The sequence below is a fragment of the Mustelus asterias genome, chromosome 17 (genome assembly GCF_964213995.1).
Source record: "Mustelus asterias chromosome 17, sMusAst1.hap1.1, whole genome shotgun sequence".
Classification (NCBI taxonomy): Eukaryota; Metazoa; Chordata; class Chondrichthyes; order Carcharhiniformes; family Triakidae; genus Mustelus; species Mustelus asterias.
Window position 1 is genome coordinate 37016250 of NC_135817.1, and position 72089 is coordinate 37088338.

The window sequence follows — 72089 nt, forward strand, 5'->3', positions numbered from 1 at the left end:
CTCACACCCACGGCCTGCTGTGTCTCCAGAATGCCAGCGAGAGTCCCAGCCACGGCCTGCTGTGTCTCCAGAATGCCAGCGAGAGTCCTAGCCATGGCCAGCAGTATCTCCCACATGCCCCCGACACCCATGGCTATTGAACCCTGTGCCTCCTGGATGCCGGAAACACACTCGCCTGTGGCCCGTAGTGTCTCCAGGATGGTCTGGACCCTGTCACCCATGAGGACAGACACCTGAGCCAGACTTTCCACTGCCGTCTCCACCCTTGCAGTGTTGGCCTGGGGCTCATGCTGTGTCGGCATCACCTCCTGCAACAGCACTCTGTTTGACTCCCCTAAACAGTCTTGCAGTGGCAGCATGGTTGCTGACAACCCTTCCACAACTTCCCAAGTTTCCTGATGCATCTCCACCAGCTGTGGGAGGAACAAACCCAGAGGCCTAGCAGCTGGCTCGGGGACAGCTGAATCCTGGCCTCTGATAGACCTCCATGTGTCCGAGCCCTCGGATGTGCCCGCCTCCACCCGATGTGCATCAGTGTCTGTGATGTGTTCACCAGTTCGTGACCCAGAAGCCTTAACACTAAAGGTACCCACTGTGGTGATCTTCTCTGTGTTGGTGGGTTGTGTGGTGCGTGCCAGTGCCACTTTAGTGGTGCAGCCCTCAGAGGATTCCTCAGTGCCTCCGTCCGAGGTGTCATCAAGGGGGTCGTGGGCAGTTTGCTCCAGAGCAGGGGGCGGGGAGGCGGGGGGAGGGAGAGGGAGGCAACACCCTGGGTGGCACGGTAGCACAGTGGTTAGCACTGCTGCTTCACAGCTCCAGAGACCTGGGTTTGATTCCCGGCTTGGGTCACTGTCTGTGTGGAGTTTGCACATTCTCCTCGTGTCTGCGTGGGTTTCCTCCGGGTGCTCCAGTTTCCTCCCACAGTGCAAAGATGTGCGGGTTAGGTTAATTGGACATGCTAAAAAATTGCCCCTTAGTGTCCTGGGATGCCGTAGGTTAGAGGGATTAGTGCGTAAATATGTCGGGATGTGGGGGTAGGGCCTGGGTGGGATTGTGATCGGTGCAGACTCAATGGGCCGAATGGCCTCTTTCTGTACTGTAGCGTTTCTATGATTTCGACCCGAAGGGCTGGGTTCCTCTGGGTCCAGAGCTGCAATAAAGAGCACACATTAGGGGGAGGGAGACAAAATATTCCATGCAGCATCGCACTTACTTAGAGGAGGACCAAGATTGAAGGTCACTAACATGCTGGATGCCGACCTGGTTGTCGGTGACCATTCGGGATGGCCCATCAACCCCTGCCAGCTCCATGGCACGCTCCTCCATGCTGGACAGCTGCCACAGGTCAGGCACACAACCACCAGTCTGTGTCGTTTCTCGTGCATTGTGGATGTTCTTTTCCTGTGGGAACATAAGGTGGATAGCAAGCATCAATATATTGCAGTACATGGTGCGCAATGCATGCCTGTGGATCGGGCGTTGAGCTGACAATTTCAGGGAAAGCGGTCACCACTGAAGGGTACTCGTTGAGGGGTGAGGGGAAGGGGTTTGATTCTGTTCCTGGGGGAAGGGTCACTTGTTGCATGCCTTTCAGGTGTGTAAACAGGATTGGAGATCCGTGCCAAGCATGTGCAGGGTTCCAAGTGGGATGCTCACTCACCCTTGCTGCTCACAGAAGGTTGTACATTTTTTTGCAACACTGCCTGCCAGAGTGCGGTGTCAGGCTCCTGGCATTCACCACCTCTGCCACCTCCTCCCACAATGCCGTGGCAGATGCACCCCTTGGGTGAGGGCCCTGGTGGGGAAGATCCGCTCATGCCTCTCCTCCATGGTATCTAGCAGGTGCTCCTGGTCGGCCTCTGAAAATCTGGGAGCAGGTTTGCGCGCCGACATCTTTGTGGCGTGACTGGCTGTGTGTCCATTCCTGCAGCTAATATACAGCTCTGGCGTATTAGGGGAGTGCAGGTGCAGTGAGTGCGGCCACTCAAGGGCCTGTTGGCAACAAATGCTTGTGAGAGGTTTTGAAGGCTGCTTTCAGTTGAGTGTCATTCATTCCTCAGGGTGCTGATTGGCTGCCATTCAATAGGCTGCTGTGTCCAGGGGGGTGTAATTCTCAGGGCTCCTAATTGATAAGCTGCTGTGTCCAGGGCAGCGGGGTGGGGGAGGAGGGGGGCTGCTGGGGGGAGGGTGCAATACTCAAAGCTCCCAGTCAAGAGAGGGAATGATCACAAACTGGGGTTGTGCATGTCAGCACAACGCTAATTCTCTGCAGGGCAGCAGTGAGGACGGTGGGTTGTGTGGTACGGTATGTTCAAGGGATGGAGGGATTGGGTACCCGCATTATCCGGATCCATGGGGGCATGGGTGAGCGGGCAGCCGTGTCTGTGTCGGGGGGGGGGAGACGAGGGGGGAGCGCCAGCGATGAGGCCAGCGATGTGTTGGAGGGATTATGGGGGCCAGCGATGAGGTTAGCCATGTCTGTGGGGTTGGATGGCAGTGATCTGGAAGCTGGGAGGTCTTTTCCGCGATCTCCCAGCGATGTGCACATGCGCGGGTTCCCGCTCATCCCGCCGATTTCAGGCTCTTTGGCGCAAATAGGCCCCAACCCCCAGGTTTTTAATGATATTCACGACTGGGACCTCTGCAGTGTAAGAAGTTTAACAACACCAGGTTAATGTCCAACAGGTTTATTTGGTAGCAAAAGCCACAGATAGCTTTTGCTACCAAATAAACCTGTTGGACTTTAACCTGGTGTTGTAAACTTCTTACTGTGTTTACCCCAGTCCAACGCCGGCATCTCCACATCATCACCTCTGCAGTGCACAGAGTGCGGAGATTCGGGTGAGAAGTTGAACTGACAAAACAGTCAGGATCTAGAACAGTTTTCAGTGCTTTTGGGAGAATCGCGGCCAAGGTCCGGGGTATTTTAACTAACATGCTTCAGTTTAATCTCACGAGCTAACTCCTTACTCATTAGGGCTGGGAAGTGGACAGGAAACAAAGGGAAACAGTGTGGCTTGGAGACTGATTGCCAACACCAGGTGAGGGATCCTTTTCCTAACCCCGTAAAACACTACCTGTTTGGGTCTCTTCTGATTCCTACTTACTTCCTCACTGTCTTTACCTGGTGTGTAACTGGATGCGAATTACTGCTTGGGCTGTCAAATTAAAATTAGAATTGGTCCTGGTCACATTATCAGAACCCAATATGTAAAGAAGGGCTTTGTCTGTTGTGAGAGGGTGTCCTTTCTGCCTGTTCAGTGGAGCAATTTAAACTGATGAACGGTTATCTCCCAATGGGTTTATACCAGGTAAGTTACATGGTTGCTACGGTCTACCAATCCAATGTGGTTAAAATCACCTCCACTGAGGCATTCCAGAGATGATTATTGAATAGAAAAAATATGCAGGCATACGGCGAAAGAGAAGGGGAATGGCACTCTGTCATTATGCTCGTTTGGAGAGTTGGTGCAGACACAATGGGCCAAATGGCCTCCTTCTATGCAATAACAATTCTGTGATTCTGTGGTTTAATTCTCCTGGATCAGCTCTGATAAATGGGTAGAACTTTGTGGAGGTGATGGGTCTTGGTCACTGGCTAGAGAGCCATGGAGACCCCCATTAACATCTTTTGGCCTGCTGCATCTTGTGCACTCAGGCACCTACCTGGCCAGCATTGGGCCTTCCCCTGGGAACATGTAGACAGGGCAGATGGAAAAGCTAGTAAAACTTGGGAAATGACTGGTACTGATCCAAACTGGTCTTGGATAACTTCGAATAGCCCTCCAGTTCAGACCAGTACCACTCATTCCAAATTTTGCTAGCTGTTCTTTCGGGGTGGGGTGGTGATCCTGCCTTCAGGGAATCATCGGTCAATCAGAGTTCCGTACTCAGCAGCACCAGCAGAGGGGTGGCGAATATTGCCAGTACTACACTGATCTTAGGCCTTGATCAAGGAGGGACCGAGCACAGTTAAGTTTTGGCAGGAATGGGGGCGGGGCGGGGGGGGTCATAGGGTTGGGGTCATTCAGGAGTGGGGGAGAGATTGCAACAGCAAGGGTACGGAATGTCTTTCAGTGGACATTCCCTGTCCTTCCCAAAGCTGGGGGTCCCTACATCATGCACTAAGTGCCTTTGAACAATGAAATCCCCCCTCTTTGGGAGCTCACAAGCAATACACCAGGGTTTGCTTGTCATGGTCTCTGTTTAGCAAACCCCCCAACCCACTATTGGGTTAATGCCAGCAGCAGTGGGATGAGGTCCTTAAGTGAGCATGAATTGCCCATTTAAGAACCTCAATTGGCAGCAGGATAGGATTGCTCTCCATGGGCTTAATCAGAGTGGAGTCAGAAATGTGGTGCAGTCCCTGCCACCATACTCCTGCCTGATTAAATGCCAACCCCTGCCCAACTCGCCACCAACTTGGAATCTAGGGATGGAATTTTCCCACCTGTCACGGGAATCATAGCAGGCGGGACACGAACCATGCAAAGGTCTGTTGACCTCGGACAGGATTTTCTGGCTTTGGGGCGAGTGTGGGACTTAGTTCTTGGGGAGACTGTAGACATTCTCAGGTGTCTGGTTAACGCTTGTTTATTAGTACTACATTTAAACAGGTTACAGAGTAGACATGTTCTTCCAAGGCAAGGTTCCAACTTTTCTCTCAAAGTCAGGAGTACATCATCATCTACATCATACATAAGCATAACCTTTCTGTTAACCCTTTATATGATAGCATTCAGGTTATTTGACTGCTTACATTGGCACAGTCCCTACCATTCCAAAATTCTGATGATTCTGGAACTGATACTGATGCAGATCAACTTTGAAATGGAGTTTCAGCCAACACACTTCCGACCAAAGAAATGGCACAATTTGATGGGTGGCAGAGTGGTTAACCACTGTGGGTTCAAAACTAGCACACACTGATGAGATGAAAATTTATTGGCTATTTTGTGCACCAAAATGGCATACGCGCTGAATGCACTGATTTCTGGTATGGGCCCACTAAACGTCACCTTGACTGAGGCATTTGCACTGCTGTTAGCAGCGTGCACCAGAAGTATTCAGATTCAGTAGATTGCGATGCCAGTCAGCGTTACATGCTGATTTGATGCCAATGCTGCTTTTTCCACATCAACACTCCAGCTAATGCCTTCTTTTAAACCCGCACCATTAAACATGAATTCACAATCACCCCCCCACAAACCCTCGCCACCTGCAGCATTCAGAATAATCATCATTGCAAGTTAGTTGCTGATTCGTCTCTACTTGCTCTGTCTGAGGACGTGAAAGTGCTTGGTGTTTTGAAGAGTGAATTAAAATTGGTGAAGATGACAGGAAGTGGGGGTGGTTCAGATTATCACTGCAAAGGTTCTACAGGCTGCTTGCTCGTAATCATGGGTGCTGTTGTTGCAATCGCCCCGGCTGAGGCATGCGAGGGGGATGGAGCAGAGACAGCAAAAAAGAGATCTAGTGGGAGGAGGGGTGAAAGGGCTCATAGAAGGATGTCTAATCCACCTAGGGTCTTCCGAGAGAATTTCTCTCTTCCTTCCTCTTAAGCCAGGGTCAGTGTGTGCATTGTCTGTGCTTTAGAATCATAGTATCTACGGCATAGAGACAGGCCCTTCAGCCCAAACTGGTCCATGCTGACCAAAAAGCCCATCCAAGCTAACCCCAATTGTCTGCATTTCGCCCATATCCCTCTAAACCTTTCCAAACCATGTATCTGTCCAAATGCCTTTTAAATGTTACGGAGAAATAAACAAAGAAATAGTCACTCACATCTGAACCGAGGACCTTTTGATCTGCAGTCAAATGCTCTACCACTGAGCTTTACCCCCTCACTTGAGAAAGCAGATGTTGATAGAACCTCTTGAAACCAGGCCAGAAACCTCAGGGGAGAGCAGGGATGGTGCCAACAGTGGCAATCGACACAACCATGGCCCAAAATTTCTTTGTGTTGGAATATTTCCTGATTAAAGTAGGTGCTGTATGTAACATTTCTCAGCTTGCTGTCCACTGCTGCTGGTATTGGTTGATTACTATTTCAAAAGAGAGGAGTTAATTTTGTTCTCTCTGAACCAAGAGAATCATGACTTTGCCACAATAGCAGAATTCCCCATGGTGCAGCGTGCCTTTGACAGCCTATACGTAATTTTGTGGTTCATGTCCCTAAGGCATGAAATAGATCATAAACTTTTAAAATTAAACCTTATCTCTTTTACTTATTTAAGAAGTGGACTTTGCTAAACCAAAATATGACTGCTACAGTTTCAATGATTCACAAATTGACTATAAATTGGTTTCTGAAAATTCCAATAGTTACAGGACGGAAGGCCCAACACTGATCCCTGTGAAATCTCACACCTCTCATTGTGAGGACACATTATAACCAATGAAACCAGGGACCAGCAGACAACTTGTCTCCCCAGCCTGGGCCATGACAAAGGGAGAACCATTGGGACATGTTACACCCACAGAGATGCTAAACACCACCATCCATCCCCTAAGGTAAATACGGATTTTGACCAGAGGCACTGAAACTGCTTGTTAGCCTACAACTGACACATGATCATCACTTAGCCAAAGCTTCTGGCCTTTGGAAAGTTTTGATATTACATTTCTAGACTTACAACTCAGTCTGCTGTTTGAACTCTAGCTTGCAAACATCAAAGCAGATCTTCAGGCTGACCACCAGCCTGCATCAAGTCAAAGCCACGTTCCTGCCATTGCCTCCTGAGCAGACCAAACCTCTGTATTCCAACCTCATCGCACTGTATCACCATCAACTTCAAATGAATTCCAAAAAGTCTTGCTTCAGCTCGCTGAACTGTAGCTCCTCTGTGAAGGAACTCTCACTGGATTCTGACTTTCTGGTCACTGGCAATCACATGAACTTCATATATGTGGTGTTTTTTTAAGCTATTCACAGTTGTGAAAACAACTCTTTTCTATCTCCTGTGTGTGTGTGTGTGGATTTGTGACAATTCCCTGGGTTTGAATGTGTAAATTACACTTCCAATTTAACCCTAAAGACAGATTGCTGCAAGTCAGATAAAAAAAATTGCCTCACAAATAAAGGGTTTGGGAAAACATGCCACAGCCTATTTCAAAAATGAATACACCCTTGGTGACGAACAGATGCTGAAAACATAAACGAGTTAAGTCTCGCCTCCCTCACCTGTCTGTAACAAGGCCTCCTACAACCGCAATGGTTACAGTGCTGTCAGTGTGCAAAAGCACTCAGCACATTGTGCTGGTGAATACCCACTGTCTTGGCAGTTCTCATGATCTTTTCATTCTGTGGCAGTCCCCTATTCCACCAGTCTCTAAGCGAGTGGCTAGTGGGAACAGGAATTATCTGCTTTGTACCTGATTTCTAAATTTATTTCTCACTCCAAGCACACGTGGTTAGTGTAAAATGAGCACCATGTTGCCAACAATAGATCATAAAGTGGATTATTGAAGCAATGGTTCCATTGCCTGGTCCTTTCTGGATGAGCTCCCCAATACTTGTGTGTGTTCTAATTTGTGGTGCTGTCCACCACCTGACCATCATAAGGTGATAGTCCTAACGTCACCAAGGATATTGTGATCAGATTAGGAACAGAAAGAAGAGCAAGAGGATGAGCAGGAGGAAGGGAGGACACAACCAGCCAATCCCCTTCCCAGCCAGGCTGTTATCTCATTCAAGTATAGTTTCACTGAAAACTAATATTGTCATCCTAAACGAGGGAATCAGGTTCGTACTCCGTGGAGCCTCTGGCACTCCCTCAATTGAATCTGAATGTGGGCAATTCTAGTAATCTGCCAGAATACAAACTACTTAACTTCAGTGAGACCTTGGAATCTCCTTTGAACACTGGTATCTCCAGCATTGGTGGCAGTGGCCTGAGCCTGCAGAGCACGAAGCTGGACCTGTATGTCCATGTCTGAGATTTCATTCAGCACTGAACACTCAAACAATGGATGGTTTCTTCTTGGGCTGCATCAGAGGCTGAAAGGTTTGCCATCAGAAGCTGCATTGTGGTAGATTCTGCATGTGTTCTCATGAAGCTTACCATCACTTCCATGCTGGACTGGACGAGATTCTAGTTCTGCAAAGAATCCTGTGCCAAGCTGGAACCAGACTCCATTGTGCTCCTTCACAGGGACCACAGGTTTTCTTGCAAGACTGCCAATCTTGCAAGTACACCAATCACTTCTGTATACAAACATATCAACCTTTTTCCCTAAGCTGCCCCATTGATGTTCTCATCTGAGACCCCTGTGGCAGAATTCATGCACAACCTTGCCCTGTGTGGAGAGGGCATCCATGTTATTCTCACCCCCTGACCTGATTTCAGGTCACTTGTGCCTGGTGCTTTGACCTCGCTCAGGTTTACACCATGCCAGCATCTGAATTAGTGGCTGTGAGACCGAGTGATAGTGTTTCTCCTTCATCAGTCTCTTGTTCATGTTCAACTTCACGCTTAGGCACCATTTCTTGATCAAGTGACATTTCCTAGATATCTGAATGGATAAAAGCATATGGGTAGAATTGGATTGAGGGAATGGGGGAAAGTAAAGAGCTGCTTGCTTACAACATTTGCAGCTGGTAAATTAGAAGAGATTTGCAGGATGAAGGGGAAGTAAGATGTCAGAATGTGGATCCCATAGGAATATATCTTTATCTTCTATGGTTTCAAACCTGCTGTTGGCAACAACCTTAACCATGATAATTACCAGCACTGCCTCCTTCACTGGGGTGAGGAGATGTCACGGTGCCTGTCTCTTGTTGGTTAGGTGCTAAGGCCATCGATTATAAGTCACCTTGTCCTGGAAGAGGAAAGGAAGTGTGTCAGTGAATATTGACTATAGGCAATGTGTCTGGCACAGCTGAATAGTTAGTGATGTGTGTAAGTTAAGAGATTTGAATGTGAGGTTTACAGAAATGCTGAGTGGGTGAGGTGAGGTTATTAATTTTATGTAAATGAGTCTTACTTAATAATGACCTTTGGTAGATGAGTGAAGAGGTGGTGGTGAACAGACCAATAGTTCATATGTGTGGATATAGTGTTTGAAGATCCATTCACTGACCTTGGCTACTCATGTGAGGTTGTTGAGCATTCTCAGTGCGACACTCATGCACTCGAAGTTAGATCATTGGCATTGGCCACATCAGCTATTGGCTCCTCTGCCTTTATAATATCTGTCCAGTGGACCTCCTTGACCCTCTGAGGGAAGTGGATTTCTCTGCTTCTTTCCACCTCCTGCACCAAGGCCTCTGCTGGTGCACTAGAGAACCGTGGGGCATACCGTTAGGCCTGTTGTATTATTTTCACATCTCTTCTACTCATAAACTGCACTCTAGCCAGTTCCAGCACCTGCTAGAGTACATCTTGAGAATTACAGTCTGACTTTAGTTGTACAAGCTATCTTTAAGATGTTGTAGCTTCACACAAACTCAAGCCCCCTGGTGAATTGTGCAACCACTCAGCAGTAGACGTGGCATGCCATTAGCATTTAAATTAGCAGGTACTCCAGAAGCTGTGTCCTGTCTTTTTTGCTACTGCCAAGTGAACAAAGAACAGTATAGCACAGGAACAGGCCACCAAGCCTGCGCCGATCACGTTGTCCTATTTAGGCCCACCGCCTGTATCCCTCTATGCCTCGCCTATTCATGTGCCTATCCTGATAAATCTTAAATGTCGCTCACGTATCTGCCTCAACCATCTTGCTTGGAAGTGCATTCCAGACCACCACCACCCTCTGTGCAAAATACTTACCCCGCACATCTCCATTGAACCTTTCCCCCCTTACCTTGAACTTGTGCCCCCTTGTAATTGTCATTTCTGCCCTGGGAAAATGCTTCCAACTGTTCACCCTATCTATGTCTCTCATAATTTTATAAACTTCTATCAGGTCGCCGCTCAGCCTACGTATTTCCAGGGAGAACAATCCCAGTTTATTCAATCTCTCCTCATAACATAATACCCTCCATACCAAGCAACATCCTGGTAAACCTTTTCTGTACTCGCTCCAAAGGCACCCACGTCCTTCTGGGGGTGTGGCGACTAGAATTGGACACAGTATTCCAAATGTGGCCTAACCAACATTTTATATAACTGTAACATAATTTGCCAACTTTTATACTCTATGCCCGATGAAGGCAAGCATGACATATGCTTTCTTCACCACCTTTTCCACCTGTGCTGCCATGTTTAAGGATCTGTGGACCTGTACTCCCAAATCTCTCTGTGTCTATGCTCCTGATGGTTCTGTCATTTATTTTATAGCTTCCACCTGAATTGGATCTACCAAAATGCATCACCTCGCATTTGTGCGAGTCCAAATGTGTGCTGTTAGTTGCATATCACAATCATCCTTGGATTCTTAGATCCCTTTACTGGCCTTATCCAACTTCTGCCTCCCCCCACTACCAGCAACAATCCAGGGAACTTTACACATCATTGTACCATCGAAGAGTGCTTGATAGCGATACTGGGTATCACTGAAATGAAAAATATCCCATTTCCCAACATTAAACACACCAGTCTGATGAGCACTGAAAGCTAAATCATCAAGAAAAAAGACTTTGGCACATGTTGACAACAAAATAACAGAACAAGATGGAGATCAAAGAAAGATTTGCATTTATATAATGCATTATCGTCTCTCAGAAACAAATAAGCATCCCATGCACAAAGAATTACTTTGAAATGCATTGGCAGGAATGTAGACAAATATGGCAGCCATTTTGCTCATTGCATTGTTACCGTCTTAAATTATTGTTGTCTCATTGGAAAATAATCTGGGTGTAGGAGTGTAGAATCTTCCCTATTGTGTATGATATATCCAAGGATTTGCGATTGGCTGGCATTGAGTCATTTCAAAGGAGGAGTAAAGAAAATACTCTTGTTCATTGTTATCTTTCTTTTGTTTGAACTTCCTTGCTGCTTTCTTCAGTTAAGGAACTAAACGTAATCCCGGGAACAATGCGTTATTTAAAACAGCTGGAGTAGAATTACCTCACTCCTCAGAACACAAGTTTCTTAGAAGAAAAGTGCGCCAAGTGATTTTATTCTCCGCTGGGTTTTTGGTAATTCTCATTTTTGCGTGGACATTAAACTTCACTGAAGGAAAGACTGCCGTTCTCACCAGGGCATAGGCAAGATAGTGAACAAGCTGCTGTCTTTTTAAAACTGCAGCACCCTTCCACCAACCAGATTATTTGATTATCACACATGTATCTATATGCAAAAGCCTTAGGATTTCTGCTTACATCACTCCACAAGGATCTTAAGCTGATTTAAAGACTAGAATTAAAAAGTGAAACTACAATGAAATCTGGTGTAAATCACACCTACATACTAGTTTTGTGTCATTTAAATATAGGGCAGCAATTTATGCAATGGTGCAACTTATAATCTTTTAATCAAAGTGTCAATCATAAGATAGGCATGCACTTCTTACACAGGTACAACGTATAATCAGGATTTCACAATTTTCAAAGGTTAATGTGTTTATATTATACAAAAAATAGAGAACAGAGAAGGAGGTGAAAGCTGCACCATCTTACCAGGATTTTTGACACCATCTTGATTAGTTTACTGCACTGTAACACCTTCCTATTATCCATCTTTTCTATTCGTATTAATAATTTTCCAGATAAGCAGTATCAGTTCTGAAAGACTGGACTTATTTTGGTTTTGCTCTGCACAGTATAATTTATCCAAGGTCATGCTGTTTCACATTTCCTCCCTTATTGTGAAAAAGCAAATGTGCAGTAAGTAGCTGCTAAATGATTTGTCTGGCTTTTTGATCCTGAGCAGGGAAACATGCAGAGTTTCTCGCCGACACTCTGTAATTTATCTGCCATCCAACCTGTTGGGATGATCAACCCAAGCAACAAAAAGGAAAAGCAAAACCTGCAATGCAGAATTAAATGAAGCATGTTTAACATGACATCAGTTCAGCCAGACAAGGCGATGGAATTACTATTGCTGCTCGTCAGGAGGATTTATCAGTTCTGACATTCCGATAAGTGCCAATCTTTCCTCACAATGTGTAAATCTTTCTACCTTTGAACTGGACAAGCAGCAATGATTATCTTTGGATAGGAATATCAAGTTCAAATATTTTGTTTTTATGATCAGCCTAGTCATAAATGAGAAGGGCGATTCTTCCATCCCGCTGCGCTGCTTTTGTAGTGCAGTGCGCTGGAAGACTTTAGCGGAGGCAGTTTCGCACGCTCCCCATTGGGCGCCATGGCCTCCATGCGTCTCCGGCAGCCAAATTTCCAGCGCCGTCAGCTCCGTGCTGGAAATCAGCACGGAGCTGATTAAAATATTCAAATTCTAATTTCAATGTAATTAGAGGGCTCGGGACTGAAATCTCCTGGCACGCTAGCCTCTCCCCTCACCTCCCCCACTGCCCCCCCCCCCCCCGCCCCCCCAACCCCTCACCGCCAGGAGTGGTTCACTCCAGTAGGGTTTACTATAGCTCCCCACTTGCGGGGAACTGGTGGCCTGACCCCGCTGGAGTGAAGTAGGGACAATCGAGGCCTCCCAGAGGGTTGGATAATGGGGAGAGGGTGCCACCTGGGCATTGCCACCTTAGTAGTGCCAGCCTGAACCCCTTGACTCTGCCCAGGAGGCAAAGTGGCAATGCTCAGGAGGCATCTTGGCACTGCCAATTGGGCATAGGGCAGTGCCAAGGGGGCAGGGCCTAATGGGGCGGGGCCTGATGGGACAGGGCCTTTGTGGGGGGGGACGATCGGTGGGGGTGGGGAGTCTCACTGCCATTCTGCACTTTGGGCTGAGTGACAAAGGGATGGAGGACAGCGATTGGGACTGGCCATCGGGCTGGTGGGGTGCTACCTGCTGGGGACATCGGGGCTGCGGGGTGGTTGGGACTGCTGGGGGGGGGGGATTGGAGAGGGGATATCAGGAGATTAGGGCTGCGGGGGCCGTGGAGCGTCGAGATTGGCTCGGACATGTCTGGGGGGCCAGCAATTGGGTCATGGGGTATGCGGGGAGATCGCACGCCTGGTGATGCGGGGTCCCAGGGTTGGCCAGCGATTGAGCTGTCCAGCAATCAGGAGGTTAGCAGACAGGGGCCACTGCACGTGCACCAATCTCGGAACTGACAGATTGGTGCATGCGCAGTGGCCCACTCAGGGCTATGCTGCCGGCCTCTCCAGCAGGAATAGGCCCCGCCCCCCGCTTTTCAATGGGATTCACGCTACTGCACTCTATAGTGCACAGAGTGTGGGAGATTCATTTTGAAACTCCCGCTGAAAAAAATAATGTGATTTTCTCCAGGTTTTACGCAAATTTGACATTGAGGGCCCAATTTTACCATTTTGATTGTAAGTGCTGAATCTGGGAGTGTTTCAGATCCGACTCTTAGACCCGTTCTCAGGTGTCCCCATACACACTTTCCATGAAAAAAAAAGCAGCGATTCCGAATCCCGCTGCAGAAGCCTGTGGACGGGCTGACCGAGCCCGAAACACTGCAGCTCCGATCGGAGCCTTCAACTGCGCATGCGATGTAAAGAAAATAGAAAAACGCTCCCTGCCACGTTGCTCCCAGGCCGGATAATGCCTCCCCCTGGCCCCCACAGACATTGCCCTAGCCCCTGCAACGTAACTGTCCCCCTTATCCTCCCACTAACCCAGTACCCAGAGCGATCACAGCCTCCTGCCCCCCTTCCCCTCCAGTGATCGCACACAGAGTGGCAACGGACCCTTCCTTCCTCCCCAGCGATCACACACAGTGTGGCAGCAGTGGCCTGTGCCCCCCCCCCCCCACCAGAGAGCGATCTGACCCGCCTCCCTCCTCCCCATCAGAGAGCCACCTGACCCACTTCCCTCCCTCGTCCACCACTGATCTGAGTCAGAAGCTGGAGCGTCCAAATCGGACCTTTGAAGACCATGTCTGTTTTGCGCCGAATCTATACAGGCGAACGTGGTGATAAAGGGGAAAATGCAGGTAAGTTTGGGCGTGCAGCCCATTAAGTCAATTTAAATGCATGCAAATGGGCGCAACTTGATGGTAAAATCATGCCCTTAGAATTTCTTTGGGAGAATCACCCCAGGAAATCCTCAGCAAGTCTGGCAACATGTGGGGTCATAAATTGAGTTATTGGGGGAAATGTTTTACCTGCCTAAGGGTGACTGGCTTGGAAATGGGGTAGGGTTAATATAGTGGGGGTGGCATCAGAGTGGCTGGGCAAAGGGATCAAAGATGTGCAGGAAAGTGGCAGGCAGTCAAATGACAGAAATTTTGCAATGCAGTTTAAAATTTCCCTGGGACAAATGGATTCATTATGTGGAGATGCCGGCGTTGGACTGGGGTGGACACATGGTATTTGCTACCAAATAAACCTGTTGGACTTTAACCTGGTGTTGTTAAAACTCTTACAAATGGATTCCACAGATCATTATAGAAACATAGAAAATAGGTGCAGAGTAGGCCATTTGGCCCTTCGAGCATGCACCACCATTCAATATGATCATGGCTGATCATGCACTTTCAGTATCCCACTCCCGCTTTCTCTCCATACCCCTTGATCCCTTTAGCCGTAAGAGCCACGTTCAGCTCCCTCTTCAACATATCTAACGAATTGGCCCCAATAGCTTTCTGTGGTAGAGAATTCCATAGGTTCACAACTCTCTGAGTGAAGAAGTCCTTCCTCATCTCAGTCCTGAATGGCTGACCCCTTATTCTTAGACTGTGACCCCGGGTTCTGGCCTTCCCCAATATTGGGAACATTCTTCCCGCATCTAGCTTGTCCAGTCCCATCAGGATTTTATATGTTTCTATGAGATCCCCTCTCATTCTTCTAAATTCCAGTGAGTACAAGTCCAGTCGATCCTGTCTCTCTTCATATGTCAGTCTTGCCATTCCAGGAATCAGCCTGATGAACCTTTGCTGGACTCCCTCAATAACAAGGCTGTCCCTTCTCAGACTAAGAAACCAAAACTGCACACAATACTCAAGGTGTGGCCTCACAAGGTCCTGTATAACTGCAGCAAGACATCCCTACTCCTGTACTCAAATCTTCTTGCTATGAAGGCCAGCATGCCATTAGCTTTCCTCACTGCCTGCTGTACCAGCATGCCAACCTTCAGCAACTGTTCCACTATGACATTCAGTTCACGTTGCACTTTCCTAAACTGCTACTGTTCAGTTAATAATCTGCCTTCCTGTTTTTGCCACCAAAGTGGATAAGTTCACATTTATCCACGTTGTATTACATTTGCAAAATATTTGCCCATTCAGTCAGCCTGTCCAAGTCACACTGCAGCCTCATAGCATCCTCCTCACAGCACACACTGCCACCCAGCTTAGTGTCATCCGCAAATTTGGAAATATTGCATTCAATTCTTTCATCCAAATCATGAATGTATATTGTGAACAGCTGATGTCTCAGCATTGAACCCTGCGGTACCCCAATAGTCATTACCTGCCACTCTGAAAAGGATCTGTTTATTTCCACTCTCTGGTTCCTGTCTACCAACCATTTCTCTATCCACGTCAGTACATTACCCCCAATACCACGAGCTTTAACTTTGCTCACTGACCTCTTGTGTGGGACCTTGTCAAAAGCCTTTGGTAAGTCTAGATACACAACATCCACTCGTTCACCTTTGTCCACTCTACTGGTCACGTCCTCAAAAGACTTCAGAAGATTTTTCAAGCTTCCCATTGGTGAATCCATGCTGACTTGAGCAGAACCTGTCACCGCTTTCCAAATGCTCAGTTATTACATCCTTAAAAATTGACTCCAGCATTTTCCCCACCACTGATGTCAGGCTAACCGATCTATAATTCCCTCTTTACTCTCTCCCTCCTTTTTAAAAAATTGGTGTTACGTTAGCTACCCTCCAATCCATTGGAACTCTTCCAGAGTCTATAGAATGCTGGAAAATGATCATCAATGCATCCACTATTTCTAGCGCCACTTCCTTGAGTACCCTGGGATGCAGAGCGTCAGGCCTTGGGGACTTACCAGGTGTTAATCCCAGCAATTTCCCCAATACAATTTCCTGACTAATGAGGATTTCCTTCAGTTCCTCCTTCATGGTAGACCCTCTAGCCCCTAGTACATCTGGTGCTGATCAGAGGAGGTTGTTTTGTGGCAGCCATGTTGCATTTTGGGTCGGGGGGACTGTGAGTGTGTGGGGGGTTGCTGTTGTTCATGTGGTCCAACTTCGGCCTCTTAGGACGGATCCAGCTCAGAGCGCTGACCTCGGGTCTTAGTGCTGACTCTGGGTCCGAGTGCTGGCAGCAGCAGGTGGGGGATGGGCTGGAAACTCTCTGAAGCGGCAGTGCTGCGGCCTCAGGACTTGTTAAGCAGCACTGTCTGTGCCCACTACTGCATGGATTCTGGGTGTGTGTTTGTGAGTGGGGGTGGGGGGGGGGGAGGTGAATGGAGGGCTGTGTTGCCATTCTGGGATCTGTGGGGAGGGTTTATCGGAAATGTATGTTGTTGGGGGTCTGTGGGGGGTATGGGGAGTGTGTGTTGCTGGAGGTCTGTGGGGAGGTATGGGGAGTGTGTGTTGCTGGGGGTCTGTGGGGGTGGGGGTATGGGGAGTGTGTGTTGCTGGGGGTCTGTGATGGGGGTATGGGGAGTGTGTGTTGCTGGGGGTCTGTGGGGGAGGGGCTATGGGGAGTGTGTGTTGCTGGGGGTCTGTGGGGGGGTATGGGGAGTGTGTGTTGCTGGGGGTCTGTGGGGGAGGGGGTATGGGGTGAGTGTGTTGCTGGGGATCTATAAGGGGGTATGGGGAGTGTGTGTTGCTGGGGGTCTGTGCGGGAGTATGGGGAGTGTGTGTTGCTGGGGGTCTGTGGGGGAGGGGGTATGGGGTGAGAGTGTTGCTGGGGATCTATAGGGGGGTATGGGGAGTGTGTGTTGCTGGAGGTCTGTGGGGGGTATGGGGAGTGTGTGTTGCTGGAGGTCTGTGGGGGGTATGGGGAGTGTTGCTGGAGGTCTGTGGGGGGGTATGGGGAGTGTTGCTGGGGGTCTGTGGGGGGTATGGGGAGTGTGTGTTGCTGGAGGTCTGTGGGGGGGTATGGGGAGTGTGTGTTGCTGGAGGTCTGTGGGGGGTATGGGGAGTGTTGCTGGGGGTCTGTGGGGGATATGGGGAGTGTGTGTTGCTGGAGGTCTGTGGGGGGGTATGGGGAGTGTGTGTTGCTGGAGGTCTGTGGGGGGGTATGGGGAGTGTGTGTTGCTGGAGGTCTGTGGGGGGGTATGGGGAGTGTGTGTTGCTGGAGGTCTGTGGGGGGTATGGGGAGTGTTGCTGGGGGTCTGTGGGGGGTATGGGGAGTGTGTGTTGCTGGAGGTCTGTGGGGGGGTATGGGGAGTGTGTGTTGCTGGAGGTCTGTAGGGGGTATGGGGAGTGTTGCTGGGGGTCTGTGGGGGGTATGGGGAGTGTGTGTTGCTGGGGTTCTGTGGGGGAGGGGGGAAGGGGAGTGTGTGTTGCTGCGCTGGGGGTGAGCAGAGTTCTTTAACCTCTCCATCTGTCTCCCTCCTTCCCCAAATTCCCCTCAACCCCACCTTTTCAGATTGAACGAGATGGCTTCTGTGATGCGACCGGTCGATCTTGCTGCTCTTTTGGTTGCTGCTGGAGCTGAGGAGGAGGAGCAGGAGGGTGAATTATGGGCAGAGGAGGCCCAGGCCTTACCATTCGCAGGAGTAGAGAGAGACGGCTGCTGGAGGCAGGACGTGACTGCCATTTGCCCCGGGGGCGACAGGAGAAGGAGGGAGCAGAGACCCCGACAGTTCCGCATGTGAGTGTCCTTCGAGCAACAGTCAGACATCGCTGATGGCTCTGACTGTGAAAGGAAACAGTGCAACACCTGTGCCATTTTTGTTGCAAGACCTGGCACCTTGGGGCTGGAGGGGAGGGGGGCGGTGGGGGGAAGCACCAACTCCCCGTGGCTGTGAAAGTAATGGCTGCCTTAAACTTTTACGCCACCGGGTCCTTCCAGATCACCAGTGAAAACCTTTGTAGCATTTCCCATCCACAGTGTGACAATGAGTCACAGATGCCCTGTATGCCCGGGCTGGCCAGTATATAAATGTGGCCTGGACCAGGCCCAGCAGGAAACCCAGGCTGCAGGATTTGCAGCCATCGTGGGGATGCTTAATGTGCAGGTGGCTATAGACTGCACCCACACCACACTCAAGACCCCAGTGAAGAATCCAGTAAGATTGAATAACAGAGAGGGCTTCCATTCAAGAAATGTGCAGTTGGTGTGTGACCATCAGCTGAATATCATGCACGTCTGTGCCAGACACCCCGGCAGCGTGCACAACAGCTTTGTATCGAGGAGTTCCGATGTCCTGGATGTCTTTGAGGAGGAGCCCAGGGTGCAAGGATGGCTCATGGGGGACATGGGGTTACTGCTTTGGACTTGGCTGATGGCGTCTCTGCGGAGGCCTGAGACTGATCCGGAGACCTGATATAATAAGGCCCATGTTGCCACCCATTCAATAATGGAGCGGTGCATTGGGCCCCGATGGTTCAGGTGCCTGGACCGCTCTGGTGGGGCCCTCCAATGTAGCTGCCTGATATCATCCCGCATTGTGGTGGTGTGCTGTTCCCTACACAACCTGGCGCAACAGCGAGGAGACCTTTTGGAGGAGGAGGATGTGGAGGCTGACCAGCTAGGTGTCGCTGAGGAGGAGGCCACCCAGCAGGAGGAGGAGGTAGAGGAGGAGGAGGACGACAAGCAACACCACCCAGGCTGCCATGTGAGGGAGGCCCTGACAACCATGCGCTTTGATCACTTGGGGCGTGTGTTGCTGCATGTGTGTTGCATGTGTACCTGAGCTCCGCATGCACGCTGGAACCTGGGCCCATGTCTGGGTGGTGGATAAACACAATAAGAAGTTTAACAACACCAGGTTAAAGTCCAACAGGTTTATTTGGTAGCAAAAGCCACACAAGCTTTCGGAGCTCTAAGCCCCTTCTTCAGGTGAGTGGAAATTCTGTTCACAAACAGAGCTTATAAAGACACAGACTCAATTTACATGAATAATGGTTGGAATGCGAATACTTACAACTAATCAAGTCTTTAAGAAACAAAACAATGTGAGTGGAGAGAGCATCAAGACAGGCTAAAAAGCTGTGTATTGTCTCCAGACAAGACAGCCAGTGAAACTCTGCAGGTCCACGCAACTGTGGGGGTTACAAATAGTGTGACATGAACCCAATATCCCGGTTGAGGCCGTCCTCGTGTGTGCAGAACTTGGCTATCAGTTTCTGCTCAGTGACTCTGCGCTGTCGTGTGTCGCGAAGGCCGCCTTGGAGAACGCTTACCCGAATATCAGAGGCCGAATGCCCGTGACCGCTGAAGTGCTCCCCAACAGGAAGAGAACAGTCTTGCCTGGTGATTGTCGAGCGGTGTTCATTCATCCGTTGTCGCAGCGTCTGCATAGTTTCCCCAATGTACCATGCCTCGGGACATCCTTTCTTGCAGCGTATCAGGTAGACAACGTTGGCCGAGTTGCAAGAGTATGTACCGTGTACCTGGTGGATGGTGTTCTCACGTGAGATGATGGCATCTGTGTCGATGATCCGGCACGTCTTGCAGAGGTTGCTGTGGCAGGGTTGTGTGGTGTCATGGTCACTGTTCTCCTGAAGGCTGGGTAGTTTGCTGCGGACAATGGTCTGTTTGAGGTTGTGCGGTTGTTTGAAGGCAAGAAGTAGGGGCGAGATGTTCGTCTTCATCAATGACATGTTGAAGGCTCCGGAGGAGATGCCGTAGCTTCTCCGCTCCGGGGAAGTACTGGACAACGAAGTACTCTGTCCACTGTGTCCCGTGTTTGTCTTCTGAGGAGGTCGGTGCGGTTTTTCGCTGTGGCGCGTTGGAACTGTTGATCAATGAGTCGAGCGCCATATCCTGTTCTTATGAGGGCATCTTTGAGAGCTCCGAAAGCTTGTGTGGCTTTTGCTACCAAATAAACCTGTTGGACTTTAACCTGGTCTTGTTAAACTTCTTACTGTGTTTACCCCAGTCCAACGCCGGCATCTCCACATGGTGGATAAACACCAATGTAATGCCCCGGGGCGGCTGGGGTGGAGGGGGGGAGGGAAACAGTCATGGGTTCTGGGGATGCCATGGCAGATGCTGTAATTCACTGCCAATGCATGCCACCCACTGTAGCCAGTGAACTATTTGAGCGCCTTGATTTTCTCAGTAGTTGTGTGTTGTGGGGCCTCCCCCACTGACATCAATGTGCAGGGTCCCTCTGGCGACCGTCAGGGTAAGTACATTCCTCTTAGAGGCTAATTAGAGACAAGTTAGTCACAGGTGTGGGGTGAAATAACATTTATTGTTGCCAATAATAGTTCTTTCAAAATAAGTGTTAAAATAAAAACATGTGAACATGAGACTTTAAAGTGCCTAAATATTCTATCTACTTTGTGTTGCCTTTCACCCGGGCCCTCTTAATGCCATTAGACTTTCTGAAGCTTATGTGGCCTACCACTACATCTTGGTATCTCCTCAGGATGTACATCGGTGGTGGATATGGTCAGCTGCCTACCGCACCCCCGTGACCTGTGATGCCCTTGCCAATCATCCTCTTGAGGGCCTGGACCTTGGGGGCCCTCTCTGGCCTCCAGGTGTCTGGGACATTTCCATGACACCCTCTTCATCTTGCTGCCCCTGAGATGCCCCGGTGTCAGGAAGGGGGGAGTCGGAAGGTATAGCCACAGCCGCAGTCTCCTGGCTGGAAGGTCCCGGCATGGGCTCGAGCTCTTCCTCCTCCCTTGGGGTTCCTGTGGGCCCCTCGGTCACTCCATGGGACGGTGGTGCTTCTGCAGTGAGCTCCAGAAGCTCCGGCGTCACCTGGCCCTGCCAGTCCTGGAGGACCACCTGCATTCTTGCCATGGTGGCTGAGCGCTCTGCACTGGCCACCTGAATCGGGGGTCATCTGTCAATGGTTGCAACAAGTGCCCTCATAAACTGGACCACGCTCTGCGATCCCTCAGCCATGACCCTCTGTGACTGGGCCACGTTCTCAACGGCTGCTGTCATAGCCCGCTGTGTCTCAGCGCTGTCCCGCTGGGTCTCCTGCAAGCTCTCGAGCCTCTCAGCCATGGGCCGCAGAATCTCGAGAAGGCCCGCTGTGACTCAGTCGTGGCCCTCTGGGACTCTGCTCTGGCTTGCTGCAACTCGGTCATCGCTTGGATCCTGCCACTCATGGTGAGGATTTCCTGGCCCAGGCTTTCCATTGCAAATGCCACCCTTGCAGTGTTGGCCTGGGAACCACACTGGATGGGCAATAACTGGTCCGTCTGAAAGCTTTGGGATTCCTCCCAACAGCCTCGCAGTTGGTCCAATGTGGCCGTCAGCCCCTCCTGCATTCCCTGGCTCTGTTGCTGCATCTCCAGCAGCTGAGGGAGAAGTGATCTCAGAGGCCCAGCATGTAGCCTGGGGCCAGCTGAGTCCTCACCTCCAGCAGGCCCCCCTGTGCCAGAGGCCTCGGACGTTCCCTCCTTCGTCTGGTGTACATCAGCAGATGTGTCATGCGCACCAGAGAGTGACCCAGATGCCTCATCACTAACTTGACCCACCGATGTGAGAGTCTCTGGGATGGTGAGTTGCGAGGTGGAAGCTGATGCAAAACTCGTGCCGGCCTCAGAGGTCCCTTCATCCGCTTCCTCTGAGGAGACTCCGAGCTGTCAGGGGCAGGAGGGGTGGGTGCAGCAGTGGGGGGCCGCGGTGCCAAATGGCCCAGGCGCGTCGGGGTCCCTTCCTGTAACATAGGACACAAGGTTAAATGCAAGGGAGGGAGAGGAATCTGGGCTGCAAGCAACTTCCTTGAGGTCTCTTCAACAAGTGGAGGATTGGCAGGTGCTCCAGCCCGACCATGCTGTCGCTAATGGTCCACATCTCCTCCTCTCCCGCAAGCTCCAGTGCTCACTGCTCAAAGGGAGTGGGGACCCGGATCTCAGGCACACCACTCCCTGTCTTCACCCTCTCTCGGCGATTATGGGTATTCTTCTCCTGTGGGGACAGAAGGAACCATGTACAATCTGATGGCACGAGTCCTGCAGGGTTTCAGTTGGTGGCCCTCAGAGGGCAAGGGTTGTGATACTCTTGAGGGGGAGGAGGGAGGTGCTTGGGGATCAGGGACTGAAAGCATGCAGGGTTCTGGGGGGTGGGCAGTTTGGGATCATATAGGGAGAAGATACTACATGAGGTGTTCCGCAGGGCTCTGTATTGGGACCTCTGCTGTTTGTGATTTATATAAACGATCTGGAAGAAGGTGTAACTGGGGTGATCAGTAAGTTTGCGGACTACACGAAAATGGCTGGACTTGCAGATAGTGAGGAACATTGTCAGAGGCTACAGAAGGATATAGATAGGCTGGAAATTTGGGCAAAGAAATGGCAGATGGAGTTCAATCCAGATAAATGCGAAGTGATGCATTTTGGTAGAACTAACGTAGGGGGGAGCTATACGATAAATGGCAGAACCATAAAGGGTGTAGATATGCAGAGGGACCTGGGTGTGCAAGTCCACAGATCCTTGAAGGTGACGTCACAGGTGGAGAAGGTAGTGAATAAGACATATGGCATGCTTGCCTTTATAGGACAGGGCATAGAGTATAAAAGTTGGGGTCTGATGTTGCAGTTGTATAGAACGTTGGTTCGGCCGCATTTGGAATACTGCGCCCAGTTCTGGTCGCCACACTACCAGAAGGACGTGGAGGCTTTAGAGAGAGTGCAGAGGAGGTTTACCAGGATGTTGCCTGGTATGGAAGGGCTTAGTTATGAGGAGAGATTGGGTAAACTGGGGTTGTTCTCCCTGGAAAGACGGAGGATGAGGGGTGACCTAATAGAGGTGTATAAAATTATGAAAGGCATAGATAGGGTGAACGATGGGAAGCTTTTTCCCAGGTCGGTGGTGACGTTCACGAGGGGTCATAGGTTCAAGGTGAGGGGGGGGGAGGTTTAACACGGATATCAGAAGGACGTATTTCACACAGAGGGTGGTGGGGGCCTGGAATGCGCTGCCGGGTAAGGTGGTGGAGGCGGACACACTGGGAACGTTTAAAACTTATCTAGATAGCCACATGAACGGAGTGGGAATGGAGGGATACAAAAGAATGGTCTAGTTTGGACCAGGGAGCGGCGTGGGCTTGGAGGGCCGAAGGGCCTGTTCCTGTGCTGTATTGTTCTTTGTTCTTTGTTTGTTCTTTGAGGTGAAACACTCACCCTTGCTGCCCAGATGAAGTTATTCAGTTTTTTGCGGCACTGCTTCCCGGTTCTCCTGGCCAGTCCCCTGGCACTAACGCATGCTGCCACCACCTCCCAGGCTGCGTTTCCACCTCTTCCTCTGGCACAGAGTCCCGCTGGGGGAAGAGGGTGTCCCGCCTTGCCTCCACTGCTTCCAGCAATCTGCCCAGATCAGCATCTGAAATACGGGGAGCTGTCTTCCTGGAGGCATTTCTTCCTGCACTGCCTGCCTGTCTGTCCATCCTTGGGGTTTTTATGGAGCTCTCCCTTGTTAGGGCAGATCAGCTGCAGACAGTTTGAGCGAGTCACGTGCCCGTTAGAGCATTCCAGCAGGTTTAATAAAGTTTGCTTTGTTACCATGGAGGGGAAGCCAAGTCGGCACTTGCAGGTGTGCTGATGGAGGGAGGGGAGTGGGATTTGTGCCTAAGTAATGATCGGGGGCAAGAGAGGAGAGTCATGTCTGTCAACCATCGGGGCCAGGGGGTGTGATGGGGGGGCCATGTCCAAAGGGATCCGGGGGGAGGGGTGTGGGGAGGGGTAAGGGGATCAGTAATGTTGGGGGTGGGGATCTCCGATGTCTGTGAGGGGGAGGGGGAGGCTGTATTTGGCCTGGAGGCGGGGGGGGGGGGGATGCTATTCTGTCAACAGTGCTGTTTTATTTCTGCTTTTCCGACAGACAAAATGCATTTGTTGCTGCGATCGGAGCTGCTGGCTGCCTGGGGAAATAGGCCCCACCCACTGCCTGTAGCGGCTAGAAACGCTCTAGCCCATATTTTCAAAGACTGAGTGCGTGAGATTCAGCGTGAAAACTCACCCGAAAAACGATCAGGAACTCTCTCGTTTTCACGCTAGCTAGACAACTAAAAAAAAACCTCGTAAAGTTCTGCCCATTATCTTCATTTTTCTCTCCACAGATACTGCCAGGCCTGCTGCGAATTTTCAGCATTTTCAACTTTTACTTCAGAATTCCATCATCTACTGTATTTTATTTTTGTCACAAATATTATTGTTTCGATTTGAAACAAAATTCTTGAAAACGTTTACAAAGGCAAGTTTGCATGAGCAATGAAAAGTCTGCATGATGAAAAGGACGGGCTCTTTATATACTGAGAATAATGTATGTTGTATTTTAACATACTCTATTTCCCTCTCTCATTAACTTTAATACAGTTTCATGTAAATGTAACTGCAACATGGCTAAAAGAGATGATCAGTATAATGCTACCTCCTCTCAACTCAAGGATAATCTCAGAAAAATATCTTAAATGCATAATTTTATTGCAATCCAGTGAGAAATGACCAAATGAGAGTGTTGTACACCTCAATAAATAAAAAAATTACATTTCGATATCACCTATGATATCCACTGATATCCATTGACAACACAAGGTTCTTTATGGCCAATTCATCACTTTTAAATTTTAGCCACAGCCATGTGGACAAACCTCATAATCAACTTGCATGAGATAATGTCCCACAAACAGCAGTGAGATAAATGGCCAAATAATCCGTTCAGGCAATGATGCTTAATAGATGTTGACCAGGACATCAGATGACCTTTACTGCACTTCTGTGAATAATGCAAGGGGGTATTTAATATATCAGAACAGGCAAATGAGGACTCAATTTAACATCTCATCTGAAAGATGGCACCTCCAACAATGCAGAATTAGCACAGTAATGCATTAAAATAGTAGCAAAATTATGTATTCATGTTCCAGAGTGAGACTTGGAGATATATAGCCTATTGACTCAGAGTTATTTCAGATTTCCAGCATCTGTAATATTTTGCTTTTATGATGACAGGCCAGCAGACCTTCCGCCAAAATTTTATAAGTGGAAACTTTTAACTGAATGCCCAATGTACCTCAGATTATCCTGCAAAGACAAAGGGGACGGTTTTCCCGTGTTAATTTTTTAGTGCAGTGGGCCGGGTGAATCGCCTGTCGGTTGATTCGCAGGATTCCCACGAGCGTTGGCGCCCTGTGCGCATCTCCCAACCCAAGATTACTGGCGCCGTTGGAACCACGCAGAAAACTGGCGTGACAGTCATTTGCATCACTTACCCTACGTTTGCATGTGATTAGCAGGCTCGACACAGCAATCTCCACCTTCGTTAGGGTCTCCCACCTCTCTGGCTAGGTATATATACTAGGTATATATAAGTCTCAACCTGGCTTGGCAGCATTGAGCAGGCATGAGAAGGTAAGTGCTATGGACCAGAAGCTAGCGGAGTGCAGGGGATGTTGGATGCCTGATGTGCTGCTTGCTGTGGGCAACCTCCTGGATGGCTTTGGGTGCTGTGGGGTGTGGTCAGGGACTGCACTGAGTGCTGGGGTTTCGGGAGGGGCGGTGGGGGGGGGGGGGGGGGGGGGAGAGAGAGGGAGGGGGGGAGGTTGCACCATGTGATGACCGAGGGGCTAATCAGTTCAAGCAGCTGGTGCTCCAAGCAGGCGTGCCCAGGTTAACATAGACACTCGTACTGCATGAAATCTGCAATCAGTGGAGACCCATCCGGTGATGATTAAAGTCTATCCCTGCCCCGTGTCCCTGACCAGCAACACATGCCTGTAACGGATGCTGCAGTTGCACACATGGCAGTGGTTCAAGGGTGTGCATTGCCCACCCTGCCGACCTGCATACTCTCTGTGCCAACTGTTGTCATGATGGCAATTTCAAAAACCTAAACAGGTCACGCATGGCACCATGGATTGTGTGGTGTTGTTAGTTCCCACAAGTGGGAGTACTGGCCCCAGTGAAGTATTGAGGGATTGGGGTGGTCTGTGCAGCCAATGATGATAATCCGTCATTCTTTGCTCTTTCCAAACCCCACTGTGCAGAATGGATCTTGGATTGATTGACATGGAGCTGGCAATAATGGTGGTGGCTCAGGAGGTGGAGGGTGTGGGGAAGCCACCGCAGGAGCAGCCACTGGCAGTCCCTCAGGAAGGAGGGCAGAGGGCTTCTGAGGAGGTCCAGGAGGTGGGAGAGCAGTCTCCCAAAAGGGTGGCCAGGAGAAGGAGGCTGCGGAGGAAAGGAGGTACCAGCCCCAGCATTCCTTCGAGGCCCTGTCAGAGACGATGTGCCGTCGCCGGCTGCAGCTCTCGAAGAGCACGGTGCGGCACCTGTGTGAGGTGCTCGCACACCTGGCACCTGAAGGGAGGGGCAGAGAGCCGCTCCCCTGTGGAAATGAAGGTGATGGCTGCCCTTAACTTTTATGCCACTGGGTCCTTCTAGGCACCTAGTGGCAACCTCTGCGGGATCTCCCAGGCCTCCATGCACAGATATGTGCGGTAGGTCACGGATGCTCTGTATGCTCGGGCAGGACAATACAGTCATTTTGATGTAGGCCGTGCACAGCAGGAGGCCCAGGCTCGCAGCCATCGCCGGGATGCCCAATGTCCAGGGAGCAGTGGATGGGACACACATCACTCTGCGGGCCCCACAAGGAGCACAGCAGCCATTTGTCAACTGCAAAGGGTTCCAGTCTTTGAACGTGCAGATGATCTGCGACCATCGAATCACAATCATGCAGGTCGATGCACAACACTCAGGGAGTGTCCATGACAGCTTTGTGCTCAGGCAGTTGGACATACCTGGGCTCTTTGAAGACCAGCCCAGGCTTCCGGGATGGCTCGTGGGGGACAAGGGTTACCCGCTGAGGTCATGGCTGATAATGTCTGTGCGGAGGCTTGAGACCCAGGTGGAGGCGGACTGCAATTAGGGCCACACTGCCACCCGGTCCTTTGTAGAGCACTGCATAGGCCTATTGACAATGTGGTTCCGCTTCCTGGAGATGCCCTGCAGTATGACCCTCTGCGTGCTTCACGCATCATCATTGTGTGCTGCGTCCTACACAACAGCAGCGGGAAGACCAGCTGGAGCAGGAGGAGGAGGAGGAGGAGGAACAGGAGGAGGAGGAGGAACAGGAGGAGGAACAGGAGGAGGAGGAGTGGCGAGAGGGTGAGGTGGGCGTCCTGCCATATGAGGAGCCAGAGGATGGAGGGCAGGCAGTATTGGCAGGTGCCCGACATGGCAGGGCAGTGAGGGATGCCCTGATAGCAGCCCACTTCACAAAGCTGGTGCTGTGCAGTGTGGGGGCTGCTACAAGCACACTTCCATTACACCCCAGGAGCAAGTGCAGCTGTCATTCCCCCTCAATCCTGAAATGGCCCATCAAACCACCTGACCCTTCCCCACCCACTCTCACCCCAGCCCCCCACACTCTTCCTCAGCCTCCCTCATCCCCCCCCCTCACACTCTTCCCCACCCTCTCTCACCCCACTCCCCCCACACTCTTCCCCACTCTCTCTCACCCCACTCCCTCACTCTCCCTCAGCCTCTCTCACCCAACCCCCCTCACACTCTTCCCCACCCTCTCTCACCCCACCCCCTCACACTCTTTCCCAGCCTGTCTCACCCCACCCCCTCACACTCTTCCCCACCCTCTCTCACCCCACCCCCTCACACTCTTTCCCAGCCTGTCTCACCCCACCCCTCACACTCTTCCCCACCCTCTCTCATCCCACCCCCTCACACTCTTCCTCAGCCTCTTTCACCCCACCCCCCCTCACACTCTTCCTCAGCCTCTCTCACCCCACCCCTCACACTCTTCCCCAGCCTCTCATCCCACCCCCTCACACTCTTCCCCACCCTCTCTCATCCCACCCCCTCACACTCTTCCTCAGCCTCTCTCACCCCAGCCCTCACACTCTTCCCCAGCCTCTCATCCCACCCCCTCACACTCTTCCTCAGCCTCTCACCCCACCCCCTCACACTCTTCCCCAGCCTCTCACCCCACCCCCTCACACTCTTCCCCAGCCTCTCATCCCACCCCCTCACACTCTTCCTCAGCCTCTCACCCCACCCCCTCACACTCTTCCCCAGCCTCTCACCCCACCCCCTCACACTCTTCCCCAGCCTCTCATCCCACCCCCTCACACTCTTGCCCACCCCCCTCACACTCTTTCCCAGCCTGTCTCACCCAACCCCCCTCACACTCTTCCTCAGCCTCTCTCATCCCACCACCCTGTCCCCCAGAAACACCAAAGCTCGTTAATGAGCTTGGGCTGGCAATGGTTGCGAGTCTTGGTTGAAGGCTGGAGGATGATGACAACTCGCTGTTGTGTACACTGGGATCCTGCCCCTGTTGCCACTCAAGTCTGACTCCTACCTGTTCTCCAAATGCACACTGCCACCCTGGCCCACTTAACAGTAAAGGTTGGGAACACAGGCGTGTGAGACCATCAGTTCGGTGCGTCACGGTGGCGGGGGGTCCAGTTTCACTCAGGATCCGGTGGATGTTGGGGAAGGTAGGGCAGGCACTGGAACATGTGGCTGAGTTTCGCACAACACAACAGTCAGCGCCTTGATGTGTGGGAATAGGGAGCACTCAGCTCGGTGAAGGGAGAATCAGAGACACATTAATCACAGCTGTGAGGTGAAAATAAAAGTTTATTGTGCTCTTAACATTTATCCCAAAGAAACCCTGACTACTGGTGACCTTCACCCGTGCCCTTTTAGTGAACCTACAACTTTCTAACTTTGTGTGGCCTACTGCTTCTTCTACTGCCCCTCAGCAGTAGCCCTCTGAGCCTGGGCTAAGTTGTCGAGGCTCACAGCCATGGCCTGCTGTGTCTCCAGAATGCCAGCGGGAGTCCCAGCCATGGCCGGCAGTGTCTCCCACATGCCCCCGACGCCCATGGCCATCGAACGCTGTGCCTCCCGGATGCCGGAAACACAGTCACCCATGGCCCGTTGTGTCTAAAGGATGGCCTGGACCCTGTCACCCATGAGGACAGATCCCGGTCCCAGACTTTCCACTGCGGTCGCCACCCTTGTAGTATTGGCCTGGTTACCATGCTGTGTCGGCACCACTTCCTGCAACAGCACTCTGTTTGACTCCCCTAAACAGCCTTGCAGTCGCGGCATGGTTGCTGACAGCCTTTCCACAACTCCCCGGATTTGCTGATGCATCTCCACCAGCCTTGGGATGAACGAACCCTAAGGCCCGGCATCTGGCTTGGGAACAGCTGAATCCCTGCCTCCAGCAGACCTCCGTGTGCCCAAGCCCTCGGATGTGCCCACCTCCACCCGATGTGTCTGTGATGTCCTCACCAGTAAGTGACCCAGAAGCCTCAACAATAAAAGTACCCCCCATGGCGCTAATCTCTGCGTTGGTGGGGTGTGTGGTAGATGCCGGTGCCACTTCACTGGTGCTGTCCTCAGAGGGGAAAACACATTAGGGCAAGGGAGAGAAACATCTTGTGCAGCATCACACTTACTTCAAAGAGGACTTAAGAAGAGGACTAAGCTCCTAAGCTGATGCTCACTTGCATGCCGGACGCCAACCTGGCTGTCAGTCACCATTCTGGCCATTGAATCACCCCCCCTGCCAGCTCCAGGGCATGCTGCTCACACCCGGTCAGCTGCCGCAGCTCAGTCACACTCCCACCAGACTGTGCCCTCTCTCTCTCTGGTTGTGTTTTTTTCCTGTGAGAACAAAAGATGGATTACAAGCAATAATATATTGAAATGCATGGTGTACAATGTGTGCCTGCGTTTCGGACCTCGTGTTGGCAGTTTCAAGGAAAAGGGTCACCACTGGGGGAGGTGTACTTGAGGAAGCGGGTATGGGATTAGATGCAGTTCTTGGTGGGGGTGAGGGGGGCGTGGAGGGCTTTGTTGGATGCCCTTTAGGTTTCCAAGCATGGTTTGAGATCCGTGCCGAACATGTGCAGGTTTCAAAATGGGATTCACACTCACCCTTGCTGCCGGAAGAAGGTCGTACAGTTTCTTGATACACTAATGCCCGGACCAAGGTGTCAGGCTCATGGCACCTAATGCAGCTGGCACCTCCTCCCACAATGCCCTTGCGGCACTACCCCTTGGGCGATGGCCCTGAATGGGGAACAGCAGCTGGCGCCTCTCCTTCACTGCATCAAGCAGGCGGGCCTGGTCAGCCTCGGGGATCTTAGAACAGGTTTCTTGCCAGACATGCTCGTGGCATTACTGTCTGTGTGTCCATTCTTGCAGCTAATATTCAGCTCTGACTTGTTAGGGGAGATGTGGAGATGCCGGCGTTGGACTGGGGTGAACACAGTAAGAAGTCTCGCAACACCAGGTTAAAGTCCAAAGTAGCAAATACCATAAGCTTTCGGAGCGTTGCTCCTTCGTCAGATGGAGTGAAATGTGCTCTCAAACAGTGCACAGCGACACAACATCAAGTTACAGAATACTGATTAGAATGTGAATCCCTAAAGCCAGCCAGGTCTTAAAGGTACAGACAATGTGGGTGGAGGGAGCATTAAACACAGATTAAAGAGATGTGTATTGTCTCCAAACAGAACAGCTAGTGAGATTCTGCAAGCCCAGGAGGCAAGCTGTGGGGGTTACTGATAATGTGACATAAATCCAACATCCCGGTTGAGGCCGTCCTCATGTGTGCGGAACTTGGCTATCAGTTTCTGCTCAGCGACTCTGCGCTGTCGTGTGTCGTGAAGGCCGCCTTGGAGAACGCTTACCTGAAGATCCAAGGCTGAATGCCCGTGACTGCTGAAGTGCTCCCCCACAGGAAGAGAACAGTCTTGCCTGGTGATTGTCGAGCGGTGTTCATTCATCCGTTGTCATAGCGTCTGCATGGTTTCCCCAATGTACCATGCCTCGGGACATCCTTTCCTGCAGCGTATCAGGTAGACAATGTTGGCCGAGTTGCAAGAGTAGGTACCGTGTACCTGGTAGATGGTGTTCTCACGTGAGATGATGGCATCCATGTTGATGATCCGGCACGTCTTGCAGAGGTTGCTGTGGCAGGGTTGTGTGGTGTTGTGGTCACTGTTCTCCTGAAGGCTGGGTAGTTTGCTGCGGACAATGGTCTGTTTGAGGTTGCGTGGTTGTTTGAAGGCAAGAAGTGGAGGTGTGGGGATGGCCTTGGCGAGATGTTCGTCTTCATCAATGACATGTTGAAGGCTCCGGAGGAGATGCCGTAGCTTCTCCGCTCCGGGGAAGTACTGGACGATGAAGGGTACTCTGTCCACCGTGTCCCGTGTTTGTCTTCTGAGGTGGTCGGTGCGGTTTTTCGCTGTGGCGCGTCGGAACTGTTGATCGATGAGTCGAGCACCATATCCTGTTCTTATGAGGCATCTTTCAGCGTCTGGAGGTGTCTGTTGCGATCCTCCTCATCTGAGCAGATCTTGTGTATTCGGAGGGCTTGTCCGTAGGGGATGGCTTCTTTAACGTGTTTAGGGTGGAAGCTGGAGAAGTGGAGCATCATGAGGTTATCCATGGACTTGCGGTACAGTGAGGTGCTGAGGTGACCGTCCTTAATGGAGATGCGTGTGTCCAAGAATGCAACCGATTCCGGAGAGTAGTCCATGGTGAGCCTGATGGTGGGATGGAACTTGTTGATATCATCATATAGTTGTTTCAGTGATTGCTCACCATGACTCCAAAGGAAGAAAATATCATCGATGTACCTAGTGTATAGCATCGGTTGAAGGTCCTGTGCGGTGAAGAAGTTTTGTTCGAACCTGTGCATGAAGATGTTGGCATATTGAGGTGCGAATTTGGTCCCCATGGCTGTTCCGTGTGTCTGGATGAAGAATGGGTTGTTGAAGGTGAAGACATTGTGGTCCAGGATGAAGCGGATGAGTTGTAAAATTGCATCTGGAAACTGGCAGTTGACGACATTGAGTGCTGAGGCCGTTGCAGCAATGCCATCATCGTGGGGGATGCTGGTGTAGAGTGCCGAGACATCCATTGTGACGAGGAGTGCTCCTGGTTCAACTGCTCCATGTGCACTGAGTTTCTGTAGGAAGTCCGTAGTGTCGCGACAAAAGCTGGGGGTTCTTTGTACAATGGGTTTCAAGATGCCCTCGACATAGCCGGAGAGGTTCTCGCACAGGGTTCCATTGCCTGAAACGATGGGACAGCCGGGTGTGTTTGCCTTGTGTATCTTTGGGAGGCAGTAGAGATCTCCAACGCGTGGAGTACGTGGGATGAGAGCACGGAGGGTGTTTTGAAGGTCCGGATCAAAGGTTTTGATCAGAGTGTTGAGTTGACGGGTGTGTTCTTTGGTCGGATCTATGGGTAACTGCCTGCAGTGTTCCTCGTTGTTCAGTTGTCGGTACACCTCTTTGCAGTAATCCGTTCTGTTCAGTATGACGATGACCCCTCCTTTGTCTGCTGGTTTGATGACAATGTTGCGGTTGGTCTTGAGAGCGTGGATGGCGTTGCGTTGTGCTTGGGTGATGTTCGGTGCTGTCTTGTGAGTGCGGCTGATGAATTTGGTGTTGACGCATCTCCTGATGGCTTGGGCAAACATGTCAAGTCGAGGGCAGCGGCCTTCCGGAGGAGTCCAATTCGACTCTTTCCTCTTCGGTTGCACTGTGGATCTCTCTGTCTGCTGTTCTGGTTCATTGGCTGTCTCATTGTGTTCGCTGTTGGCCTCTTGGGGTTTGTGGAAGAACTCCCGCAGCCTCACTCGCCTGATGAATTCCTCTGTGTCTGCTGCGAGACTGATGGGGTCTATTTTGGTAGTGGGGCAAAAGTTGAGCCCTCGGCTGAGAACTTCAATTTCATCTGGCTGAAGTGTGTAGTCCGATAAGTTGACAATGGACTTTCCTGCAGTGGTACTGTTTTCTACTGTGGTACCGGGGGAGGCTTGGTTGCTGCTGGTGGTGATGCCGAGTTTCTCGAGTTTCCTGTTCTTGGTGTGCATATAGATGGTGTAGTTCCTTTGTCTCGTCTGCTCGGCAGAGTTTCGCAGCTGGTCTGCGTCCTGAGCGCAAGTTGAGAATATGGATTCGATCTTGGTTTCCAGGCTGCGGCGTTTGCTGTAGAGTTGGTGTATGAGGTGTTTGAGGAGGGTGAGAGAGGTGCGACGGCAAAGTCTCTCAGCGTAGTTATATAACCTATAACTCAGGTTATAGGTTGACCTGAGTGGGTTCGTGATCCGTTGTCCTTTCGGTATCTTGTCTTCTTTCTTGCATGTTTGTAGAAACTTGATGTCTGTGTCGATATGCGCGACCTTCATGGAGATCTTCTCCACTTGGAGCCGGCGGTTTGCGGTGTCGATGGTAGTCATGATGTGGAGATGCCGGCGTTGGACTGGGGTGAAGACAGTAAGAAGTCTCACAACACCAAGTTAAAGTCCAACAGGTTTATTTGGTAGCAAATACCATAAGCTTTCGGAGCGCTGCTTCTTCGTCAGATGGAGTGGAAATGTGCTCTCAAACAGGGCACAGAGACCCAAAATCAAGTTACAGAATACTGATTAGAATGCGAATCCCTAAAGCCAGACAGGTCTTAAAGGTACAGACAATGTGGGTGGAGGGAGCATTAAACACGGGTTAAAGAGATGTGTATTGTCTCCAGTCAGAACAGCTAGTGAGATTCTGCAAGCCCAGGAGGCAAGCTGTGGGGGTTACTGATAATGTGACATAAATCCAACATCCCAGTTGAGGCCGTCCTCACGTGTGCGGAACTTGGCTATCAGTTTCTGCTCAGCGACTCTGCGCTGTCGTGTGTCGTGAAGGCCGCCTTGGAGAACGCTTACCTGAAGATCCAAGGCTGAATGCCCGTGACTGCTGAAGTGCTCCCCCACAGGAAGAGAACAGTCTTGCCTGGTGATTGTCGAGCGGTGTTCATTCATCCGTTGTCATAGCGTCTGCATGGTTTCCCCAATGTACCATGCCTCGGGACATCCTTTCCTGCAGCGTATCAGGTAGACAATGTTGGCCGAGTTGCAAGAGTAGGTACCGTGTACCTGGTAGATGGTGTTCTCACGTGAGATGATGGCATCCATGTTGATGATCCGGCACATCTTGCAGAGGTTGCTGTGGCAGGGTTGTGTGGTGTCGTGGTCACTGTTCTCCTGAAGGCTGGGTAGTTTGCTGCGGACAATGGTCTGTTTGAGGTTGCGTGGTTGTTTACGTGGCTACGGCATCTCCTCCGGAGCCTTCAACATGTCATTGATGAAGACAAACATCTCGCCAAGGCCATCCCCACCCCCCCACTTCTTGCCTTCAAACAACACGCAACCTCAAACTCATTGTCTACCTGATACGCTGCAGGAAAGGATGTCCTGAGGCATGGTACATTGGGGAAACCATGCAGACGCTACGACAACGGATGAATGAACACTGCTCGACAATCACCAGGCAAGACTGTTCTCTTCCTGTGGGGGAGCACTTCAGCAGTCACGGGCATTCAGCCTTGGATCTTCAGGTAAGCGTTCTCCAAGGCGGCCTTCATGACACCTGACAGCGCAGAGTCGCTGAGCAGAAACTGATGGCCAAGTTCCGCACACATGAGGACGGCCTCAACCGGGATGTTGGATTTATGTCACATTATCAGTAACCCCCACAGCCTGCCTCCTGGGCTTGCAGAATCTCACTAGCTGTTCTGTCTGGAGACAATACACATCTCTTTAACCTGTGTTTAATGCTCCCTCCACCCACATTGTCTGTACCTTTAAGACCTGGCTGGCTGTAGGGATTCGCATTCTAATCAGTATTCTGTAACTTGATTTTGTGTCTCTGTGCACTGTTTGAGAGCACATTTCCAGTCCATCTGACGAAGGAGCAGCGCTCCGACAGCTTATGGTATTTGCTACCAAATAAACCTGTTGGACTTTAACCTGGTGTTGTGAGACTTGTTAGGGGAGTGCTGGTCGGTCAGTTTGGGCCAGTCATGAGCCGGATGGTAAAAGTTCCTTGTGAGAACGTTGAAGGGAAGCTGGTTTCAGTCGCGGGTGAGCCTTCTCTCAGGGTGCTGATTGGCTCTCATTCAACAAGCTCCTGCGTCCAGGGGGTGTGCAATGCTCAAGACTCTCATTCAACAGAGGGAATGCTCGCAAGCAGGGGGTGTGCATGGCAGCACAGCATGATTTCTGTGCAAGGCACCAGTGAGGTCAGTATGTTCATGGGGGGGCGGGAGGGAGGGATGGGGCACCCGCGACATCTGGGATGGGGACAGAGACCAGCGATGTCTGTGTGGGGAGGGAATGGGGAGAGAGGCCAGTGAAGTCTGTGGGGGGAGGAGGGGGGGAATGGGGGGGGATGGGTGTGAGGCCAACGATGAGGCCAGCAATGTTTGTGGGGGTTGTGGGGGCCAGTGATGAGGCCAGCGATGTCTCTGTGGGGGCCAGTGATGTGTGAGGGGGGGGGGCGGGGGGGCAGCGATGAGGCCAGCGATGTCTGTGGGGGTTGGAGGGCAGTGATCTCAAAGCTGGGAGGTCTTTTCAGTGATCTCCCAGAGGCATGCGCATGCGTGCATCTTCATGACAACGCTGCAACCAGAGTCTACTCGCCAACCAATCCATAACCTTTTCTCGTGTAGTATAAATTGTTGTGACCTTTGAAATTTAGCTGTTTATATTAGTCCACAGAACCAGACAGCACAGAAGGGGGACAATCAGTCAAATTTAGTCTCTTGCTCTTTCCCCATTCCCTGCAAGAATGTCCTTTTCAAGTATACAGATTTGTTGTTTGGATTAATTTTCATGTTTTTGTTCGGGTACACGAGCTCATATAAACTGGAATAAGAAGCAGAGAATTACATTGCTTGGTCTATATCCCTTTGCATATTACCAGAAAATGTCCTGGACCTAGGGGCAGATGCATCATCTCCACAGCTTAAACTTGTTTCACAGATCAATCAGTACTTTAAATGAAGCCACTACACCTCCCATATCTTTTTTTGACTTTTATGCACCATCTCCAAATCATTCATAATGGGCATCAGGATTCTCAGGGGATCAACGACCATTAAAAAATCTTTCAAAAGACAAAGTAAGGAGATTAAATTAACAGTTTTAAGGCATTTTTGTTAAATTTTTCCTTCTGTTGCTATTTAAGCTGAAGGGAAACCATGTAGTAATTGCTCCGTTATTCCTACGGCTCTATGGACACATCAATGTAATTTCCAATAATTTGAGTATTCAGGACATGAAAAAGAAAGACCAGGAGGACCACCACTTGAAAAAGCAACTTTCACCAGGAATATTCTGTGCCCACTCACCCCGACGCCACGACACTCACCCCGACATCACTATAGTCATCCCGACACCACTACACTCACCCCGACACCACGACACTCACCCCGACATCACTATAGTCATCCCGACACCACTACACTCACCCCTACATCACGACACTCAACCCTCCGCCACTACACTCACCCCGACGCCACCGCACTCACCCCGACGCCACCGCACTCACCCCGACGCCACCACACTCGCCCCGACGCCACCACACTCACCCTGACGCCACCGCACTCACCCCGACACCACCACACTCGCCCCGACGCCACCGCACTCACCCCGACGCCACCACACTCGCCCCGACGCCACCACACTCACCCCGACGCCACCACACTCACCCCGATGCCACCACACTCACCCCGACGCCACCACACTCACCCCGACGCCACCACACTCACCCCGACGCCACCACACTCACCCCGACGCCACCACACTCATCCACAGATAATGATGCACATATTCCGTTTTGGCTTTGGATTATTGCATGTGGACTCAGCAATTCCTCAAGCTATGTCATGACAGCAGTCCCACTGGCACAGATGTGTTGGATGGTTCTTCAGAACTATCTCAATCACAGAAAGTCATGTTTTCAGATATAGTGAATGAAAAATGAAGGGAGGCCAAATTAGACTCTGTATGACCCACATTTATAGGCACTATGTGACCATCTAATGGTTAGAAATGGGGCCCAAGATGCAGATTTAAATTGGGAGGTGTGTAGGATACTGTTGTAAGAAAATCCCAGTCAACTTCTGTTAACTATTGTTAACGAGGTTTTCAACAATCCTAATTGCCAGCTTTGTGGGACAGGTGGCCTTTGCAGGTTCCAAAATAGCTTCCCCCAAAATGCCTGCCAGTGGGAAAGCTCCATGCCAGCCAGCACTGATAGATTTGGGCCCCATTTGCCTTTGTTCTCAACCTTGGTTCAGCGCAAAGGACGTGCCCTCTGAGGGTGAACCAGATTACTTGCAACCATAAAAATCATATTTAACCCCCAATTGAACTTACAAATACATGTCAGCACCATCACTTAGACTGTCTGATTTCACCTCCATTACATTACCTGACACCACCCTGCCTCAACTCATCTGCTGGTAAAACTCTCATCCATGCTTTTGTACATCTCGAGACTTGACTATTCTAAAGCAACCTTGGCCAGCCTCCCATCTTCCAGTCTCCATAAATTTAAGGTCATTTAAAACCCTGATGCTTGTATCCTAACTCATATCAAGTTCCATTCACTTAGCACCGTTGTGCTCCTTGATTATTGGTACATTGTTAAGCAAGAACCTGTTTTTAAAATTATCATATCTCTCTGTGGCCTTGCCCTTTGCTATCTCTCCAATATTCTCCAGTCGCACAACCCTGTGCAATATCTGCGTCCTTCCATTCTGGCCTTATGCAGATTCCTAATTTCAATCAATCTACCATTTGTGGCTGTGCCTTCAGCTGCTATGGCTCTAAACTCTGGATTTCTCTGCCTCAATATCTTGACCCCTCTACATTTCTTTCTTCCTTGAAGACACTTGTCAAAATATATCTTTTTGACCAAATTTTTCATCATCTGCCCTAATATCTCCTTACATCGATCAGTATCAATTTTTTTTGATAACACTTTACTTCATTAAAAGCACTCTTATAAATTCAAATGGTTGTTCCTGTAGGCTTGGTTGGTGAGAAGACAATGAAGTAGCAGCCTCAGCTACTTAACATTGCAAATAGTCTCAAACCTGGTGACAAAAATGTCCATAAACCTTTTGCAATTGTTATCATATGAGAATTAGGAGCAGGAGCAAGTCACTCAACCCTTCAAACCTGATCCACCAATCAATAGGATCATGCCTGACCTGATTATAACCTCAACCCCACATTCCTGACTCCTCTAATAACTTTGATAAAGCCTTGTTTATCAAATACCTATCGAGCTCAACCTTATAAATATTCCAAGATTCTGCTTTCACTGCCTTTTCAGAAAGAGAGTCCCAGAGACTCATGACCCTCTAAGAGAAAGAAAATCTCCTCATCTCCATCTCAAGTGAGTGACCCCTTGTTCTGGTTATTTTGAGGTGAGTGTGAAAATGGTAGTAAAGATGTGGTTAAGGATGCTGTTAGTATTGGAGAAAGAAAGACAGGTTGCATTTGATTCTTATGATTTTTATTAATGACTTGGAGGAGGGGGCTGAAAGGTGGATCAGTAAATTTGCTGATGACACCAAGATTGGTGGAGTAGTGGATGAGGTGGAGGGCTGTTGTAGGCTGCAAAGAGACATAGATAGGATGCAAAGCTGGGCTGAAAAATGGCAAATGGAGTTTAACCCTGATAAATGTGTGGTGATTCATTTTGGTAGGACTAATTTAAATGTGGATTACAGGGTCAAAGGTAGGGTTCTGAAGACTGTGGAGGAACAGAGAGATCTTGGGGTCCATATCCACAGATCTCTAAAGGTTGCCACTCAAGTGGATAGAGCTGTGAAGAAGGCCTATAGTGTGTTAAGCTTTTATTAACAGGGGGTTGGAGTTTAAGAGCCGTGGGATTATGCTGCAACTGTACAGGACCTTGGTGAGACCACATTTGGAATATTGTTTGCAGTTCTGGTCACCTCACTATAAGAAGGATGTGGAAGCGCTGGAAAGAGTGCAGAGGAGATTTACCAGGATGCTGCCTGGTTTGGAGGGTAGGTCTTATGAGGAAAGGTTGAGGGAGCTAGGGCTGTTCTCTCTGGAGTGGAGGAGGCTGAGGGGAGACTTAATAGAGGTTTATAAAATGATGAAGGGAATAGATAGAGTGAACGTTCAAAGACTATTTCCTTGGGTGGATGGAGCTAATTCAAGGGGGCATAACTATAGGGTTCGTGGTGGGAGATATAGGAAGGATGTCAGAGGTAGGTTCTTTACGCAGAGAGTGTTTGGGGTGTGGAATGGACTGCCTGCAGTGATAGTGGAGTCAGACACTTTAGGAACATTTAAGCGGTTATTGGATAGGCACATGGAGCACACCAGGATGATAGGGAGTGGGATAGCTTGATCTTGGTTTCAGATAAAGCTCGGCACAACATCGTGGGCCGAAGGGCCTGTTCTGTGCTGTACTGTTCTATGTTCTGTTGATTCAAAGAATCTTCCTGAGTTAGTGTATTGTTTGGACTGAGGAGAGTGTTTTTGCCTATCATTTAAATACAGTAAATAATTTATTTCTAAGGATTTTTCTCTTTTTTGAAATGATTGACAATCTAATTCTCATTACAGCATTGACTGACAATTGATCCGAGAATCGAACCATTCATTCGTTTTATCCATTTTCACGATACAATTCCTGATATTTTGCTAGTAGGTTCGGAAGAGGAGATTAACAAAAAGCCAACAATAATCTCCTTTGAATTGCTTTATGAATGTTTTTTCTTCTCTTTACGTGGCACCTTCTTATCTTTTATCCATTTAATTTGACTGGAAAGGGCCCAGAAAAGTAGAAAATCTCTCAGTTGTGAGCTGTAATGCATTAAGTTTTCGGGATGGCTGCATTCACTGATGCACCTCCACACCAGTTCTCTAAGGTATTGCATGACTGATCATTAATTCATGAAGTGACCTGAACAGAGACTATTCTGTAAATGATTCACCTTGCTGCCCCTCAGACAATATGGACCATTGCCCTTTATTTTCCAATTTCACAAGCTGGAAATGTATTTTGCTCAGTTTAACATCATTAATTCCCCAGTTGGAAGCATCTTTCACCAATTTATTGGAAGAATTGAGTCAGTTGTTCTTTGAACCTAATTGCTCTGGCATTCCTTCCAGATATCCTTCTCTATTAAGATTCCTTCCAGATCCATGGTTGCTGGAACAGCCCAGTCAATAGGGTGAAAGTTGTATTGCTCAATCTCAGAACAAATTGAATTCTTTCTCCAGTATTTTGATAAGGTGGGCAAAAAACAATTCACACCCTTCTTGATTTTTTTCAAATCTTTAATGTTACAGAAATAAACCTTCTACCAAAAACTTCATGTTGAAATGGTTTAAGTCCAATGGGACCTCTAATAGCTTTAAATAAATAACTTGCATTGACACAGCACCTTTCATGCTTTTAGGATATTCTGAAGTAGTTTACAGCCAATTAAGAACTTTTTAAAGTGTAATCACTCTTGTTATGTAGAAATAAAAGTCATTTTGCATACAGCACGATGCCTCAAATAGCAGTAGTAATCACCAAAAAAAATCAGTTATTTTGGAGCTGACTTTTTTTTGATAAAGCAAGCCTCATATCTTAACCTCAATCAATCTCAAAGAAAAACCAACTCTCAATTTCTCATTTTCCCTATTATGTCATATACCTGTGAACACATAATATTAAAAACATCTTCCATAAATACCAGACTAACTTCTTGTGACATTGTATTCTGTCATACTATTTCCAATACTTTTTTTGGTTTTGACTGAATGATTTTCTGTCATTCTTCCATTCTGTTTTTCCTTTTCCAGAGCTATGATTAAATGCTACTTCATTTCTTCCAGCTGATCTTTCAAACTGGGTGGTGTTGTGACACTAATCTGTTAATTCTACTTACCTATGATTGACTGGAGCTGATCATGCGATAAAATGATTGACTCCAGCTATCGTCCACCCAACTATGATTTCCAGGTCTGACAGAGTCTTTCAAGTGTCGTCAGCACCAATGATTCATTCTGAGTTCTTTATTCTCTCTCATCTGCTGGCTCATACTCATTGTCAATGCCTTCCATTTGTTCTGGTTTCTTTTGCTCACCAGAATGGCCTGCCTTTCGCCATCTTCTGCTTTCTTCCAATTCAGCGCCATAAGCTGCATTTCAGGGCTCAATTTTATTGGCCCCCAGGACAGGGATGGGGAGGAAGGCAGGAAACCTGCTTTCACCAAAAGCAGGATCAGAATCAGAAAGGCTGCCCATCTCAAGGAGATATAAAGGCCCAATCAGGAACTGGTTTGGTGGTTATGGTAGAGTGAGGGATAGGCAGGGTTACACACAATGTGATGGATGGTACCGTCAACGTGAAGATGGGACATTGTGTCCACAAGGGCTGTACGGTTGTCACTCCGACCAATAGTGTCATGGGCAGATGCATCCTTGGCAGGTAGATTGGCGACAGTGGGGTCAAGTAGATTTTTTCCTCTTGTTGGTGTTCTCACTATCTGCTACAAGCCTGGTCTTTAGCTCATTCATTAGGGGTGCTACTGAGCTATTCTTGGGGGAGATGGGCATTGAGGTCTCCCACCTAGTGCCCTTGTCACCCGCACTCTGTGCCCTTGTCACCCTCAATGCTTTCTCCAAATGGAGTTCAGCATGGAGGAGTACTGATTCATCAACTGAAGGAGGGCTATCTGTGACAATCAGAAAGAATTTTCCTTGTCCATGTTTGCTCAAATGCTTTGAGATTTCATAGGGACTGGTTTCATTGTTCCTAGCTCTCAGAGCCACTCCCCCATAACAGTATATCACCAGGATCACCAAATCTGGCACCTCTGTCTTCCAGAGGAATAGATCATTATCAAGAATGGTCATGTCTGAGTCATTAGCTGTAAGGTATAATTCAGTGAATATGTCAGGCCGATGTCTGTCTGTGGGACAGTTCTACCAATTTTGACACATCCCCACATGTCAATGAGGAAGACTTTACAGGGTTGAGTGGACATAGTATACCTTTGTCATCTATACTACACATGTTGATGCTGTGTAGTCTATCCAGTTTATTCTTATTCAACTTTTGTGTAGCATTTTGATACAACTGAGTGGCTTACTAATCCATTTCAGTTAAGAGTCAACCACAATATTGTTGGTCTGGAATCATATGTAGGCCAGACCAGGTAAGGATGGTTGATTTCTTCCCCTGCAGGACATTAATGATCCAGAGGGGCTATTATGATGATCTGGTGGTTTCATCATCATTGTTAATGGGATTAGTATTTTATTCCAGATTTATTATTTTAAATTCCTCCAGCTGCCGTGGTGGGATTTGAACTCAACTCCAGGACGTCAGTCTGGCGTCTCTGGCTTACTTGTTCAGTAACTTTAACGCTTTACTACCATTCCCATTTATCTTTCCCTTCCTATCAGTTTTCATATAAAATGAAGTGATAGTTTTATTAGAAGGCTATATGGGAAATAACTTTTTGGAGCTATGCCAGTGTGTCTCACAGTGGTAGGTCTATGTGGGCAGCTGCCAGCAATAAGGTATTGTAATGGTGGAATTACATTTAACACAATCTTTCTGACAGTTCTGAGGTACCTTTTACAGGGCGCAAATTTGAAGGGAAATGAATGTGACTAGATGGAAAAGAAATTCTGAAGAAATCTTTTTGGTCTTGAAAAGAAAATCTCAAAATGCACAAAGTAACCACAGTTTTTGCACCAGTCAATCACATGTCATTAGGCAACTAAATAGATTTCACCTGCCCTAACCAAATAAATAATAGAACATAACTAACAAAGGATGCCCTGAACTGCAGGCTGGGAAGTGAACAAGAATGAGCTGAGGGACATATCTGCCAGACCTGTTCACATCATACACTGCTCCAGTGTATATGTGTCTTGCTTTGATGTACTGGTTCCTGCTCCAAAGCAACATTATGCCAAAAATTGTAATTAATGATAGAGTTCCCAGAGGTAGACATTATTTGGCTGAATTTACTGCAATTATGATATATTATCTTTTTGGAAAGAGAATTATAATATTAGTCCATTAGCTGATTTTTAAAAAATCACTTTTTGATTTTACAATTTAGCATCAAAAATTCAATTCATAATATGCTGAAGATGAAATACTTTTAGCCAGTTTTGTTGTGTTGGTTGTCTCTCTGAATCCAGTGATAATACACCAAGACAGGATTTTCCCATCCCTATCTCCCTGATTTCAGGCAGATCTTAGACAGACAAAGATAGGAGGGGGGGGGGGGGGGGGGGGGGGCGGAACTTATCCACAGAGTGTCTGGCACCTTCTATTACTTCCTGAATTTTCCACCAAAAGTGACTGCAGATGTTAAGTGTGCCTCTCCATGTTTTGGCAAGCACAATGGTGTCTAAATGATGAGAATATTTTGTATGCTGTATGTTTAACATTGGCTGTGAAGAATCCTGTTGCTTTATCAATGGCACTGACTTACTAAGTTAGCATGGAAGGGGGCTTTAAAACTTAAAAGGCTGTTGTAAGTCGAATGTTGTCTTTTGAAGAGGTGTAGAGGTTTATATGGTTGAACAATAACCACTTATTAATAACACATAACTATAGATACAGTTTTCTAGGTGCCATCTTCATGTCGGCTTCTACGAGACTCACTACCATGCTTTACAACTCCCGTGTGACTCTCTACAGCATTATATGTGACGTGCTCTTTCCCCTGTCCCACATTAGCCCTTGGAGTCCCAAATACCCTAATACTATGGAAGCAACCAAGTCAAGTACAATCAATTGCACCAGAGAAATTTAGTGCTTGACTTTCTGCCCGCACGCTATGGACTTCTGGGTACCTTATGTTCAGACAGATGAGAAATCAACTCCCCCCTCAGATGCCAATTTGACATCGGGGACAAGTTCATGGCAAAAGTGCTGATAGAAACTTGGCAAATAAAACCCAACTAAATTTTTGTTGTCAATCATGGCAAATGGTTCCAAACACCAGGCATGAGATTCTCAATGGACATTCCATTGTTTATAACTATAATGGGGGAGACCGAGAATCAGCACAGGATGGAGAAAGAGAGACAGAGGCAACATGTGAAAAGTTTACACCTCACAGGATTTTGTCCAACAACTTACATTGACACAGAGAAAAAAAAGTCCCAGGCATTTACCAAGAGCAATGTTAATAAAAACATTTTTGACAACTTTTGGCACAACGCCATAGGAGGAGAAATCAGGGCAGGTGATCAAAAGCTTGATCAAAGAGGTCAGGTTTTTTTTTGCATTATAATAGAGGAGGGTTTTGGGAGGGAATTCCAGAACTTTGGATGAAGGCATGTGAAAGCATATCCATCAATAGTGGAGTGATTAAAATCAAGGATGCACAAGATGCTAGAATTGTTGAGCCGAGATTTCAAAGTATGGAGGGCTGAGGGAAGCTACAACATGGTGGGATTTGTAAATAAATGTGAGAATTTTCAAACTGAGGCAGTGTTGGACAGGGAGCTTGCAGATTCAGGATTTCTCGTGCCAGGTCTGAAAACGTTGGTACTCGGTCTCACACATGTTCACCCATCCTTCAAAATGTCACAACTTCCACCACTTTTTGAAGCCATAATGTAATTCCACTTTGGGAACTGCAAGGTATCTATGAGTAGCACTAGGCACTCATGCTACTGGGTTTCCTGCTGATGTTTATGTTAATGATCCTCATTCCTGTTTTCAGGAGTTAGCCAATTTTGCTCCGTAATGTTAGGGTGGTAATTGGCTTTGAAGCCTGATGGACTGCACCCATCAAGATTCAACCAACCATATTTTCAACTATTATTGTACCTGTGGACAAGTGTCTTCACAATATCTGCATCATCAGAAAGCCAGATGCAGAGTTGTGCAAGGACCAAAACTGATGTCATGCATCATTTGATGCCATTACCAATGAAAATATAAGTCAACTAGAGCCTCAAACCTGCCTCCACTTCTTTCCAAGGATTTGCAAACAAAGTTATTAGCAGCTCCACACCAACTAACATCAAACAGGAGTCGGGAATTGGGAAACTGGGGAGACAGTGGCATAGTAGTAGTGTCATTGGACTTGTTGTCCAGGGTTGCAGACTAATTCTCTGGGTAAATGGTGTGGTGAGGTGACCAATGACAGCTAGGAATTGTGACAGAAATGTTGTGAGTAACAGCCACTAGCTGCTCCGCTTCCCGAATGCTAAGGGCTACCTGGATTTCAGCAAGGCCTTTGACAAGGTCCCTCATGGGAGGTTAGTTAGGAAGGTCTAGTCGCTAGGTATACATGGGGAGGTAGTAAATTGGATTAGACACTGGCTCAATGGAAGAAGCCAGAGAGTGGTTGTGGAGGATTGCTTCTCTGAGTGGAGGCCTGTGACTAGTGGTGTGCCACAGGGATCGGTGTTGGGTCCATTGTTGTTTGTCAACTATATCAATGATCTGGATGATAATGTGGTAAATTGGATCAGCAAATTTGCTGATGATACAAAGATTGGAGGTGTAGTGGACAGTGAGGAAGGTTTTCAAAGCTTACAGAGGGATTTGGATCAACTAGAAAAATGGGCTGAAAAATGGCAAATGGAATTTAACGCAGACAAGTGTGAGATATTGCACATTGGAAGGACAAACCAAAGTAGAACGTACAGGGTAAATGGTCGGACTCTGAAGAGTGCAGTTGAACAGAGGGATCTGGAAATACAGGTACAGAATTCCCTAAAAGTGACGTCACAGGTGGATAGGGTTGTAAAGAGTGCCTTTGATACATTGGCCTTTATAAATCGGAGTATCGAGTATAAAAGTTAGAGTGTTATGGTAAGGTTATATAAGGCATTGGTGAGGCCGAATTTAGAGTATTGTGCACAGTTTTGGTCACCTAGTTACAGGAAGGATGTAAATAAGGTTGAAAGAGTGCAGAGAAGGTTCACAAGGATGTTGCCGGGACTTGAGTAGATGAGTTACAGAGAGAGATTGAATAGGTTGGGACTTTATTCCCTGGAGCATAGAAGAATAAGGGGAGATTTGATAGAGGTGTACAAGATTTTGATGGGTATAGATAGAGTGAATGCAAGCAGGCTTTTTCCACTGAGGCTCGGGGAGAAAAAAACCAGAGGGCATGGGTTAAGGGTGAAAGGAGAAAAGTTTAAAGGGAATATTAGGGGGGGCTTCCTCACGCAGAGAGTGGTGGGAGTGTGGAATGAGCTGCCGGATAAAGTGGTAAATGCGGGGTCACTTTTAACATTTAAGAAAAACTTGGACGGGTTCATGGATGAGAGGGGTGTGGAGGGAAATGGTCCAAGTGCAGGTCAGTGGGGCTAGGCATAAAATGGTTCGGCACAGACAAGAAGGGCCAAAAGGCCTGTTTCTGAGCTGTAATTTTCTGTGGTTCTATGGCTGCTAGTGGGGTATGTTGAAGGACAGTCTGAGTTTTACCCATTTTCCGTTGTAGACAGCACACCAGCATTCTGCCCGTACCGACAATCATCCCTATTCTAACTATCTCCCCCCCGTCTGTTAATCAGTTGCCTGCTGAGCCTGGAACGAATGTATCCCACCAATGTTGTGTCCTGGAGGCTTCCACCCGGGTGGTGGTCTGGATAGCTAAGCCCACTTGGATCCTTCCCTTGCGTATCTGATCTGTTGATTGCCTGACATACTCCTGAGCGAGCTCTGTTGCTTGGTGTATGGCCTGTCGGATTATTCTGCCTTGTGTTTTGTCAATGTACAGTGAGTCATCCCACCAGACCCCAAATAGGTAACCTGACGTTCGTCCGGGGAGGTGAAATTCCCCCACTGTTAAAGAGTCTGTTACTTGCAGACAGAAGCTGTGACTGCTGCCACACAGGAGGCCCCCCCATGATTATCTCCATCTCTGGTGTGATGAAACAGCACTGCGTCGGGCTGCTTTGAAAGCTTCTTTTAATGGCAGAACATCGACTTTTACCTTGCTGATATTTGACAAGGGTTCAGGCACACACTATGTAATGTGCTGACTCTGAACAGCACACCGCAGTGCTCATGTGTGCCAGGTCACTTTGGTGGGCTATATATCCCCTGGATCCAATCAGGTAGACCCAATCCTCCTGCACTGTTCCCAGTGACTCAAACTGATAGCTGTCCCTAAAGTAATAAAAGCAAATTACTGCAGATGCTGGAATCTGAAACCAAAAGAGAAAATGCTGGAAAATCTCAACAGGTCTGGCAGCATCTGTAAGGAGAGAAAAGAGCTGACGTTTCAAGTCCAGACGACCCTTTGTCAAAGCTAAAAGGCATAGAAAGTGGGAGATATTTATGCTGCAGGGTGAGGGAATGAAAGATGAGTCATAGCCACAGAAACCAGGGGAAAAGACTGCTAATAGCTGTCCACAGAGAGAATAAAGGGTGTGAATGGCCAATCTGGTGCCAATTCACCAGGGGACAAAGGTAAGATTTAGAAAAGGAGAAGCAAAGAGAAGGGAAGAGGGATAAAGTAGGAGGAAAGAGTGGGGGGGAGGAAGAAAAATGAAGAAAGACAATAAAGAAATAAAAGGTAGAGAACAGTAAAAAAATTAATTAAATAGAATGAAAACAAAGGGGTCGAGGAGGGGTAGAGCAAATCCTCTGAAGTTGCTGAATTCTATGTTGAGACCGGAAGGTTGTAAAGTGCCTAGCCGGAAAATGAGACGCTGTTCCTCCAGTTTGCGTTGAGCTTCACTGGAACATTGCAGCAGGCCAAGGACAGACATGTGGGCATGGGAGCAGGATCATGTGTTAAAATGGCAAGCAACCGGAAGGTCAGGGTCCTGATTGCGCACAGACCGAAGGTGCTCAGCAAAGCAATTACCCAGTCTACACTTGGTCTCTCCGATATAGAGGAGATCACATTGGGAGCAGCGAATGCAATACACCAAATTGGCCATTCACACCCTTTATTCTCTCTGTGGACAGCTATTAGCGATCTTTTCCCCTGATTTCTGTGGCTATGACTCATCTTTCATTCCCTCACCCTGCAGCATAAATATCTCCCACTTTCTATGCCTTTTAGCTTTGACAAAGGGTCATCTGGACTCGAAACATCAGCTCTTTTCTCTCCTTACAGATGCATTTTCTCTTTTGGTTTCAGTTGTCCCGTAAGGTTCCTTTGGATGGGTCTCCTGTGGGACTGCCATAATAAATTTTATCCCTTCCTCTCCTGGCCTGCCACCTGGTCTTGTGACCACCAGTTCATGCCTGGCCCTGTGTATGTTAAGGAGGTTTACTTCATATAGGGAGGTGAATAGGTGCCGCAGGATAGTCCCGAATCTCAAATCCTCAATGTCAGCCCGGATACTATTAATCAAATCTCTAGCAAGAGTATCACAGGCTCTGTGCTTGGGTGGTATTAATTATACTCACAGATACCTTGACCAAGGCCTGCAGGAGCCCCTCTCCTTGTACGTCTATATACTCGGTCCCATATGTCCCATATTGTAGCCCTTTTCCGACTTCCGCGGCTACCCAGGAGGCATAGCTGTTTGTCTCAGCTAGTTGCACCGAATTCATGGCTGAGTTTGCGTTGCCAAATAACCCCCCAGTGTCTCCTCAAGTGCTCCTTTTACTACGCCTGCGTACCCTAGATTCCGGGGTTATCCTATAACTATAGTCGTCTATGGTCTCCTGTAGTCTAATTTTTGCCCATTTAATGGCCCTGGGGTGATCATGGCACTTGGAGTGTAAAACTTCCAACAACCCGGTGATGTTATATGTTATTTCTAAGGATACAATCATGACATCTTGTAGGAGGGTTTTGGGTTTCCCAATCCTAACTGGTCCGTCCGAGGGAAGGTCAACCAATTGAGGGCATTGGCATTGGGTAGGCTTTCGATATCCACAAGTACCAAGGTTATAACATCTAATCTCCCTACGCCCGAGTCTATCTATTACATGGGTACAGTATTCCTGACAGTACTGACCGTCAAGGCCGGGTTCCCATACAAAGGGAGGGAGATCGGTCCATTCCGCCCTTAAATTTAAATATGGATCAAATATCCACGTCCCCCGTCCTGGTCCCGTAATGTGACATGTATAAGCACACATACCCAACCCCGTGTGCATCATATATCCCCTTAATAACCAAGTGTCCCTCTGAGTCCATTTCTGTTTTTAATCCCATTTCAGAAGGTGTGGGGAACCAGTGTCCCCTTCTCAGTTCATGCAGGAAGTGCCATCCTGCAGAGTGTCTCAGTGTCCAATCCCCAGTCCGTGTTGGCCCATCTGCACCGGATCTTTGATCCTAATCGGCATGCCGGGTCTCTCTCTCTGTCGAGGAGCACGTAGACAGTGCGTTTTAGCATGGTTTTCCCCATACTGGCGTGATCACTTGTGTCCAGTGGCTAGCAGGGGTCACTCGGTCCGAAATCCAGGTGTCCAGTTTCTTAATCCATTCGCCTGTTCCCCCACCCCCCTCCCCTCCCCCCCCATAGGGAGCTGGATGTATTGTCCCGGACGCAGGCAGGTGTCCCCCTCCACGTGGACCGTCAGTGCCTCCCAAGTCCCCGTACGGCTCACCAATGAAAGTATGAATCTGGGGAAAAAGGGTAACATTATCCCCACCAGTCGGGGGAAGGTTAGGTCTCTTTAGGTCATTTATGCAGTTTTAATTGCGTATATTGTTTCCACCTCGGCGAACCTTTCATATCTACCAAGGCGCATGTGTCTCCTGAAACAATCACCTCGTGGGGTCCTGCCCATCGGGACTGCAAACCTGCTCATTCAGGAAGAACTTTGATCATTACCTTATCCCCTGCCTTGGGGTTTTGGGTTCGGATACTTTCTTTCTCTCTTTCTCAGTCTCTGATTCTCTGCGTATCTACCACCTCCCCTTTAAACTGTGCAGCTGTACAGCCAGGTACTGGACAAAGTTGAACACCCTCTACAGACCTCTCTGATCTCCTGGTCACTACATCCTTGGGAAGCACCATGGCCCTCCCAGTCATTAGTTCAAAGGGCATCAGTTCCATCCCTCCAGTCATGGTTGCCCACATTTTCATTAGTATAGCAGGCAAGACCTTTACCCAACCCTGTCTTGTCTCCACTAAGGCCTTTGTCAGACTGTTTTTAAGAGTCCTGTTCATCCTTTCTATCATTCCTGAACTCTGCGGGTGGTATGTGACATGGAGTCGCTGCTCGATTCCCAGCAGGGCACAAGCCTACTTCATTACTCTCCCTGTAAAATGGGTGCCTCAGTCTAAGTCTAATTGAAGTGGGACACCCCACCGCGGGATTACTTCTTCTGCTAATATTCTAGCCACTGTTCCGGCCGAGCAGTCCCTGCAGGGGAATGCCTCCATCCACCAGGTGAACCGGTCTATTATCACCAGGCAGTACCTCTTGCTCTGGGATTGTAGAAGCAGTTCGGTGAAATCTATCTGCAATTGCTCCCATGGCCCCTGTAGTCTGGACTGATACCTCAACCTTATCATGTGGGCCTTCCCAGGCTCACACTGGGCACACACTAAACATTGTTGGCAGTGTCTGGCTCTCTCTCCCCATGTCCTTCCATCACCAACATCTGCTCATTTGCTTATTCATTTTATCTCTCTCGATGTGTGCTAGCCCATGGTAAACTCTCAGTAAGGTTTGCCTTATACATTGCGGTGCTACTATGTGCCTGTCTATCCTCCAGATGTTATCTGAACTTTTTACAGCCCCCTCTCTCTTCCATACCTCTGCTTCTTCCTCTTCTGCTGCTAGTTGCACTTTCACTACACTATCTGAATCGTGCTCGTATGCAGCAACTGTTTTCACTTCTTCCCCCTGCACTCTCTGAGTCTGTGCTGTGAGGGCTTTGGCTCCCCTGTCTGCGTAATCGTTGCCCCGCTACTGTGGTGTCTGTATCTTTTTGTGTGCACTTATCTTGATTACTGCAGCCTCCGCTGGTGCTTTAGCTGCCTCTACCAACTCCCTTACACAATTATCATGCTGCACATGTCCCCCTGAGGAAGTTATATATCCCTGTCGAGCCCAAGCTACCATACAGTCGTGAATTACCCCAAATGCGTAACGGCTATCAGTGTGAATGTTAGCCTTCTTTCCCTCGGCTAGTCACAATACCTCCATTAGGGCTATCAGTTCTGCTATTTGTGCTGTCTCGGTCCCTGGGATTTGGCTTCCCTTTAGTACAGTGCCTGTTCTATCCACTACCACCCATGCTGTGCATGGGATTCCCTCATGATACTTCCTAGATCCATCTACATATAATTCCATTACATCTTCTCCTTCTAACAATTCTTCTGCTATCTTGCCACTCTCGCCTTCATCAACTTCCTCTAAACAGCAATGCTCTGTACCCTCACTAACTAGCATGGATGCGGGGTTGAGGCCAGAGTCCTTTACTATTTATATGCGCTTATCCGCCTGGAATAACACACTCTCCCACAATCTTGCTTGTCTTGTGCCCACACTGCCTGTGCAATGATTCCCCACATTCCCTGTTGTTCCCATGCTATAGTAACCGAAGAGATATTTCGGACATAGGGTCGGATTTTCCTTCCCCATCAGTCCACTGAGTAAGGCTTCCACCACTCAATGCAGTGGTTTTTGTGTCGATTACTGCCCCTGTACGACAACGGATGAATGAACACCACTCGACAATCACCAGGCAAAAGTGTTCTCTTCCTGTGGGGAACACTTCAGCGGTCACGGGCATTCGGCCTCTGATCTTCGGGTAAGCGTTCTCCAAGGCGGCCTTCACGACATACGACAACACAGAGTCGCTGAGCAGAGACACGTCCACCCCATTGTTCCAGCCAGTCTATCCCTAGTAGAGTTCCCTCTGCGGTCTTACATAACCAAATTTGGACTTTTACCATGAAATTCTTCTTGGGCTCGCTCAATGTTGCCACACGAACTCTATCTCCTACTCCCCGGATCTGGGTAGTTCTATGAGTTAGGGGTACATCTATATCGGTTATGGATATTGAGGCTCCTGTATCTATTAACATTGTAGACTGCCGGCCCCCTTAGCAGTGCGTCAATAAATATTCGGGAATCTCTCTCCTCCTTTCTAAGGGCCGAGAATCCTCATTGCGCCGAACATCTTTGCAGATCCTCCGCTGAGATCTGTATCACTGACCCGGGGGCTCCGGACCCCCCGCTATTCTTTACGGTGCTGGGTCCCTGACCTTCCTTGCCTCCCCCTTTTGCCCAGCAGTCCTTCTGATCATGCCCTGTCTTCCGGCTATTCTGGCATCTCAGTGAGCCCTGTCCCTCCTGTTTCTTGGCCCTGCTTTCTCTTGCGAAATGCCCTTCCTTCCCACAGTTGTAGCACTGCCTTTCTCCGTCTATCCTTTCCAAGGGGCTCGCCTTGTGTACCTTCCTGGAATTGGCCTCCGCCTTCATTGCCCAGGTGAGGACCTGATTATACATATTCCCGACCGGTATGCCCATCTCCACAATTCTGGCCAGATGCCTTTCGTCGGTCAACATTTTAAAAAAGATTTAATCGTCCCGGTGTGGGACGGCAACCCCCAAATGGTTTTTGTGTGCCTCAAACTTCCTCTCTGCATAGTCCTCTACCCTTTCCTTTGGCCCTTGCTTAATCAGGGTAATCAGTGTCCAGTTAGGACTGCCCCTTCCCAGGGCAGTTCTTACCGCTAATTTAAAAGCTGCAAAGCGGGCTCTTTGTTCCCCCCTCCCCTCTGGGTGATCCATGTGTAATCTCTGAATGGCTGTGGCATGCCTGCCAGAACCGATGTGGGGACCTTTGCCCTCAACAATAAATGACTGTCCTCATTAGTCAACCCATGGTCCTCCTGCAACTCATCAAATTTATCCCAAAAATGGCTGTTGTCACTCTGTCGTTTCATAGGGGGTAGTTCGTTTAGAACCATCTGCTTTTCCCCCGCTGTGAAGGGCGTTTGAATCTGTTGCTCAGTGGTCTGTCCGTCCATGGTCTTCCTTACAACTCGCAAAGGCGCTATGGGCTCTGGCTCCCCTTTCTCCTCATAAGGAGGAGGAAACGGGTACTCGTGCCCGTACTGTCCACCCCAGTATATCCCATCCTTTAGATTGTCCATTCGGCCTGGTCGTCACTGTCCTCAACTAAGTCTAGAGCTGTTGGTACCACAGCCCCCACCAATCGTCCATGTGGTTTGTTCCTGTCCTCCTCCCGGACGTGTCTCACAGCTGCTACTCTCGCTTCATGATGCTCTCTTATCCCTTGGTTTTTCAATATGGCTGTTGCAACTATTACTCCCTTCTCATACTTATTTTTAGTTTGTCCTCTCCACCAGGCCTTCTGCTCAGCCATTAAATCCTTTCCCCATCATTTTCTTAATCGATTTTATATTATGATCAACTATAGTTTGTATGATAGTTCCCTCGGGTCCCCATTGTAAATCCCCTGTACCGGTGCCTGTTTTGTTACACTCAGCCATCTCGGCCACTTTTGCACTCTCTCACCTCTTGCAATGTTTTTTTTCCCTTCCTCGCGGCTCTACCCTCTTGCGGAATTCTCCTTCGCAGCTACTCCTGCTCGCTGTAAACGCGACCTTTCAATCCTTCCTACCCACGTTTGTCCCCAGCGTGGCTCTCTGCTCTCACGGAATACTCCTTCATGGCTTTACCCTCTCGCAGATTTCTCACTTACGGCTACTCCTCCTCGCTGTAAAAGAGCCCCTTCAATCCTTCCTACTCGCGTTTCTCCCCGGCGCGGCTCTCTGCTCTCGCGGAATACTCCTTTGCAGCTCCTCACTGTAAGTGAGGCCCATCAATCCTTTCTCCACGTTTTCCCCGGCGTGGGTTTTATATGCAAACTTCGCTAAAACTTCTCACTTAAGTTTTCTTATCAATTCTATGCCCCAGCGCGCAGTATTACTCTTCGATTTCCTTCAAGTTCACATGGTCAGGCTCTTCCTCCATATAGTTCTTTAGTACCGCAACTTCCAGCCGGCCAACAAAATCGCTCCCCTAACTATGGGAGTTAAAATAATCGTACTGATCTGACTTGGAGCCACATAGTCGCCGGTTGTCTGGTGCGGTACCCTGCTCGCAGCGCCAAATGTAGGAGGGAAATAAAACGAGTCGAGCCTTGGAAGCCATGTCGAACTTCAAGAAAAGCTTTTATTCCATGTGCATGAGGGAGAGCTGAACTTGGGCCTGAAATCTCAGGTTGCCTGCGAGTCCTTTCTGCCCTAGTACATTTGGTACAGGTTAATATACTGTTTCGAGTCACAAAGGTTTACATTCGCATATTAATTCCTCGAGTTGGATACAAAATGGCTTTTAATCTTGTTATGCAGACTGCATTGTTCAGTACAACTTTGTTAATCAGTTTCTTGGTCAGTTCCGTTTACCCGATTTATAATGTCAAAGTGTTGTATTTGTAAAACCGATTTGCACTGATGCGTTAATCGTTATCCCTCTCTGCTAGATGATTGTGTTTTATGGAAGACTATAGCCTCCCTAGACTATATTAGCCTGGCTGTCTTAATGCCGGTTCTCTCATTGTCGTGATAATTCGATCAATCTCCCGCACATCAGAAGTTGATAGCATGCATTAATCATTATCTGTTGGCAGAGCAGGCCAACCATTTCCTTCCCTCTGGTGAGGTCCGGCCCTCTGGGCTTGCTCTATGTAGCCCTGCATGTATTATACTGAAATTAAATAACATATGAATGGACACTTAAGTTTAAATATAAAAGACACGCCCCCAATATTGCCCTACAACACACCTCCAATAAATCAACTTTGTTAGAAGAATGCAAAGATTGTAAGAATTTACATATTCTTCCACTTCTTTGTAGAATCATAGACTCCACACAGTGCAGGAGGAGTCCGTTAGGCCCATCAAGCCTGTAACGGCAACAAACCCATCCAGGTCTTACCCCCGTAACCACACGTATTTACCCTGCTACTCTCCCTGACACTAAGGGGCAACTTAGCGTGACCAATCCACTAACCTGCACATCTTTGGACTGTGGGAGGAAATGGGAGCACCCGGAGGAAACCCACACAGACATGTGGAGAACATACAAACTCCATACAGACAGTCACCCGAGGCTGGAATTGAACCCGGGTCCCTGGTGTTGTGAGGCAGCAGTGCTAACCACTGTGCCACCAGAATGTCCAGAAACCAACTGCTGGGGTTAAAATGACACCAAAGAATCTAGGCTGCGCAGGAGAAAGAGAAGTGGAACTGATACAGTGGACTTCACAACAACAGGATGTCCTAAAGCCTTTTACAGCCAATTGAGTATTGTTGTAATGTGGCTATTTTTGTAAATAGTAGGACAGGAAATGCAACTGTCAATGTGTTCACAAAATTGTCCCATAAACAACTCCCCCAATTGTCTGCATTTCCTTAAATTTTAAATTATATTTTATTTACGTGCAATTTTCCACCAAATTCCCTTCAGCTAATCAAATCTGTCTGACTCAGAGATATTGAGTCATCCAACTGGAGAATCTTTTGCCAGACCTTACCCATTTCATTCTTAACCATTGAAAAATGCCTGCTAACTTCCACAGAGAGCCACATATCTGAAAAGCCATGCACACTGCACCCAAAACTATAAATAATGGAGATACTGCACTGTCCACATTGAATTTCAAACAGCACAGATCATTTCAGCAGAATATAATACACACTACCAATCTTTTTGATTGTAAGCTGGCCCCATATCAGAAAGTCTACCCTCTCATCTTTTGCACATGTCTACAGGCAAGTGAAAATACACTCAGCTTCCAACATGAAGGCCACTGAAGTGGAAGCATACCAATTCAATTCGTTATGAGGAGAGCGGTTTCCTGTATCTCTCCATGGCAGCTTTCACATAGGTGAGTGTTGCAGAATGCCTTGGAGAAAGTGAAGGGAAACTTCAGACCATAGCTGATATTATAACTATCTCTGCCTGCTCAATGCTGCACGGATGGTTGCAAGCAGTCCTTGTGCTAGTGGACTTGTTCTAAAATATCTCTCCATAAAGTAATTCAACTCAAGAGCATTTTCTCTTCAGCATTTTCATTCTGTAAAATGAACAATACATAATCACTGTACTCAGAAATGCTGAGGAGGAATGGAATATTGTTTCTCATGATGAGGACAATGATGGTTATTATATAGCTCTAGATCAAATTGATTAAACTTACTTTCCTATTTAACACACATCTGATAGGAATGCAGAAACAGAGCTAACGCTATAGTAAAAGTGAATAAGATTTTTGGGCATTTTTTCTAAAAACAAGCCTGTACAATTCTGTTACCTTTTATTTCCATAATGGGTTTGCTCCATAATAAAGTCAACTACAAATCAAAAAAAATCATTGTCATTTTTCCATAATCTCAGAGAAATAGGGGGCGATTCGCCCCAAAAAATTGTAAATGCTGGATTTTGGCCCTTCTTGTCTGTGCCGAACCGTTTTATGCCTAGTCCCACTGACCTGCACTTGGACCATATCCCTCCACACCCCTCTCATCCATGAACCCGTCCAAGTTTTTCTTAAATGTTAAAAGTGACCCTGCATTTACCACTTTATCCGGCAGCTCATTCCACACTCCCACCACTCTCTGCGTGAAGAAGCCCCCCCTAATATTCCCTTTAAACTTTTCTCGTTTCACCCTTAACCCATGCCATCTGGTTTTTTTCTCCCTAGCCTCAGTGGAAAAAGCCTGCTTACATTCACTCTATCTATACCCATCAAAATCTTATACTCTATCAAATCTCCCCTCAATCTTCTACGCTCCAGGGAATAAAGTCCCAACCTATTCAATCTCTCTCTGTAACTCAGCTTCTCAAGTCCCGGCAACATCCTTGTGAACCTTCTCTGCACTCTTTCAATCTTATTTACATCCTTCCTGTAACTAGGTGACCAAAACTGTACACAATACTCCAAATTCGGCCTCACCAATGCCTTATATAACCTTACCATAACACTCCAACTTTTATACTCGATACTCCGATTTATAAAGGCCAATGTACCAAAGGCACTCTTTACGACCCTATCCACCTGTGACGTCACTTTTAGGGAATTCTGTACCTGTATTCCCAGATCCCTCTGTTCAACTGCATTCTTCAGAGTCCGACCATTTACCCTGTACGTTCGTCTTTGGTTTGTCCTTCCAAAGCGCAATATCTCACACTTGTCTGCGTTAAATTCTATTTGCCATTTTTGAGCCCATTTTTCGAGTTGGTCCAAATCCCTCTGCAAGCTTTGAAAACCTTCCTCACTGTCCACTACACCTCCAATCTTTGTATCATCAGCAAACTTGCTGATCCAATTTGCCACATTATCATCCAGATCATTGATATAGATGACAAACAACAATGGACCCAACACCGATCCCTGTGGCACACCACTAGTCACAGGCCTCCACTCAGAGAAGCAATCCTCCACAACCACTCTCTGGCTTCTTCCATTGAGCCAGTGTCTAATCCAATTTACTACCTCCCCATGTATACCTAGCGACTGAACCTTCCTAACTAACCTCCCATGAGGGACCTTGTCAAAGGCCTTGCTGAAATCCAGGTAGACAACATCCACCGCTTTCCCTTCATCCACTTTCCTGGTAACCTCCTCGAAAAACTCTAATAGATTGGTCAAACATGACCTACCACGCACAAAGCCATGTTGACTCTCCCTAATAAGTCCCTGTCTATCCAAATATTTGTAGATCCTATCCCTTATCACACCTTCCAATAACTTGCCCACCACCGACGTCAAACTTACTGGCCTATAATTTCCCGGATTTCTTTTGGAACCTTTTTTAAACAACGGAACAACATGAGCCACCCTCCAATCATCCGGCACCTCCCCCGTGAATACTGACATTTTAAATATGTCTGCCAGGGCCCCTGCAAGTTCAACACTAGCTTCCCTCAAGGTCCGTGGGAATACCCTGTCCAGTCCTGGGGATTTATCCACTCTGATTTGCCTCAAGACAGCAAGCACCTCCTCCCCTTTAATCTGTAACGGTTCCATGGCCTCCCTACCAGTTTGCCCTATTTCCGTAGACTCCATGCCTGTTTCCTCAGTAAATACGGATACAAAAAAACCATTTAGTATCTCCCCCATCTCTTTTGGTTCCATACACAGTCTACCACTCTGGTCTTCAAGAGGACCAATTTTATCTCTCACTATCCTTTTGCTCCTAACATACCTATAGAAGCTCTTTGGATTTTCCTTCACTCTGTCTCCCAAAGCAACCTCATGTCTTCTTTTAGCCCTCCTGATTTCCCTCTGAAGTAGCTTCTTGCACTTTTTATACTCCTCGAGCATCTGATGTGTTCCTCGCTGCCTGTACATTTCATACAACTCTCTCTTCCTCTTAATCAGTGTTACAATCTCCCTCGAGAACAAAGGTTCCTTATTCCTATTTCCTTTGCCTTTAATCCTGACAGGAACATACAAACTCTGCACTCTCAAAATTTCTCCTTTGAAGGCCTCCCACTTTCCATTTACATCCTTACCAGAGAACAGCCTGTGCCAATCCACACTTCCCAGATCCCTTCTCATTTCATCAAATTTGGCCTTTTTCCAGTTCAGAACTTCAACCCGAGGACCAGATCTATCCTTATCCACGATCAGGTTGAAACTAATGGCATTATGATCACTGGATCCAAAGTGTTCCCTCACACTCACATCCATCACCTGCCCTAACTCATTTCCCAATAGGAGATCCAATATCGCACCCTCTCTAGTTGGCACCTCTATATACTGATGTAGAAAATTCTCCTGAACACATTTTACAAACTCTACCCCGTCTAAACCTTTAACAGTATGCGAGTCCCAATCTATATGTGGAAAATTAAAATCCCCTACTATCACAACTTTGTGTTTCTTGCAGTTGTCAGCTATCTCTCCGCTGATTTGCTCCTCCAATTCCCGCTGACTATTGGGTGGTCTATAATACAAGCCCATTAATGTGGTCATACCTTTCCTGTTTCTCAGCTCCACCCATAGGGCCTCTGTAGACAAGCTCCCTAATCTATCCTGCCTGAGTACCGCTGTAACATTTTCCCTGACCAACAATGCCACCCCCCCACCTTTTATCCCTCTGCCTCTATCCCGCCTGAAACATTGGAACCCTGGAACATTGAGCTGCCAGTCCTGCCCCTCCTGTAGCCAAGTTTCACTAATGGCTATAATGTCATATTTCCATGTGTCTATCCACGCCTTCAGCTCATCTGCCTTCCCTACAATACTCCTGGCATTGAAATAGACACACCTCAAAATATTCGCGGGAAAATTGGTGTAATTCACGATTGTTTTTTCAGTGGGAGTTCAGACTCGAATCTCCACACTCTGCAATGTAGATGTCACAATTGTGAATATCATTAAAAGCTCAGGGGACGGGGCCTATTCACACTGGAGTCTGACTGTGCTGGAACTCTGCGCATGCTCAGTGGCCACGAACTGTCAGTCTGCCCGTTTCCTGCGTGGTGAATCTCGTAAATCGGTGCAAGAGCGCATCTCCCAACCTGACGCACCAAACAAATTAGTGGGTCAGAATGGGAGGATCGCTCCCATAAAGTGTCTCAATTTTACCACAGAAGAATCCAGTACAGTCTCCAATTTACGTTGTGCAATTGTAATATTCTTGGATGTTCTTTGTTCGCTATGGGTTTCTGTTCAGTCAACATGAACAAGATATCTTTTGTAAACTTAGAGGTCTACAAAGCTTGGACACAAAATTAATTGGTTTGAAGCTGCACAGTATCTATTATCGATGGGGATTACCCCAACTAAAGCACAGTGCTACATGTAAATCCAAAGAATAAATGTTCGCACTTTTAAAGATGTATTGCACTCAAATGATATATCAATCAAAAAGAGAGGTAAATGTCTTTAACTTTATGCTACACTTCAAGCACATGTGTAGGGGTACATTTTCTGGTTCTCCCCTTCCGGGCCTAATGGGTGGGATGGAAAATTTGATGGACCATTAAAAAGTCCATTGACCTCCGGCAGGAATTTCTAGTCTTGGGGCAGGTGGGACTGGAAAATACCACCCGTATTGTCCAGAGGCTGTCCAAAGCTTACCCCAGCTCTGCAGCCATAGTCAATCACTCCTTGCATTGTCAAGTTGAATCTTCCAGTGTCCATCGCCAACCATTCCATTCCTAGCAAGTCTTCCAGATACAATTATCACCAGCAAGGCCCATCTCACAAAATCCCCATTCCCTGAGGTCACGTCTGTTTGGACAACACAGAATTCCAGAGATTCCTGCATCCATTTGATTTAATTTGATTTGATTTATTATCGTCACGTGTATTAGCATACAGTGAAAAGTATTGTTTCTTGCGCGCTATACAGAAAAAGCATACCGTTCATAGAGAAGGAAATGAGAGAATGCAGAATGTAGTGTTACAGTCATAGCTAGGATATAGAGAAAGATCAACTTAATGCAGGGTATGTCCATTCGAAAGTCTGATGGCAACAAGGAAGAAGCTGTTCTTGAGTTGGTTGGTACATGACCTCAGACTTTTGAGTCTTTTTCCCGATGGAAGAAGGTGGAAGAGAAAATGTCCAGGGTGCATTGGGTCCCTAATTATGCTGGTTGCTTTACTGAGACAGCGGGAAGTGTAGACAGAGTCAATGGATGGGAGGCTGGTTTGTGTGATGAATTGGGCTACATTCACAGCCTTTTGTAGTTTCTTGTGGTCTTGGGCAGAGCAAGAACCATACCAAGCTGTGATACAATCAGAAAGAATGCTTTCTATGGTGCATCTATAAAAGTTGGTGAGAGTTGTAGCTGACATGCCAAATTTTCTTAGTCTTCTGAGAAAGTGGAGGTGTTGGTGGGCTTTCTTAACTATAGTGTTGGCATGGGGGGACCAGGACAGGTTGTTGGACACCTAAAAACTTGAAGCTCTCGACCCTTTCTACTTCATCCCCATTGATATAGACAGGGGCATGTACTCCTCTACGCTTCCTGAAGTCGATTTCAAGTTTCTTCATTTTGTTGACATTGAGGGAGAGATTATTGTCGCTGCACCAATTTACCAGATTTTCTATCTCATTCCTGTACTCTGTCTCGTCATTGTTTGAGAACCGACCCACTACGGTGGTGTCGTCAGCAAACTTGAAAATTGAGTTGGAGGGGAACATGGCCACACAGTCATAAGCGTATAAGGAGTATAGTAGGGGGCTGAGAACATAGCCTTGTGAGGCACCGGTGTTGAGGATGATCATAGAGGAGATCTTGTTGCCTATCCTTACTGATTGTGGTCTGTGGGTTAAGAAGTTCAGGATCCAGTCGCAGAGGGAGGTGCCGAGGCCCACGCCACGGAGTTTGGAGATGAGTTTTGTCGGAATAATGGTGTTGAAGGCTGAGCTGTAGTCAATAAATCGGTGTCTTTGTCATCTAGATGTTCCAGGGTTGAGTGCAAGGCCAGGGAGAATGTAGAATTAATTATTGTTATTCCAACTCCTTTGAACAGTTCAGTTTGCTTTAGTAAACTGTTTCCTCATAGAGATTTTTACTTCTGCTCCCCATCATTTCCTACAGATATGAAAATAAGAGAGCTGATTCTCTTCTGCCTGCTTCTCAGCCTTTTCTGTTCGGTGAGTGGTGTGAGAAAGTGCAACTGAACACATCAATGGGTTTCCATTTGACTTTCCCTCCCTTTGCAACTCTAATCCCCATGGCAACCTAAAGTCACGTGCGCTCTTCCCCAAGCTGGAGCGTTTACCATGAATTCACCACCCACTCTCAGAACTACATGTTTTACTTTTAGTTAAAGCAACATTTTAAGACACGATCATCTTGTAAAGTTCAGCATTTGTGACACTTCCCTGCTAAAAATGAAAAAACAATGACCACAGTAATCGTTTTCCCCCCCACAACATTATAAAAACACAACAGATTCTAATATTGCAAACATTTTAACAATTAATCTATTACGCATGATAGAGGTAACATTTTTCCCCTCTGTCACATTTCACCCTAATGTTCTGTCTTGTAACAAAACCAACCGGACGTGATGATCGGGATTTAAAGTCCAACTCCTGTGAATCCTTGGAGCCACAACGTTTCTGCAAATGACAGATTATTTTACTTCACCTCACTCTCTACAAAAACATCTCCTTCTTCATTTTGCATGCTCTTTACAGCTTTTCCATTTCCATAATTAAAGATTGATTTGGCATTCTTTGTGTTGCCTTTTTAAACCCAGTGTTGGACTGTACACATTCTAGACTTGGATCAACATTTGTGATAAATTCAAAGATTTTATCTTGTGTTTGGCCTTTTAACTTTGTCAAGGACGACATTTTGCTAATTGCTGGCAATCCATTTGGTGCTGGCAGTTATGAACTGAAACCAAAAAAGTAATAACATCATATTTCTTCTCAACCTCTGGATTCAGTGATTTTCCCCCTGCTTATCATTAAATCCTAAAACCACACTGTCACTGCGATTTTCACTTGTTAAAACACACTCAGAACAATTATATTCACTTTTTAACTCCTGACCTCCATTTACTTCCACATATTTGTGTTTTTTTAATGTTCAAGCCTTTCAACAAAATTTCAACCAACTATCAATTTGATGAAGTCAAACTATTGCGGATGCTGGAATCTGAAACAAAAACAAAAAATGCTGGAAAATCTCAGCAGGTCTGACAACATCTGTGGAGAGGGAACAGAGCCAATGCTTCGAGTCTGGATGACCCTTTGTCAGAGCTCTCAACTTGATTTATCCTTCCCTTCACCTGAATTCACTGCATCCTGTTGAAATTCAGGATCACTTTTATCTTTAATTTTTTTTCCATAACCTAACCCTTCATTTTACTTTTCCATGTGACAAGTTGAACACTGCCTCCTTTTGTGCAGGTTGATTTTTCTGTTGAATAAATCCTCTATAGCTGCTTCATTGAGGTTCTGTCTGTGCCCAGCTAAGAAATCTTGATACTCCTTTTCATTCGGTTTTTCTTCTTCCCACCGAGTTCATGACTTATTTCATTCCAACCTGGCAAGTGTTACAACTGCCTTGTTCCAAAAGTTTTAATTTACATTGAAGAGCACACATTCAGCATTGGATTCAACCTTTCCACTTCTTTTTCAAAGCACATATTTCCTCTATTGCATTGTTAGTCTTGAGTACTGATGTGATCTGCGGTTATGCTTTTTCTTCATTTTTAATTCAATAATTTTTCATTAAGTTTTCCTTTACAGCCTGATGTTCCAGTGTCATTTTTGAATAAGCAGACGGAGTTGCTGACAGCGTGTTTATAAAACTTAGTTGGGTCTATCATGTCACTTGGTTTTTCATGTGCAATTTCAGTTTCAACAGCAGGCTTTCTTGAAACCACTGAAGATGACTTCCCCAGGCAAGTCATTTCTTAATGAGAAATTCACACCTTTAAATCTACACCGAGGCAAATTAGGAACAACCCCATCAATTACAAGACCAGTGACTAAGTGACATGTTAAATTAACTCTGAACAAAAAAACCAGGTAAACATTCTATCAATACCCCACACCAATACTTCCCTCAGTTAGCAAACTTTTGAAGAAGAAATTCATGTCACATGCCATATCATTAATGATAGTTCTTATTTAGCACTGCTGCCTCACAGCGCCAGGGACACGGGTTCGATTCCTGGCTTAGGTCATTGTCTGTGCGGAGTCTGCACATTCTCCTTGTGTCTGCGTGGGTTTCCTCCGGGTGCTCCGGTTTCCACCCACAGTCCGAAAAACATGTTAGTTAGGTGCATTGGCCATGCTAAATTCTCCCTCCAGTGTACCCGAACAGGTGCCGGAGTGCGGCGTCTAGGGGATTTTCATAGTAACTTCATTGCAGTGTTAATGCAAGCCTACTTGTGACACTTAAATAAACTTAAACTGAAGAATAACAATTGACTTGCTTGCCTCGCCGGACAGAAATGTGGACACTCTGGGTGGAATTTTATGAAAAAAAATCTAAATGCCGAATGAGTGAGAAGGCGGAAGAGTTGCAGATTTGTTTTTTGGGTGAGTTTGAAAATGCAATCTTATGGCACATAGTGGAATAAAAAAGCCAGCAGGGGGTGAGGTGGAGCCTCCATTCACCAGTGTACTGGGAGACTTCTTGCCTCTCCCTCCCCCAACACATTGGACCATACGTGATTCTTGTTGGGCAGAAGCTCGGCTGGTGAGGTGCTAGAGGTAAATGAGCCTGGATAATAGCATCCAGGACTTGTTAATGACATGCAAAGCAAACCTTTCTGGGCGTAAACCCATTTTCGCTGGCAAAATAGCACCAGTAAGATCAGGGGAGCCAAAAAACTGGGCACAAACCTAATTTTTCGTCTCCTACCTGATCTTACGACCTCACCTCGCCAAAAGTCATAGAGTCATAAAGTTATAGAGGTTTACAGCATGTAAACAGGCCCTTCGGCTCAACTTGTCCATGCTGCCCTTTTTTTTACATCCCCTAAGCTAATCCCAGTTGCCCGCATTTGGCCCATATCCCTCTATACCAATCGTACCCATGTAACTGTCTAAACACTTTTTAAAAGACAAAATTGTACCTGCCTCTACTACTACCTCTGGCAGCTTGTTCCAGACACTCACCACCATCTGTGTGAAAAAATTGCCCCTCTGGACACTTTTGTATCTCTCCCCTCTCACCTTAAACCTATGTCCTCTCGTTTTAGATTCCCCTACCTTTGGGAAAAGATATTGACTATCTAGCTGATCTATGGCCCTCGTTATTTGATAGACCTCTATAAGATCACCCCTCAGCCTTCTACGCTCCAGAGAAAAAAGTCCCAGTCTATCCAGCCTCTCCTTATAACTCAAACCATCAAGTCCCGGTAGCATCTTAGTAAATGTTTTCTGCACTCTTTCTAGTTTAATAATATCCTTTCTATAATAGGGTGACCAGAACTGCATACAGTATTCCAAGTGTGGCCTTACCAATGTCTTGTACAACTTCAACAAGATGTCCCAACTCTTGTATTCAATGTTCTGACTGATGAAACCAAGCACGCCGAATGCCTTCTTCACCACTCTATCCACCTGTGACTCCACTTTCAAGGAGCTATGAACATGTACCCCTCGATCTTTTTGTTCTGTAACTCTCCCCAGTGCCCTGCCATTAATTGAGTAAGCCCTGCCCTGGTTCAATCTACCAAAATGCATCACCTCGCATTTGTCTAAATTAAACTCCATCTGCCATTCGTCAGCTCACTGGCCCAATTGATCAAGATCCCGTTGCAATCGGAGATAATCTTCTTCACTTTCCACTATGCCACCAATCTTGGTGTCATCTGCAAACTTACCAACCATGTCAGGCGGGTCAAGGTCATAAGATTGCGTCCTTTATTTTTAAACAGAAAAATTCCATATTTTCTTGCCATCTGATCCACTTTAGTAGTTAACACAAGGGAGAGGTGATGGCCTCGTGGTATTATTGCTAGACTATTAATCCAGAAGCTCAGCTAATGTTCCGGGGACCCGGGTTTGAATCCTGCCATGGCAGATGAGGAAATTTGAATTCAATAAAAAATATCTGGAATTAAGAGTCTAGTGATGGCCATGAAATCATTGTTGATTGTTGGAAAAATCCACAGGTTTACTAATGTCCTTTAGGAAAGGAAATCTGTTGTCCTTACTCTCAGTGATATGACTCCAGAGCTACTGAAATGTGGTTGACTCTCAACTGCTCTCCAAGGGCAACTAGGGATGGGCAATAAATGCTGACCAGCCAGTGATTCTCATGTCTCACAGATGAATTTAAAAAAACTTGCCAAAAGCTAGGGCACCATTTAGAGAGTAGCTGTTAAACCATTCACATACTTTAGTCTTGCATTTCAATTTCCAACATTCAGCTTTTACATGTCATTTTTTACAACATGTTAGTTCCCTTGTATCTAACCTATCTTCCAGAATTCCTTTCTTACTACTCAGGGTGTGCCTTTTTCTTCACCCTGGCCATCTTCTTCAATAAGAAGTCTCACAACACCAGGTTAAAGTTGGACTTTAACCTGGTGTTGTGAGACTTCTTACTGTGTTCACCCCAGTCCAACGCCAGCATCTCCACATCATCTTCTTCAATACAGCCAAATCTATTTCATTATCAGATCTCTTATCTTTCCAGGTTCTTCAGGTGCGCAAACAAAAGCCTGTTACTAACATGCTTTTGAGAAAATTCATAGTTATCTGCCAATACGACAACACCCTTTATCTTAGAAGTTTCATGCTCTTCCAGGTGGGATCTTATTCCGAAAGGGTCAATATTTTTAAATTCTTCCATCAGAATCACCTCTCTGAGATTCTCAAAGTCTTATTCAACTTTTATGGACCTCTACCATCTGTAAAACACTATTTGCTTTAGCAGATTCCATGCAAGTCTGGCACTGTTGCATGCTTAAATTTCCAAGTTTCCACCTGTAAGCCTCAGGCACTAATGCATCGGTGTTGAAACAGCAGCTTTCATCCTTTCATAGTCAGCAGACTGTTTGTACCCCTCCAAAGCTATTTCCATGAATACACTCTGTGGTCTTATACTATTTTCTTAAGACCACTGCAGCTTCATGGCAATTTTCTCAAATAATACAAATGCACTTTAACTCCATCCCCACTGAATATAAGCACTATGAATATACATTTCCAAATCACAACCAAGAGTTAATCCTGAGTCATCCGCAAGTTTTGCCGCCACCACTGGTTTGTGTAATCAAAGCTCTTCTCTGTCTAGTTTAAATTTCTTCACTTTCTTTCCTCTTTGAGACACTTTGCACTGGATTTTCATGTTAGAGTCAAGTAGACAGAGGCAGGAAATTTCTCAGCTCAACACATCACAGGAAAAAGTGCCTGTAAAGTTTGTTTTGGGGTGAGGGGTGCGAGGGGATGGCAGGGGAGGGGAAAGGCCGTGGATGCATGCTGGATGTAGTTGGGCCCAGTGTCCCTGGAAACAGTTTGGAAGCAGCCACAGGGGTTGCCGAGTGGCGAGGCAGGCTGTTTAAAAGAACAGCTCTGGACTCTGTTGCCTCACAAAAGGCTCCCTCATCCATAGTATGGCGCACATTACTCTGAGGGGCAGTGAAACATGGGTCCTTGAAAAACTGACATGACTCCACAAAAATTGCAGGTGTCTAGACGATGTCTATCCCCACAACAGAAGCAGGTCAGGAATGTAGGGTGTGGGCACACTGCCTTCACCTTTCCTCCACCCTCATGAAAATTGAGAGTGGAAGAAATCTCAAAATCGGGTCCTGTCTGCTTTTTGTTTTAAAGATCCACAGAGTTTCCCTGACTTCACAAAATAAAGCCCTCTGTCTTTTTCTGTATTCCTTTTCTCTGTTATTTTTCTCTTGCCAGTTTCTCTTTGGAATTCAAGGCTGGTATTTTACGCTCCATTTTGTGGGCCGTTTCACTGCCTCTTCCAGAGCACTGTGGCCTATGGTGCCGACAGTCAGCTTTGGCAGGGCTGGCTTCAGTGCCAGTGGCATACACATTCAGATCCCAGAGCGCACAGGACAAACGGGTACCTGACTATCTCTCTGCACAGGTCCTTGCCAACTTTGCACTTACCTTTTCTGATAATAGAAGATCATTGAACCTTTAGTGGCATAATAGCCATGTCCAGCACACAATGTTGAGTCCACTGATAACAATAACAGCTCTGACAAAGGGTTATCTGGACTCGAAGCATCAGCCCTTTTCTCTCCTTACAGGTCCTGCCAGACCTGCTGAGATTTCCAGCATTTTCTCTTTTGGTCTCTCATTTTGGGTTGAGTCCACTGACCTGGGCAGCTACCTCAGTCCAGGCCTCTTTAGTCAGGTGGGCTGGCCTTCTCTCCTCTTCTCTGGACATCAGGATGTTGCACTTGGCACTGACCTCCAGCACCAGCACATACAAGCACTCGGGAGGGCACCTCGCCCACCTGACTTGCCCTGCCACCTTCCATGGCCTCCGGGCGCTTATTCCACTTCTGGAGAGCAGAAAAGTTATTGATCTTCAGCTACACAGCACCCTTAGCTTCTCCCAAAACTACTGGCTACCTTAAGGAAGCTGTCTCCTCTCCCTATTGGAGCCCACACCCGACACGTTCCCATCCCTGTCCACACGGAGCCCCAACTGGCAGACGTGTTACCCGCTGGGTGGGTATTAATTGGACAACCAGCGTAATATCACGTTAACAACACAATATCGGGCAGGAGCGGGTTTCACATCAGCTCCCACCTGAATTGATTTGGGCATGCCCCGAGGGTAAAATTCAGGCCCAAGTTTTATTTTTAACTTCTGACTCCAATTCAGGTTATTTCATTTGTAATTAAATTCGAGCAAACTCAACATGAGTGCTGTCAGGAACCTTCTTTACCTCAAGTTTCAAGTATACAGAGCTCATATTGCAAACAGTTTCTGCCTTTTTAGTTCTTACTTTCAAGTTGACCTCTAATTTCTCTGCCACAACCTTCAAAATAACCTTTGTTAACTGTTACCTAACAAACAGGTCCTCCCTTTCCAGAAATACTAAGCAATAGGTAACCGTTGTGACTTCTCATTGAATACGGCGAATGTAAATGTGAAAACCATAGAGTCATAGAAGTTTACAGCATGGAAACAGGCCCTTCGGCCCAACTTGTCCATGCCGCCCTAAGCTAATCCCAATTGCCTGCATTTGGCCCATATCCCTCTATACCCATCGTACCCATGTAACTGAAGGAGGAAATTTTCCAGAAAACCATATTTGCATCATCAAACATATTTACATATTGGACTAATTGGCACCACTCATAACGGGCCAACAATGCAGAGGGGCACCCCCGGATGGATATTCGATCGGGTCCCCCCCTGCACAGCTGAGAGACTCACGAATTTCAGAAACTACGGAAGATCCCTAATCTGCCTAGCAACAGCGCAGCTGCATTTTAAACTGGCCAAGGCAGACATAAAAATCTGATAAACTAAGAGATAAGGATAAAAGGTTAAGAATGAAATACCCCAGACACCCAACAGGACAGGATGACATTAACACTCAATCTCACAAGCAGGAAACACAGACACGGAACAATAGGATCAATTCAAATAAGAGGACACATAGAGGTGGTAATGGGAAACGCATTTAGACACCGGGGCAGGACCAAGTAATCCCATTAACACGAACACACACCATACAAATGCTAATCCATGAAACTTCCTAGGGACTTTTGAAACTGACAGACCACTTTATACATTGTGTAAAAAAAGGCATAATCAAATGTTCCCGCGCGAATTTTGGATCCCTATAAAGATCCAGAGCTGATGTGATTTAATTGAGATCAACGTGGCCAAGCCACTGTTTCTGAGCTGGCTACGGGGGTCTCCCTGGGATCCCAGTAATTGTACAATAAAGACACGCTTTGAACCTTGATTTGCGACTCAACTTCTATTCTGCACTGGTAAGGGATATTTCCCTACAACAAAATGGCGTAGTCAGCAGGATTTGATATCTGACTTCTGACTGATGGCCACAGTTTGAAAGTCGGGATCAAATTTAAACGAATCTGATACAAATCCAGAGCAGTCAAAGGAGAGTGCAGGTCTCCGTTCAAAGTGAGGTACCTTTAAGGGTTAGGGTTTGTCTGTTTTAAGTATTGTTGTCTTGTAGAACTGTATAATCTTGCCTAAGTTTTTAAATTGAAACAGAAGTCCGCACTAAAGAGGTACAGGTCAGAACGACCGCGTGGAAGAAGGTAAGTAACTTTTAACTTTAATAGGAGTAAAGGACCAGAGGTAAAGATAACAGGTTTTGGGCTATTTGATAACAGGAATTAAGACTAATATAAAGATAAGTACCGCATGCAGAACTAATTGGTGTAACTAACCCAGGATTGTAAATGAAACCGCTGTCTGTGCCAAGGCAATAGGACAAGGGAGTGCTTGACTCAAGGTGCCCTACCCTAAACTGGACGTTAAGAGGAGAAATCTCCCACGCTAAGGTTGGGTTTTGAAGCGGGCGCTAAGAGGCACAGGCACTCAGGGTGCAAGGCACGGACAGTGTAAATCGGGTAACAACACTGACTCTGAAGGGACGAACAACCTCAGAGTCGATACAGTTACTAACTATAACAGGGGCTTTGATAACAGAATACATGTGTGTAAGTGTTGAGGAAAAGGGGACCCGATCCATCCTGACCAAGAGACACGACGACGGAGGATCCATTAGGGACCCGGGCGGAGTTTGATAACCTTGTTCGTCTGTAGGGAACACCACAGCCCATAGCAGGATACCCGGTTTTGGGGTAACGGATCAACCCTGCTAGTGGGGGTGGTGGCCGAGCGGGAGGCGTTGTACTTAGAGGGGCTGGGAACAGGGGCGGACAAACCCACTAAACAACCAGCACACATCCCAATAAGACAACACAAAATAGTCCAAGCGTGAGGTGTCAGGAATAGTTGGGGGAGCCCAGGGGAAAGAGACCCACTGGAACCTCACTACGAGGCCCTACAGCAATACAGACGGTGCTGGGGCAGTATCAGTGACAGGAGATAAGGGAGAGAGTTGAGGCACTTTTACTGTAGCAGCCAGCATACGGGGGTTGCAGGACTGCTAGACAGAAAAATGGCAGACCACGTTGTTAAGGGAGAAACTGCAGTAGCTCTCATTTTGAAGTATCTGTTAGCCAGAGAAGCGATTGTTGCAAAGATGAAACGGAACGGGTGGAACGCATCACAAACTTTAGAAGATCAAAGAAAGTGGGTAGACGGAGTTAAACGGGACAAAACAAAAGTAATGGGAGTAATATTAGTGACCCAGTTAGCTGGACTAATTGAGGAAGTAAATGCCTCAATGGAGGAGAGACACAAAGAGACAGAACAAATTAAAGTATTACAGGAGAGAGTGAGGGAATTAGAACACAGAAGACACACTGCGGAGATAACGCAGAGATCAGAGGAAACGGACCCTCGGCGCCCATACGAGTCAGTGCAGAAACATACAGCCACTCCAGCATCAGAAGAAAACGTAGAAAATTATAATCTAGCGCCAGTCACGAGAGGAGGGACGTTAGCACAACCAAAGGCAACCTATAAGCCTTTTACGCCAGGGGAAAGGCAGCAGATGGATAGGAGAGATCTTAGTTTTTGTATTTCAGTGTGTTTGTGAGATCTGGTAGCTTGTCGAATGTAGGTGGTTGTTGTTGTAATTAGATTGAGAGCAGGGAGCTCTTTGTTCCTGTGGAATGTTTGCTACAGGCAGTGGGTGCAGTGTATTGCACCTTGGTTTAGCCTCAGGGGGCTGGGAGAGTGTTAAAACTGTTAAAGATTAAAGTGATAGGATTTCTTGAATTTACTTCTGCTTTGAGTTAATTACAGTTTGGAAGAAAGAAGAATAAAAGCGATTGTCTTAATCAATGTTCTGTATTCTCTTTGAATGTTTTACACTCATCCCAGTCTGAAATGATAAGTTTGAATGAAAAAGGATGTACTGTGGAATGACTTTTGGAAGCTTCCATGTGTGTGTGTGTGTGTTTAAACAAAGTGGTTGCGTGAATGCTTTGTTGTTGTTTGTTTTAATGTTAAGAAAGGATTTAAACCTTGGAAGGAAGCATGTGCTCTTTCCTTTGTCTTGAAGTAGAAATTATAAGAGTTAGTTGAGGAGTTAAGAGAAGAAAATAAGTTATTTTGTGGAAAGGTAGAAAAGCAGGAACAAAAGACTGAGGTCTATGAATTAGTTTAAAGTGTATCAAGTCAGTGAAATACAGTATTAATCGCAGAATATCGCGATTTGCGAACGTCAGATAGTTTAGTATTCTGAACTAGTTAAAATTATGTACTGCCGTCAGAATTTCATGAGCCATCAAGGTTCAAGGTTTGCCAAATATAAAAGCACTGCAAAGCTTAAAACCTAGCCAGTTAAGAAACCAAAATGTTCCTAATCAAATAACTGGTATGTATTGTACCTGCTTTGATTTTGATTCGGCGCCTGTTACTTTTCCTAGAGTGCGGGGGTTTCGATCTGGAGCTCAGTTTAAAAAAAGAAACGGCTTGAATTAAAAGGGTTTGGATATCACGGGTACGATGTGTAAAGTGGTATGATACAACTGCCGCTTGATTATTTTTATTATACAGTATAGCACTGCCATATAGACACAAGAATAACATCAAATCCTGAAAAGCCTTAACCAACTTTGTATGATATATTCATATACTATATTGGGCATTGATAAAGACATAATTATTTTGTGAAGTACTGTGGTGTAGCGCTTGCACGCAAACA